This window comes from Molothrus ater, chromosome 2 (genome assembly GCF_012460135.2).
Source record: "Molothrus ater isolate BHLD 08-10-18 breed brown headed cowbird chromosome 2, BPBGC_Mater_1.1, whole genome shotgun sequence".
In the NCBI taxonomy this organism is placed as follows: domain Eukaryota; kingdom Metazoa; phylum Chordata; class Aves; order Passeriformes; family Icteridae; genus Molothrus; species Molothrus ater.
The window spans coordinates 78,214,191-78,286,279 of NC_050479.2; positions in this window are offsets into that span (position 1 = coordinate 78,214,191).

Here is a 72,089-nt window from a genome sequence, read left to right on the forward strand (position 1 = left end):
TTTAAAAATAGATAAAGAGAGAAAGAGTGAGTAAGACAGAGAAAAGCTGTTTTGAGAAGACTCAGCCAAAGGAACCAGTGCTCTCAATTCCAGTGTGGTGAAGGAGACTGCGATGGGTGCCCTTCCTCTCCTTCACTGTGATCAGGATGGTGAACACATGGTATGAGCACTATGGCCCAATGTCTCTAAAGACAAGTAGATTAACTGTCGCCAAGGTAAGTATTGCCTCCTTCAGCCCAGATCTCATGATATGAGTGTTTTACCAGAATCCTCATAAGGGCTTGGTAGGGAAAAAGGCCCCTCCCCTGTATTTGTTAATGACTTATCTCTGATTTCTGGCACAAATATATTCAGTAATGATCTTCAGTCCTATCCTCCTATCGTGCAGACATGAATTATACAGGCTTTTCATCAAAGAAATAGATCTTTATGTCTTGACTAATTCAACATTCAGGAGATTTGGTAAACATATTTACTGGGAGAGAATGTCAAAAACTCAGGAAGCTTATAAGGAGAAGCTGAAGAAATCAGCCTTAGTTTTGCCAGCAAGCCAAAGGTGCAGCAGAAACATGGTAACAGACTTCTTCCTGTGTGTAAAAAGCTGCGATGAGGCGGGCACTGAGGATTTGTACTCTATGTTTATTGTAGATTTGACAGAGAAATACAGCTCTGAATTTCCACATGGTATTTCAGATTAGATAATAGACAAAGCTTTCTGTTCACTCCTCATTGACCAAAACCTTAAAGAACACATTTCAGAGTCACTTAACAGACTTGGGGAAGGGGTTCTGAGTTCCATCTGAGCAGGGATGAATTAGGAAACCTCTTGAGATCTCCTCCTACACCTATAAAACTGCCATGATACGAGTTGGAGTAGTAACACAGACTAATAAAGGCAATCTTTCCCTTTTGCTTCTGCTCTCAATCCTGCTCTCCTTCTTGCTCCAGCTCTATGCCTTGCTCCTGTATAACATTTGAAATTTTAAAAAAATTATAAATTTATAACAAAATGTTAAAACCATTCAGCAAAGCCCAGGGGAGACTTAATAGTCCCTTTCATATCCCCAGTTTAAGAGCATACTGTACAGTTTTTAAAACGATGATTGATACTCTGAAGTTTAAAACACTGAGGAAATATCTGTGATTTACAGAAAAAATAATAACTACATTCCTCTTCTATACTAAAGATATCAGCATATGCTCTGAGCTGCTTAGATGTTGAGGCAGGGTGACCAGCTTGTAGATAAAGAGAATCCAAATCTTCTTCTGTGAAGCTCACAGCAAGTTTTTTGACAGTAATATGACAGATTGCTTCATTTAATGTCATTTGTGTGTTCTGCTAAAAGATTTGGACATGTACTGGTAGGATTTTTTAGCTATTAGGTCAGGAACTGATGCAGCTTTATGTCTTTGGCAAAGGCTTATTGCCAATGATTTTCAAGTATTTCTGTACTACAACTACTTCATACCTTGCAGTTGCTTCATGTATGCAACAGTACTTTAAGTCAGGAACTAAAGAAGAATTTAGTGCCCTATTTATCTTCTTCAAAGCACCATTAGCTTTGTATTAAGGCTCTTACACCAGACAAGCAATACTCTGCTGTCAGGGAATCAATGTTTGTGTTGACAGCCTGAGGGTACTCACCACTCTCCTTGGTAATGCTGGCTCATTCCCAAATTATATTTATATAGACTCCTGTCACTTGCTTGGTGTTTCCCACATGCCATTTATAGCTAACAGTACTTCATGTGGCACCTGAGGTAATTGTTACTCACTAATCTAATCAGAAAGACACTCACTGTGTACAGTTTCACTGTAACATCAATTCTTGATTACAAAAGTGAAATATATCTACAGCAGCTTCAATCTACTTGTTTCAGTCCCCTGTCTTCTGCCTGGATTTTTCACAGGACTAGTTTGAACTGCACGTTTAAGGTCATTCACTTAAATGAATTTATGAGTGGTAGAACATAGAATAGACCAAAGAAAAAAGACTAAAATGTATTTGTAAGAGGAACTCCATCTTTGAATACTTCTGTAAGACTGAACTGTTGTATACACACAGAGGTGAACATACTGATCAGTAATTGCAATGGATAGAGTTACAGTTTACAATGTCTGACAGCTTTCTGGCAGGCAGCAATATGTGGAAAGAAGTTAAAGAACTTCTGTCTCTAATTTCTTTAGGTAGCCAGCTTTTGTAGATGTGGTCAGTGCAAGGCTCTGAAGCTAAATTCTACTCTATACAAATAGGTCACCAAAATCTGGATTAAGTGACTGAAAGAAGAGCCATGTCAATGACTTCTGCTGGGCACCAAGTGGGGATATGTTTCTTAGAGGTTGAAAAAAAGCAGAACTGTTTGATTGGTTTTATTCCAAAATAAAGAACATCTTAGCATTCATGGTCTTCTCAAGACTTTTTTTTACCTATGGGGCAAATAGTTACAAAACTGTCATTCATAGATTTTCTTTTAATACTGAATTCTTTAGAAGCTCTGAAAAAATGTCCTCAAGTACAGCAGCATTTCATTGATTCAGTTCTTTGCTCATCTTTTATACTAGAAGAGTCCTGAGAATAAGGAAGAGATCTGACAGCTTGGCTTGTTTTGATGAGCAATTTGTAGACTCTTCCTCAACAGGATGTATTTACCAGCATGTTTTTGTTCTTGGCAGACTGTATGGCTATCACTATTTTCATCTACTTGCACCACACTGCAAGCATCTTGGTTCACAGAACCCCCTAGAAAACAAGCAATACAGGCTTGATTTTTTTAAAGTTATCATTTTCCATGATGCATTGCTGTTTTATCCTGGCCATGCTTGCAGATTTTAGGAATAAGATTTCTGGGCACTGGTTCCACCTCCATTCCAGTGTCTTTAGAAGGCTTTAGTTTTGGTTACCCTGGAGGAAGTCCTGTACTTTTTTTACACATTCTTTTAAAGCCCTAAGAATTATCAGTTACCGCTGATGTCTTGAAAATCTTGAAAAACCCACTTCAGTTAATCAGATCCTAAGAAATTTTGTGATGTTTTCATAAGTGTCACACTCTACTAAATACTAGAGTCTAGCAAAGCTTAAACACTGATTGCCTACCCTGATAATACGTGTAAGGATATATTGCTATGACTTCCTGGTGTGTGTGTTTGTTCAGCTGTTTTATCATGCAATATGAAGATCAGATATTGAGTACACTCATCAGAAATTTCTTTCTCTCTTTTTTTGTTCTTTCTTTGTATTATAGACTAGTCATTGGCTATCCAAAGTTATGTTTAAGAACAGTTCCCTCATGTAGCTAATATCAGCCTCAAAAAAGCTGTGACCACATTTGAGGTAGCAGTGGAGGAGAGGAATGAGTGGGAGAGATACCCAGAAATCTGTTAGTAAGGTTCAATTAAAAGCAAGGCTTTCAGATATAGTTTTCTAAGGCAAAACTAAGAACACAGTAGTAGAAGGAGAATAGGACACAAAAAACCACAGTTTTATCAAAGTTACTATGTTCAAAACTGTTCTCTTACATTTGACAAAATAACTACCAAGACAAAGAAGCTATCTAAATCCCATCTAACTGAAGCTGAGTAAAGCAATTCCTGTGTTGATACACAGAAATTGAACTAGGAGTTAGTACAAAACACTGTAAATAACATTAGAGAAAAAACAGAAAAAGAAATAATCACATGTTGGGTTGAAATGAGTCACTAGTACAGTTCCTAGAGGATAAGTCTTGGAAAGCTATTATTGAATTACTTTACTTATTTATAACAAAGAACAGTCACGAAAATCCACTTATATAAAGAATTAAATAAAAGTTTTCAATAATGAATTTGCTAGAGATGTGCTCACAAAACTTGGTGATAGAAAAGTTGGGAGTCACTGCCAATACAGAATTATGCTACTCATGAAGTAGTACTCTGTGACCTTGCAAACTGGAATAATAGTAATAATAAAAAATCTAATAAGACCAATAGCAAGGTCATTCCTGTATGGACTATTATCTTGAACTTTAGCTTTATAATGAGTTCTTATCAGCTGTAAAATGGCAGAGCAAGACTTTGTTCATCACAAGATGTCTACATACCAAGGATGTGGTGATCTTGGAAAATACAAATATCTTAGCTGCATAAGTCAGGTGAAGTATTTCTAACAGGCAGTAGTCTTTTGTGGAGCTTCTAAGAGTACTATAAGGATAGAATTTCCTCTCCATAGCAGTGATATATCCCCCAGGGTAGGTCATGAGCTAATGAGGAAGTCTCATCTGGAAAAGTATGCAAAATGTTCATTAAAGATAAATTCAAATAGGGCCAGGCTAAGACGGGACTTACCAGTGTGCAGAGAGACCATCTCTTTAGTGAATACTTGACATGCTTGACATGTTTAGGCTAATGGGACAAGGCCTTAACAAGAAAATGAGAACTCTTCATAAATATATCAAGGACATAAATACTAGGAAAGAGCTATGTAAATGAAGTCACAATGTTAGCATCAAAAAAAGGTATTAATGGGCTCTGGAAGACTCAAACCAGGAAAAAAAATTAGACTCTAGAATATCCTTCAGGGAGGAATAGTGGGTGGAAACAGCCTACCTCAATCGGTTTATAAAAGACTGATAAAATTGTTATTTGAAATAACAGGTGACTGTGTCTAGCTGGTCCTTTTCCATTCTGTGCTCTGATGTAGTCCACTTTTGCAGTGAAAGTGAATAAATCATTCCTTAATAAATAAGGATCAAAAAACCTAATACAGAGATCAAGCCTTCTTTTCAGAACTGAGATATGAAATTGTGCTATTACCCCGCAACAGTACACTTTCTCTAATAGAGTTAATTATTCCATTACCATTGGTTATCATTAATTATTGATACCAAAGTGTCTTCAAGATATTCCAGCCAAAATCAAGGCTCCGCTATTCTCAGGGACTGGGAGAATAAAAATAGCAGAAGACACTCTGGGTTTGTCAGGGGTTTTTTTTGAGAAGAACTGCAGCCTAACTTCCCAGCTATTTCCTCAGGCTGACCATGGCATGTGTGTGTGATATCCACCCCCAGTAAGGAACATATTAATTTACTAGTGTTGCTCTCATTATGCCAAGTCAGGTGAGGGCTAAGTTATAGCAGTCAGAAAGGATAGAAAAAACTGGGAGGGAGAAAACTGTTTCAGGATTCCTGTCTCTGAAATTTTATTCCTAAAAAATAATATAGAGACACAAGGACAGGCACAGTAAAACAGACCAGAGTGAATTTGACTGCAGTTAGAAGAAACAAAAGAAATTAAGGAGGAATGAAACATGAGTTGCTTTCCTGCTCTTGCTTCCCAGGTTCTATTAATCTGTAGTGAGAGAATATATTAAGTCTTAAGACAACCAGTAAATCTGAGCCTAATAGACTTTATTGAACCATAGATTTGTCCATTCGCTTCTGGAACTCATATGAGGTTTTGGCTCTCATATTTTGTAGCAATTGTTTCTACAGCTTAACTAAATTATTCCTTTTCCTCATTTTCAAATCTCTTGTCTTTTATTTGAATTTGTGATTTTCATATTACAAGAAACCCGCTATGGCCATTGCATCTTCATTATCTTCACATGCCTGAGGCTTTTCAGATAAATTAAGGTACAGGGAAGCAATTTGCCCAAAGTTACTGAGAAAGTCTTCAGCTAAGTGAAGGACAGGACACAGATATATTGGGCTCCCAAAGAAAAACCTCACTGCCATTAAAGTCTTCTTCCACACATTACATCCAGATGGCCACAGACATTGTCCAGAGCCAATCACACTTCCCCAAGGATACTGTTAATTGACAACCTGAAATGGTTCTGTTAGATCAAGTATTTAATAATGTTCTTTTTTAGAAATATCGGTCCAGCTAAAAATCCAAGTAATATCTTGTAAGTTACTTACAACAGCACAAAAGCTATGCATGAAACTCATGGTCTGAGGTGGGGAGAACCAAATGTGTTTAAAGTGAGGCAATGGGTAAAGCCACTTTGTTAGGTTATACACCACACTAATTTACACCCACATTCAGTTAAGCCTGGGTTCAATCCCTCTTTGAATTACACCTGCCAGTTCATTTTGCTGCAACCCATGTTTAAATACATATGAAGCTGCAAGAATGTCCTTACCATGCTGTGCTGAACAGGGACCAATACTGAAATCAAAGCCAAAAGTAGCACATCTTGGAGGTGACCAAAAGCTGAGCTTTTTTGTCCCCAGGCTATCAAATGGATTTTTATTTTTCTTGCCATGTAGGGATACTGAACCTAGTGAAACTTTAGTACTGATGCAGATACATGGGACTACCTTCCTGTGTTGTTAGGATGTGCAATTCTGAAAGGAAATAAAGCTTAATGAAAGTATACAAAAGGTCTCAAATAAGCACTGCTGCACTGCCAACTCAATGTTGTTTCCTTTGGGCTGCAGCTGGGAATTTCAGCTTTCTTTGCTCTACAACAAAGGGTGTCACTGTCAGCCTTTCACACCCAGATACACACACAAACCTGGGCTCACATATACTGCACATTACATCTCCAGGAGAACTAAAAAATGTCTCTGACTGCCTGACAGTTGTACTCATGTGTAATGGGAAGTAGATATCACTCTCTAAAGTTCATTAAAATGATGGTTCACTAGGAGAGAGGAAAAACTGGGGAAAAGAAATGGGAAATAGCCAAGAAGCCGCACAAAACACTGAAAACGACCTTTTCTACTGACAACTTCCCAGTAAGCATTTTTCATCAGTTTTAGATTTGGTTTGCCACATCTGATCAAAACAGTAGCTATTTTTTTCCTTGCAATGTGGTTTCCTTTTTTATACTTGATGAACATTAGTGTCCAGCAAGATAGACAGAACAGCCATAGTACAATGCATATATTTTACAGGAATGTCTGACAACAGGTTTCTCCTAGCCTGAATAAATTTCAGATGTGTCTGCCTTGCAGAAAAAAGGGGAAAATTGTCCTCTCTGCTTTTATTGCTTTAACAAACACAATAATGTAGAAGCAGCACTTGGAAGATTTATACAAATCAGGCTGTCTTCAAATGTTGATTAATGTCCTTCTATAAAAATAAAACCCCAACACTGATTAGCTACATTGCAGTGCATTTCACACATGTATTAAGACAAGGTCAGGAGACCCTGTTATGGATGGGATGAACCTCTAGAAGTTGCTGCTGATTGCAGTCACATTCAGTTTAACAATGCTGCTCCTCATAAATATCTTAATGAGTCTCAGGATAGTCTTCTTGCCCTGTGAGATTAGTAATATCCAGAAAGAGCAAGTTCCATGCTCAGCAGGGAAATATGTTCAAGCCTCCATCCAGTTTAATGGGCTGCTTAAAAAGCAGCTCCTAGGATTTTTCCTTGCTCCTGTTGCCACCCCAAAACTGAGTTGGCTCATGAGATAAATAGGAGATTGTAGGGAAGGACACTGTATGTGGCAGAGACTGGAGTTTCTTAAAAATTAATGCTGAAAATAAAATTGCATTTTAGACTTGCCATACTGTTCAATAAAGATAGCACAAGTAAATATGCTTTATAAGAACAAACCCACAGAAATTTAAGAAAAATATCATATTTGGTGGAAGGAAATTCACATAAAGAGCTTGTTTATTGTAAATCTGTTACTTTTGTGCCAACATATTCAGGGTCAGATCCAACACATTCAGGGTCAGATAATTTTGAAGACAAGTGGAATACTATATCTCTGCCCCAAAAGTCTGGACAGTACAGAAACACGAGCATTCTGAGAAACCTCTCCAGCTTCCTCACTCCATTTTATAGATAAGAAAATAACTTCTCAGAAATCAGAAAAAGCCCAAGAGACAAGATTTTACCCACATTTTCTTCACCCTACACCTCACCTCAATACCAATCTTTCTCACAGGATTTTCTGGTGTTTTCTTATAACATACTTTTGAATACAAACATTTTTAAAATACAAAATAAATACAAACAGAATGGTTGGGGTTGGCAGGGACCTCTGGAGCTCATCTAGAGCAGGTTCACCTACAGCAGGCTGCACAGGATTCTGTTCAGGAAGTTTTGAATATCCTCAGAGAAAAAGACTCCACAACCTCTCTGAACAGCCTGTTCCAATGCTCTGTCACCATCACAGTAAATCTGGTTTTTCCTCATATCCAGATGGAACTTCATGTGTTTCTGTTCCTGTCTATTGCCCCTTGTTCTGTGGCTGGACACCACTGAAAAGGGTCTGGCCAGTTAATTTAATGCCAGTATCATGAACAGTGCTTTATGTGTTTGAAACTCCTGACCATAAATCTGGGGTAACTTTAACACTGTGAACCATTCAAAAACAAAGAGAACACATTGTTGACTATGGCTACAAGAAGACTGCTGCAACTAATGATTATGCCTTTTAAAAGCAGACTGCTGCTAGAATCATGATATATTATAAAAGGAGAGCAGTATAACTTCATGGACTGCTCTATTTGTCCAACCAAAGTATGGGAAGTGGAAAATTACTTTTACAACAGAGAAAAATAATCAGAGGTCTCCTTAAACAAAAGATTTTGTTGGATAGTATGGGAACCTTATTAGCAGGCAGATAGGCTTATCTAATCATAGTTAATAAATTACCAGTAGGTATCAGATACAATGACAAAATTATGTTTTTAAAATATATCCAGATTTGCAATGCCTACAAAAGTGAAGTAGAAAATAACATTTTAAAGTTTAAATATCATTGTTAATCCTCAATAGATGGTGCTATTATCTAAGTTAATATCTCATCTGATTATGCAAATGAGCACAAGGCAAGCGTCTTCAGCTGTGAGGAGGGTCTTTGTGGTGTCCTTGTTTATGGTACATGCTCACAAAAGGACTTCCATTTGCTTTCCACTCCAGGGTAATGACCATAAACAGAGGCAGGTATTCCATTTACCCAAAGCCCCCTAACAGCTGACAGATTTCAGATATTTTTGTTAAAGTTAAGCTATTTGAAACACAATTGTTGTCTGCTAACAATGGCATACCTCTCATCATTTCTTCTCCATAGTGGCTGATATCTGGAGCTCATTATAAGCATAAAATTGCTTTTCCCGGCACAGCAGAACATTGCAGGCTGCTCCTACATGGCTCATTGCCATGGAGGCAGGATGTAGCAATGGCTATTGCTATAATGACCTTCTCAATGACTTGACTTACGAGAAAGCAGCTGTGTGTTTCCTCTACCCACAGACCGGACACAGCAACCATCCCTCCCAAGGCAAATTTTCTAGTCGTTACGTGATTGCTGCTTTTGGTTACAGTGTCCCATCATTTCAGTGATGCAGTTCCAAACACCTCCAGGAGAACAACCCAAAAAGGCACTGCAATCTCAATTTAGGCCTGGCTTTTTTTGGGATTTAAATCTCTCCAATGGAATCATCTAGTTCTAGCATCATCTAGGTTCCAGGCCTTGTAAAACTTGAAAAAGATAAAGAAATAACAATATCATTCAGGAAGTAAAGCATCAATGAGCAAACTACCATCAATTTCCCCATTAAAACAGAGTAAATATTTGCTCATTCACTAATGGTTGAAATGTTCTTTCCTTTAATGACAGCTCTAGAGTATAAATTAAATTAAACCACTAGCTAATTCCCCATTTTATATCCTATTTCCATCACATTTACTACTATTTGATTGTCTACTCTATGTTATCTGAAATACTATATACATATTGATTTGTGGACTTTAATATAAGACGAAGGGCACACTAAAAATCTAGCTAAACGAAACCACAAAGGAATAATTAGACTATTAGGATTTCCCAATTGTCTTGCATCTCCTTTGAGTATTTAGGGGAAAACAAATTTTAAATATATTAAGTCCCTGAATTTTAGGAAATAGTCATAAGCAAATGTAATTGCTAATCAATACAATAAGAAATCACAAACATGGCAACAATTGCTGGTAACAATAACAAGGTGAGGTTTGTTCTTATGTGAGGTTTGGACTCTGGCCTCCTAGCTCACCCTGAAGGGCACATTCTGGGAGCAACCCAGGGCATCCTGTGCTGTGTCTGTACCAGGCTGGAAAGGGGATGCTGAGCATGATGGAGTTGATGTCGTGCCCACGACCCCTCACAGATTGTCTGCCTGGGAACATCTGAGCCCTCCAGGCCAGGGAGGCTGTTTGAGTTGGGCCCCTCACACAGGCTGGGCTTAGACTCACAAAGTTCTGCTACATTTCGGACAGAATGATGCCTCAGGTATAATTCAGAGAAATTACTGAACAGGCCCTGACCAGAAGAAGGTGTTTTACTCTTTCGAGGAGGTGCTTGGTAGTAAGACACTTCCAGCTGTTCCTCACACAGCTTGGCAAGTTGCTGTGGGTTTGAATCCACGAAACCAAAGGGAATTCAGCTGGAGTACTCCAAATGGTTTCCAACATCCAGCCCACCTTAATTTGCATTTTCCAGGGAAAACAGCCAACATTACTGAGTTTTCTGCTGAAGTTACTTCTGTTTGGTATGCTCAGATTTTCTCTCTTGGAATTGACACTTTTAGACTATTTTGCCAAAATTATGAGTAGTTTGTGGTTCTTGAATGAACTAAGATGAAAGACAGGCACTGACAGTGGGAATTCTGTTCTGTTTGGTGAGTTTAGCTCATAAAAAATGAACATTTAAAATTTTTCACATATCTACCTAGAGGGTTAAACCAGAGTTTTGCAGACCATTTTTCATACCAAAGCCATGACTTTTGTCTGGCTTAAAGCATGTCAGGAAAGCAGCAAGAAAATTAAAGCCTGGATAAAACCCTGGCAGGTGTATTTTACTGAAAGATTTCAGGTCATCTGCAGAAATCCCATTATGACTGAGCATCCATTATAACTTAAAGGAGTTCTGTGCCCATTTGTATTACCAATTACAAATATTTTAAAGTATTGTTTCTGTAAGATTCCATGTGTAAAAGTCTTGGTTAAATCAAGAATTATTTAAAAGTATTCTACTTCCAAACTACAAAAAAAGTAAGATAAGGACTCCTTAGACAATTAATCTGCTTAGCACTGGAAAAATATTTATTTTTTCCAAAGCCTAAGAAAACATGAATGAAGCTCTAAAAAATTTAAACAAATGGAACAAACATCAACTGCTTTGAATGTTCTAGTAACAAACAAATAGCTAAAGTAATACACTCCAAAACTGAGAGATATGAGCAGTTTGTGAAAATTTCTGCTGTGATAAAAGAGCTATAAACTATATGAACAATGGCTGTCAGGGTTTTGGATTCGGAAATTAAGCACTTTTCCAATCCCCTAGACATTCCTTTTTTTAACAATCTGAGCTGCATTCAAGAAATAACCAAATGTATTATACTTGAGCAATATGACATGATTTTATGAAGCCAAATGTAAGCAATGGATTAAGAAGCATGAAATTTTCTGGTTTTGGGCTGAGGTACTTCATAAGAACTGAAAGAAGGTGAGGCAACAGGAAGACTTCTCATGCAGCCTGCAGAAATTTAAATTACTGCATAATGGGTACAAGTAGTAAATTAGAAATAAATATTTTTATTAGAAGGGGAGTTGGGATCTCCCTTTTTTCAAGATATTGTTCTTTCCCAGTCAATTCAGGGCAAAAAAAAAAAACAAAAAACACCAGCTCAAGAGGAGGGAAACTGCAATAAAAGTCTGAATGCCTGACTCCCATCTCCTCCCTTGCTAAGTTATCTTCTGTTTAGTACTGATACTAAACTAAAGTTTTATGGAAGTTAAATTGATTTTTTAATATTTTATGAAATATCCTTTCCATAGGACTTTAAAATGTTATTAGGTTGAACTCTCTTTCACTTCTGACCTTTCACAGACATTGCGCCTTGCATTGATTTTTCAGCTCTTTGATACTGGCTGAGCTACAATAGTGCCAGCAAATAGGGGAAGAGGGGGAATCAAATGCCATTGCATTAAAGAACAGAAAAAAAAATCTAAGTTAGATTACCAACAATTCAGCTTTCCTATCTTCTCCCCTCAGCACTCAAGACTTTCAGAGATAAGTCACAAAGTAAATGCTTTCTCTTATATTCATCCCAGATTCAGCAGCTTTAACATGCTTCCAACCCCCTTTATCAGCCACTCTTGGCATTAAAAACATGCATTAAAATACATATCTGAGCTGAGCCATTAGGCAATACTAAGTACTCTCTTTCTCAACTAAATGATTTTCTGTCAGCTGGCTTGTCAGGCTCCTGAGAGAGCAGCAGGGGATCATTTGTAAATAATTATGTTGCACTAGTGATAAATTAAATCCACTTGAATCAATAGCATTTAGATTTTTAAAAGGATATAGCCAAGACACTATCAATTAGATCAAATCCTGAATCAGTAGGCTTAGTTTTCACATCAGGTTCTTACTTAAACCAGTCACTTCTAGAAGACAGTGTGGGATATTTTTATCTCCAACTTTGACAACTGATTGATGGATGCAAATACTTGACATATTAATTCCGTGCTCTGTTTATGATAGTCATGGGGTACAGCATTTGTTTTTACTGTCCACAAATAAGATGCCAGTGCCACCTGAGATCTCCAAAAATACCTGGGACACAGGAAAAGTAATGGGAATCTCCCAAATGACTGCCAGATCAGTGCTCTGGCAGGAGACCCTTGCACTTCTCAAGGGGCACGGTGTGGTCCTATGCTGGCCCCTGATTCAAGACACACATGCCATCCTAAAACTCAGTCTCAAATAGATCTAACAAAAGGAACTTACGGTGAGGTCCTCAGATTCTATCATCTAAACTTTTTGTGCCCAAAATCGGCAATTTGCTTTTTCTACAGTAGCAGTACCGCAGTCTTTGTGGTACCTAGATTACAGAATTTACAGGAGTTACTCAGAAAACTTCCAGTATCATCTATGTGACATGATGTAGAACACCACCAAGAGGATTTACAGCTCTGAATCTGGTGATCCAAGCTGTTATTCAGGAGTTTTTTTTTGCCATGTCTCAAGAGACAAATATTAATTGTGTTAATTAAGGCACCAAGGGAGGATTTGCAGATATTGCAATTTTTTTCTTGGTTAATATTCAGGAGCTGGATTTGTTTTTGTTTTGGGAAACACATTTTAACACAGACTCTCAATTCCAGCAGCCATGTCTTAGAAGCAGCTTCCAATCATAAGCTCAGGCAGAGGTGGTGTCTTGATGCTTTTATTATCTGATTTCAACTGTTGCCTTATGACTGAGAATTCTGAAAGGGTGAGAAGGTAGATTAGAGCTGCACTACCTTCAGTTTAGCCTCCAGAAGACCTGAAGGGTGACCAAGTCACAAGTAATACCTGCTTAATCTTCTGCTGGTACATTTTGGGAACCCAGGCGTGATGCACACCAGCAGGATTGCCATAACTGCATGCTGTGCTGGCAGTAATCCTTTTATTTATGTTTCCTATCCTACCCAGTCATGTTAACAGAGGTGAAGAACATAGCTTTTAATCTCCTAGCTTGTGTGCCACTCTAGTATGAGTAAGCAAGCAGCAAAAACCTTCAAGGTTGAATTAATCATATATTTTGAAACCCTTCACAGACTCAGTTCAGGCTGTGTCCAGGATCATGAGATTATTTTGACAATATAATCTCTTAAAGGATAAAGGTCAGCAGCACTTGCTACTTTCAAGAGGAATTTTGCCCCAGGGAGAAGTTCAGGCTCAGGTCCATTATAATTGCCATGAATACAGAACTTGAATAACATGGTGTCAATAGGATTTTCCTTGTAATGCTATTCACCATCCCCAACCAGGGAAATACTTTACAGAAAAAGCCTGATCCGTCAAGCCTACTAGCTGCTCGTAGCTTCTTAGCTTACAAATTTTAAAATGCTTTAGTTTGAGACACAACATTGTAAAGAGATCAGCTGAGAGGAACAGTTCAAACCACATTTTAAAATTTCATTTTGAATTTCTTGGTTCTTATAAATCTTATCATAACCATTAAAAAATTCATCTTGGAAGGGACCTTGCAAGGTCATTTGGTCCTATCCCCTGTTCAAAGCAGAAACAGCATCAAAAATAGATTTGATTTATCAAGGTAAATCCTCCAGAATATTTAAGACTATTTGGGCTCAGTTTTCAGACAGAGCATGTACTTGGGTACATATTAAGAGCAGATCAGAAATTAATTAATGTCTGCACCATGTCACTTGTTGTAAAATATCTTTGTCCTGTTTCAGTTTGTATATTTGACCAATATATTTAATGGTGAATTGGTCTGTGCTCACAAGTGTCTCTTCTTAGGAAAGGGAGCCTAGCCCAGGTGTAGCCATCTCCACCTACTCCGAAGGATACAACCCCAAGAATCAACTGAACCACTCAGTTACAACAGCAGCAGTTGCATAACCTATGTACAAAGGGGAAATCTTGATGGCAAAATGATACCCTCAGGATTTTTCTACAGCATTTTCCCAGCAACTGTTTATGCTTAACTGTTTATGCTTATTCCTAAAACAAGGAATTGTTTTAACATGCCAAGTAGCTGATAATCTTTAAAATTCAACTTTGACTATGTATTTCTTACACTCTTAAATATACTATTGCTCTCTTAAGTACAATGGCCTGAACTATTTGTGGTTTATTTCATATTTATTAAATAGTAGAAGGGCAACAACATACTCCTGAAGCTTCTTATACTTCTCATTGAGACCTGAGGTGGACTCAAGGTAGCCAAACATTTATTTAATAAAAAACAAAGCCAAAAACAAACAGGCAAAAATACTCCAAACCCAAAACCAACCAACCAAAAAAAAAAACCCCAGCTAACCATGCAGAATATCCAAATGTATGGTTTGTTTCTTGGAGAACACATCACTTCCAGAGCATCCACTGGCATTACATACTGCGATGGCATTAATCTAAAACCTAGCAGAGCTGAATTCACTGAGCATCATAGAGGATCAGGATTACTATTTGTAAATTAGTTTGCCAAGCAGACTACAACTAACTCACAGGCATGTTACTCCAGCCCTCAGAAGGAAGGAGTCATTAAATAAACTGTGGGTTTTAAATTTATTTTATCAAATAAATTTTTTTGCATTTCATGCCACACGCTGCTGAAAAGAAAAATCTGGATTCCCCTCAAGAAATGTGGTTTGATGTGTTTAGGAAAAAATAAAGGCACTTCAGAAAAGCTGGTATGATGAACTCCATGAGGCACACTGGTTAAAACACACCCACTCAGCAAAGAGGCACCAAGAAAATTGCAGTCCCACTGAATTTCTTTGTATTTCTCAGTCTGGGAAGTCTCTAAGAACTGCAAATCTGATCAAATTCAGTGCAGAGCAGAACTGATTTGCAATCAAGCAGATCTACCCTCCATGCTTAAGCTCCAATTGCCTGAAAGAGAAAGGTGAAAGGATGCATGTTGCCAGCTGGGGTTGAACCACGACAGTGCCTCATTTTCATGCTATCAGAGCAGAGTGAAACCAAGTGGGTGTATTGCCTTTACTTCCATATAAAACCCCTCACACAATCAGCAAAATCCCTTACAGGTCTGAATCTCTACACAAACACCATTCAAAATGAGCAACTGCAACACATTACAAGCCAGCAAAATGGAAAGATGACCTTCTTTTCTTCTTAAAAGTTTTCTGAGGCAACATAATATGCATTATGACAAATTATAAAGTCCTTAGAGCTGATGTGGAAAGTAAACCTTCTCTGCTCTTGTGTGCTTGTTTCAGATTTTTACAGTGAAAGATAGCAAAATGCAGTCAACTTCCTCCAGTGTCACTATGATTTAAACATTAAGCACACTTGTCTGAATAGATTAACTGGCAGTGACTTCAAACAATCTGATTCACTGGATTATATTATCAGGGGGTCTTAAATAGCTTTTAATTTGGAAGCAAAAAATGTTTTTTATTCTGCAGAATTATTTCAATTCTTCATTAACCTGTAATACTCTATTTTTATGTTATGATTATTAATATATAAAAAAAAGACTGCGATCCACAGTCATCAATACCACAATATTTCACTGTAGTTTGTGCTGTATTAAGAGTTCTGCATATGGCCCCACAGGACTTGGAACCCTCTGTCCTTGTACTTCCCTGTTCTACAGTGGAAAGCACTACATGCTTACATGTTCTTATCACTGATTTGAAGAGATAGAGACCTGAAGAAAAAGCTGTTAGGCAGAGGCAGAACATGGAGACTTACACAGCACATAAACCTTCCAAAGCCCTCTTTTCTAGGGCTTGTAAGAGGAGCCGAATTCCTCCTCCCTTACTCTTCTGCAGCCAGAACTGCCCCAGGACTGCACGTCTCCTGCACTGCCACAGATACAAAGCTTATCCAAGACCTGAGATGCTTCTGTGAGAAGATCAAGGTCTTCAGTGTCCAGCCAAAGTCCTATATCTGCAAGACTGACTGTTTCCTAATCCTTGCCAAGTTAAAAAACGTAATTGCTGGAAAGTACTTGGCCTAGGAGGTTTTTCAATAGGTGCTGGCACCCCTTAAGCTAGGGTTTGATAACATGTTTTTCACACTATCATTTTATCATTCCTCCTAGATCATTTCACCAAAAAAAAAAAAAATCTGATCCTTTTTATATAGTAAAAATAACCCATCTTTTTGTTTGAGCACAGGCAAAGAACACTAAGGGAAAGGGTAGAATGAGTGGTCTTTTCCTTTTTTGTAAAATATGGAAGCAGTTGCTTTGCTCAGTTCCCACTGAATTAATTCCATTACTCTCCCAAACTGAAGTCTTCTAGTATTTAAACTTATATCAGTTAAAGCTGCCAATATGTGGCATCATTGAGAAAAGAGTCCTGAGGGTACTGTTCAATTGAGTTTCATGCCATGAAAAACATTTAATTTAGGGAATACCTACATCTCCTATAAATTACTGGAACTATCGTTGGCTTTACAAGTACCAATTATGGAAATTACTGTAATCAGGAACCATTACCACAAAATCACTGAATGAATGTATGCAAACATGCTCAGTTGGTGTCACTCAGGACAATTTGTTTGATTGTCCCAAGTATTTAACAAAAATAATTTGTTTCTGTCCACACACTGCAGTATGTCCATACCAATTAGAGGATCTGTCACAGACTGGTGAACAAAATCAAATATAATGATAAAGGACAGGGTATTCTTTATTCTTCAAAACAGCTAATCCTCTACAGTACTAGATTGCACTCACTGCTCATCTTCAAGGACCTTTTGAATGAAAGTTGATGCAGCATAATTTCTAAAACATCTGAGCTCCATGAGCTGCAAACTGTGTGAATGTAAAATATTCATTTCTCCACAATATGCTTAGAAAAATTTCAAAGAACACTTCTTTTGCCACAGAAAATAAAGCACTAGGTCATTTTTATTGTTTCCTGCTTCAAAAATAGCAGGTGACTGATAGAAAGCTACTACAGAAAGAGTTCTGTTTCTGCTCATCCATCTACAGCTCACAATCCATTGTGTGGCTTTTATTTATTGGCATTGTATGTCAATGTCAAATATGTTTGGAGGCTATTTGAGTTTTTATTATGCTATGCTTCTATAGGATTAAAAAACAATCTTTGTTTTAACAATATCTGTATGATTAGTTTGATGTGCCAGCGGTAACACTGAGCAGCACCAATGTATGTCCCCAGGCTGAAACAGATGTTTTTGTCTTCTGCTTTCCTTTAGTTTATCAAGAAAAAATTTAATATTACAAACATTGAAATGTCACTGTTCATGTCTGCATTGTAACAATAAGGGTCTTTCAGCATTTCAACTTCAGGCCTTCACTTGGTCTTAAAAATACATGGTAAATTTAACTTAGTTTTCTTTTGTTTTTTTCATTTAGGTACTTAAAAAGCAAAGTTAGATTGCAGTGATGGAAATATTAATTTAATTTATTGTTAATAGAATAGAACAGTAAAGTCAGAAGGAACTTACAATTATTGCCTGACCAATTAAATTTAAATCATGTTGTTAAAGGCTTTGTTCAAATGCCTCTTAAACACTGGCAGGTTTGGGGCATCAACCACCTCTCTGGGCAGCCTGTTCAAGTCTGTGACCACTCTCTTAGTAAATAAATGTTTCCTGATGTCCACATCTATGCTGTTTCCATTGTATACAAACACAATTAGCAGTGTTAGGGCTTCTAACTCTATGCAGTATATAGCCAGGACATAAAAGCTTTTTGAGAGGGAAAGGTTCAACTTTGTCTCTCCATTTCATTTTTAAAAAATGTCAGAGAAGATCCTGTTTCCATCCAAATCAATAAAAAAGAAAGTTTTTAATTAATTTGAAAATTTTGTTTAGTATTTTTGGGGGTACACAAGAAAAAAAAGTTAAAGATCCATCCCACCTAGATTCTTTCCCTTGTGTCTCTCTGATTAGACTCAATTCATTTTGTCTGGGTCAGTTGTATTTAATAAGTAACAACCTAAGTCCTTCATGACAAATGCCCAGACACTGACATGCCCAGGAATAAATGGCACACATAAGGGCATGATTATCTGCCTGAGGTTTAAAGACACAAATACGCATTGCAGCATCCAAAATAATTCTGCAAAACAACAGCAGTTATTATTCAAGGTATTGATTTTAATGAGATACAAAAGTCTTACAGTCTCTGAAAATCAGAACACTTATTCAGGTGTTATGGTTATTAGCCAACATCTTCAAAATTGGCTGTCTAAATTTAGGAATAGAAATCAATATTTATACATCGGCTTCAACAGTTCATTTTTTTCAGAGGTATTAACCACTTGCAGCTGCTAGTAATTTTATTTCTCTGCATCTATAGGCCACTGTGGTTCTTTGGTTCTTTTGTTTTGGGGATTTTGTTTTTTGGTTGTTTTTTTGTTGGTGGTAGGTTTTGTTTGTTTGTTTGTTTGTTTTTTTCCAGAAATTACAGAAGACTTACTGTGATTTGATTTTGGATGTCTAACTTCTGTTATATGTTCAAGGACCAGATTTCCCAAGAGCCATCATGTCTAACAGAACTGGTTATCTAAAATCTGTAATATTTTCTTAAAATCTTGGGCTTTTGAAGTAAAAGTTAGGGATTTTAAAATGCTTTGGCATTACAATTATGGTGCTTTACTCAGCTCTACATGAATGGTGATTTTGCCAGTGTGGGAGGGACAGCTACCAGACCCCAGGATTTGCTGCGCTGGTCAGGCCTTCCATTAAGTACAGCCACCAAACCTGGGTGGGGAGGGGAACTGTAGGACCTGTCAGTGCCCTCCTGAGCCTGTGAGTAGCTTCATTTCCCTCCAGATATTGTACAGTCAGCAGATGGGGAAAAAAACCACTTTCATGGGGCCTAAGTGTTGTATTTTAGATGGCTATCTTCCAATCAGACAAGTCTACCCAGATAAATGAGGAACCTTGTATAAATCTAACTTTTAGGTACCTAAATAATGAAGTATTAATCTCTTCCCCTATTTACTTTTAGTGGAAGCAGAGATTTATCAGACCCATAATATTTTGTCTTTAAATTTTCTTACTGTCACACTTACATGACAGCAGCTACACCTTCTCTTAAATATTAAAAATAAAAAAGCTCTTTCTCCATCAAAACTGACTTAAATTATCCTATAAACCATTAGAATGGGGTGTGCCTACCCTTCAAATTTGGGTTATTAACCCATAAGGTTTTTCTTTTAGCAAACCCTATGAAAATACAATAAAAGTTTGGTGTTGTGTAGGTAGCAATGACAGGCTATAATTCAGATCAAATATAGTTACATAAACCAGCATGAGGGAGAAAAAAGGTTATAATTCCACACATACTTTTAACTCAACTGATTTTCACAATGTCAGAATTTGAAAAGGGAAGGAAATAAATGCCTGTTTCATTTTGGTTGTGTAAAATTTCTCAGATACACACTTGAGGTATGTATGCTTACTATCTCAGCACCAGAGAGAGACCAAGTAAATAAAAGAGCTTCTAAAATAATAGTATTAGGATACCTGGTAGTAAAAACTAAACTGGTAGTAACTACTAAACTGATAGTAAAAACTACCTTTTTCAGCTGCTTTTATTATGTCAGAAGAGCTTCAGTGTTGGGAGAAAGGGAACATATACCTCAAGAAAGAAGAGGCAACTTAGTGTAACACTTGTCTGAACCATGTTCTAAACAATCAGATTTCCCTTTGAGTAGCAATGTGCAGGGCTGAGGAACTGCTATGCAAGGTGTTGAACTTGTCCCTGGGAAACTTTAGGGTTACACTAAAGGTCAGTTTGACCTGTGGGACTTCTCCTGCAGCTGAGATTACAGCGATCAGCATTTCTATTATTAGCTGATTGTGTCAGCACTGAAAGCACTATGGGTACAGTAGCCACAAGACTGAAACAGACAATAAGGAAGGAAACTTCACAATTAATGAAGAACTAATTAATGAAGGTGCTGAAAAAAAACAGTGTTGAATGTGTAAAGGGCAGGAAGAAGAGACTGCAATGGGTCATTGTAGACCTTCACTTTTCATTTATCTCTCTGATGACTTATTTAATATATTAATTAATATAGATTGTCTACTGAACTGCCTAGATTCACATTTAATACTGAAATTTAATGCAAACTTATGCTACATTTCTTTTCTTGTATCATTACACCAATACATATACATATGACACCGTATACATATGAAATGCAGCTGGCATTTGGAGACCCACACAGGCATGGTAGTCCAGCTGAGCAGCACTATCAGGAGATCACAGAATCACAGAATATCCCACAAGGATAATCGAGTCCATCTCCTGGCCTTGCACAGTACATCCCAAAGAATCACACCATGTGCCTGAGAGTATTGCCCAAACACTTCTTGAACTCTGTCAGGATTTGTGCTGTGACCACTTCCCTGGGAAGCCTGTTCCACTCTGTCTGGAAGAAAAAAACTTTGTGACAAGTTCTTAGCAATAATTCTGAATTAAAGATGTTCACAACAGCCTGATTTTAAAGATCTTGAGCATCCATGAATATAAGGTAAATACAAGAAGGTTTAATATTACTGGTGACCAGAGAGCTTTTGCTTTCTACAATATATGAGAGATTTGAATCTAAGTGATGAGTTCTGTATGAGTACGCCCTAGCAAGTGTCCCTCCCATAGTAGCAGAACAGATGGGTAAGCCCAGAAAACAGATGACAGTGAGCAGGAAGCTCTGGAGAGCAGTTTTTTCTTGGGAGAGGTAGGAAGAGAAGTTTGGGATTGGGGGTCTGGGAGCAAAAAGACCTTAGAGAGCTTTGGGTTGTATGATTAGGGATGGTCTTTAAGTGCTGGTCCAGGACTTGGGACGTGTTTGAGCCTGTTTGGCCAAGATGAGGCTGCTTTAATTGTTTGCTGTGTGTCTGCTATCCAAAGGCAGAGTGCAAGTGGAACGGGGGTGGCACACTTTTTTTATCCTGATGAGGAGGCAACCCTTGCCCAGACCAGGAGAGGTTTACAGGCAGTGGCTGAGTAACCAAGGGAATGCTGTGGACAGCTGGGTTTGCTCTTGGGACCTGGGCTGCAGTGAACACAAGGTGCAGCATATCACCTTGCTGCTTGTTTGGTGGGGTTTTAGTTGCTTTCTTTCTTGTTCCCAAGTATTTCTAACAAACTGCTAGCTACCTTTACTAAAGTTAAAGGGAATATAATATTAATTACTTCTTCAAAGGAGAAGTTAAACTACTGTAAGCTTCCAGAAAAAACCTGTTTGCTCTACCTAGCACAGGTGAAGATGAATTACCTGCCCAAGTGGCAAGTCTGTTCTCTTGAGGTGAGAGAGTTGAATTGGAGCAACAAAAAAAACAAAGGGTCCTGTTTGAAGCCTGTGGAGTTGTCAGATTGTTCCCACCTCAGCAGTATCACTCTTTGTGCTGAGTGTCTCTAGGAGGGCAACTTTAGCAGATCCCATGAGATTCCCATACTTACTTGGGGTGCACAAAATGAAATGTCATTGTCATTATCCATCTTGTTCAGATTAATGTAAGGAGAGGCAAGGGAGGTGTTCTGGAGGCTTCCATTTGGGGTGACAGGACTTTACTGAAAACATTTTCTTAAATACTGCCAGCCCCAGGCATGAAACCAAAGACACAGGCAAAAATCCACTGTCTCTGTTAGTGAAATGGATGATAGGCATTTTAGGAACTGGGAAAACTTGAACAAGAAAAATTTTAAATTAAATGCATTTTAATCATAATACAGCCAGGCTGCTGGCACTAAAACTCACTACATCAGGAAGGAGTACTTACAGTAGGAGCAGAAGAAAAGCTGACAGCCTAAGAGCTCTTCTTTCAATCTTCTGTGACCTTTGGGCTGGTTGTGGTTAATGCTCAGTGCACCTCTGAGAAACATGGTAGAATAATTTCAGGATAAGCACAATAAATAAGGAAGGTGAACTAGGCCACTTTCAGTGCCATTCCACTGGTTCACGCCAGTTTCAGGTGACAGGGTGAGGGCAGAAATTGCAAAGGTTTCTACAGCAGTACTAAAAGCCTAAACCCAAAAAGATAGAAGAACTAAAATGCTCAGACCAAATGAAAATCTAGTAAGTGCCATGGAGCAGGAGGCTTGGAATCAAATGGTCTTTAAAGTCAATTCAAATCCTAATCATTCTATAACAGGTATCTCTGGCACATGATGGAGTAGAAAAACCAGACAAATACTGTGTTATCAAGTAACCAAACTTACAGGAAAAATATGGCAGTAGGTAAAGGCAGGGGAGCTGCTTATGTGGGACAAGTAATATTAAACAAAAAAGTATAAAAATACAATGACAAAATTGTCATGGCACCTAAGAGAAGTCCACAGGACTTTTTTTTTTCATAATATCCTCCAGCACATAGATATTCAGTCAGAATAGATGGAATTACATAAAAATAAGTTTAGCTAGCAAGGGGATGGAGGGCATGAGAGGGTCAGAGAACAGTCAAAAAAAAAAGCAGAAAGACCATGAGAAGCCTGAAGAATATCAAAAATAGTGCATCAGAAATAAAGATAAAATGTATCACGATTGAAAAAGAAACAGAAATTCAAGAAAACAGCTTGCAGAGCTCAATAGGAAAGGCACTAGCAAATTGGTTGGTGTTTAAGAAATAGGACAATGGTTCAAATAAGGAGAACAGAAAAGCCCATAAAACAGGGTGGGTCAAATGTAAAGCAGATAATTTAAAAATAACTTGGCAAATGCTTTGCTCTCTTTACTGTCCTCCTTCAGAGACATTAAAATTCTGGATCAGACCAGTTACAGCAGAATGATGATAAAGGTGTCAAAGGAGCATCTTTTGTGGGACAATAAGAGGAATCTTATTTCATTTCCTTGCACTGATTTGCACTGTTGAAGACAATGGGGAGCTTTTGAGACCCGACACCTTTGCAGCAGACTGGTCCAGAAGAGTGAGAGGAATTTGAAGTAAACCCACAGGGTCTCAGACCAAGCAGCCAGATTCGGTTTCCACAAGTCATTGGGACCAGGTGGTGTTAACTCATGAGTCTTGGAGGAGCTGAAACGTGAAATTACGGAAGCGCGGGCCTGAAGCGAGCCGTGTGCCCTGGCCAGCAGCCCCACTGCCACTGTGCCCACCAGCTGCGGAGCAGCTCCGGAGGGGCCGGAGCACCGGGCACGGGCTCCCTGCCACACCACCCAGCGGGACAGAGCCTGCAATGGGGAAAACCATCACCGAGCACCCGAACGAACAGGGGCTGCTGTGGGGGAAGGAGTATGGACTTTGCATAAGGAAAGCCTGGGGCAGAAGTCTCCAGTCAAGGTAGCGTCTCCTGACACTGCTGCTGGAGACTGAGCACAAGGGCCCTTTCTAGTCCCACTTCAGCAGCACCTGAAGAATTCACAGCTCCAGCTGTTCTGTCTGCAGTGTCCTATATTTTACGTGCTTCTCATTCCATAATAACCCTGCTTTGCCTTTGCTTTTACTGTTGCAATCCGTTGTGAGGCTTATCTGTGCAAAGCATCTCTCGTAAGGCTTATCCCATGCTCAGACAAAACTTTAGTTCTGACTGCATTTGCATTAATACATCCTCTCTAGATGTGTGCTTTAATTTGCTTTGGCTTATAAATGGCTTCTGCAGAGTACCCATAATGATAATTCAGAATTGTTGCCCAATGCAGAATTATGTGGCCTATAGCATTTAGCTGGACAGGTTGTCACTCGTCCCCTTGTCAGACTCAACCTAGTTCTGTGCAAGGCCCTTCGAGACCTCATCCTCTCCATACAAGTTTGAAGAATTAGGAGAAAACCTGCCTCTGAAGGTATGCAGTAAATTCTCCCTTGCCCAAGCCACATACATGCAAGATCCAACTTCCTGAGTGCCAGTCCTTCTGTGTTTTACCTTGAACTTCGCAGGAACTCATTAAACTCTGAAAAAATCCATTATGCTTTCTTGTCTCTTGGCTCCAAATGGGAAATGTACATTGACAGGCAATGTCCTATCACATCATTTCTTAGTGGTTGTTATGATTGTTATGCACAGCTATGAATGTGCAAAAATACACTTAATCACTTAATATGGCTATATTAAGGAAGTAGTAATAATATATTACATAAAGTAATTGCATAACACATATATAATGCTGACAAATTTTTTTTAAGTAAATTAAGAATACTGCAGAGGAGCTATTTTCCAGCTAACTTGGATTAAAATGCTCACTGTTAGAAGTCTAAATTTTTATGATTAGATTATGATAATCATTGCGAACTCAGTACTAAAAGTATATAGACCTAAAAGTCCATACAAGCCCCAATTAATCTATCCTGAAATTCTCTGAACAAGAAAATGTGTTTACCATGGAATATTTTAATAGCTCTTCATTTAAAAAAGGTACTTCCTCATGGGGGAGAGGTTTCTCAGACTGGACACAGAAGAATGCTGATGATGCCACAGACTCCTCACTAATTAGACTCACAAGCAAGAAAATCTTGGTTATTTTCTGTCACTTGGCTATGGAGACCCACAAGCCTCAGCCGGAAAAAGTTGTGGTCATAGATTTCACACCCCTGATTCCATCTCAATGACTAATTACCAGTCACTTCCCATTCAGAAGGAAAAAAACACTGTTCTACTTTTATTTGCTAGAAATGCACCATATATTCAAGTAAATATTGATTTTCTAATCTCTAAGATAAAGTACCACAGAATGCCAATTTTGAAACAGTGGTAGTGCACACAGTGACACATGCTCCATTAACCTGTCCCTCCTCCCCTGTGCCAAGGCTTTTTGCCAGTCTGGGTAGACTAGTTACCAAATACCTGAGACCCTTTATCTGATTGCACTCCAAACCCCACATACTTCTTCACATCATGTCTGCATTCCTTTTGTCATTCTTTGACATTGAGACAGGCCTTCCCCCCTCTTCATATCACCTTTTATTAAATTAAGTAGTAAATTTGTTGTGCAGGAGCAACATCTTGTTCTCCTCCCTGTCCTGCCTGTATCAATACAAACACATCCACAGGGCTTTATTATGGGGCTCAGTTTATTTACAGATAGACATACAACCTAACAGGCAAGTTGTGCTGACAGCAAATAAAACCTGTTTCAAATATTGATAAATTCCTTCAAAGGATAGCAAAAATGTTATAGCTTCAACATTAACACAGAAACAGAACGTCAAACATTTCCCCAAACAGAAATTTTGCAGCAATAACTTCCTATGTCTGGGTCTAAATGTGAAACAAAAATGCTTTCACGAAGAGGAAATGGAACACAAAATTAAATTCAGAAAGTCAACAAGAGAAAGTCCCTTTAATCCAGCCACTTCCCCTCTCACTGGCCCTATAAAGTATTTTCTAAGTGTATTTTCTCTTCCTTTTTAATAGGTTAAATTTCACAGCTCCATTCCTCACAACTGAATGAATTTTTACCAGAACAAGTGAAATATTCTCAGTGCATGGTCAATACCTAAATGAAAGAGGGTTGTAGATTTGGCCTCAGCCTTCTGTATCTCTACAACAAATGTAACAGAAGACCTTTCCACCACTCTTCAGACCACAGGGCTACCTGACTATATCTGTAAAATCCCACACACATATTTTTTATCACAGTTGTAGATGGAATACACTTCATTGTTCTCCACTGTAGCAACATTTTCTTCTATCTTTCACTAACAAAACATTTCACATTTTACCAGCAGCACCATTGAGATGCTTCCCTGAGCAGCTTGAAGTGAGTTGGTCACTGGATGGGCTCATAATAATCCAAGTTCCTGCCAAAGCCAACAAGGGCTTACACTGTGACGATGGCAGGTTTATTTAGTGGATAAAGGGCTCCATGTCTCTGTGCTCAGCTATGAAAAAGTTGCTCGAACCAGGATCCTATTCAGGAGCTATGGGCTAAGATTCTATCTCTGCTTTTCTGCAGGGAGGTAGAAGTGGAAACATCTGAACCTGCACTTGTAAGGCTGATTTTTAACAACTCCCAGCTCAGACATAGGTCTGGCTGGAAGTAGAAAGACAAAAGTAAAGTCAACATTGGCAGATGAAAACCTGTTCTGTTTGATGAAAAAACATAAGGCACTGGCAGAAAGGCATTAGCAGAAAGAAATTAGAACCTAAGGATAACATTAGCCATTGGAAAAAAAAATTATTTTTCTATCTTGATAGACAGGGATCCTAACTCAGCACTGACAGTACTGGTACTACACATTGGCAAAGTCTTTACAGTTGTTTAATTCTCTCAGAGCTCAGGGGCTCCAGATCTTAGGAAAGCCTGAACTCACACTCCATTTGAAATTCATCCTATTTGCTTTCAGCTGACCCAACTTACTAAAAAAACTTAATTTAAAAATACTAAGACTAAGCAATGAGCTAAAACTTGTTTGTGACATGTCCTTCTTTTCCAGAACTTTTTACCATTTTCCTTTTTTTTGTTCATTTTAGAACTTGCAAATCAATAGAATAGAAAACATCTGTGACTGGATAACATGGAAAGGCAGATACAGGAGATGACTATTACCTCCTTTGAGGCAGAAGAAGCAATGAGGCTATCATGAGATGCAATTCCATCCACTAGGTAAGTGACGAAAAAATGGGCATCCAAAGCCCAAAGTCAATCTGAAAAATATGCAATTTCTACTTTCTAAAATTTGTAGTCATAATGCAATAAAAAGGCCAATTGAATAAGCATATTCACTAAATGCTTCTGCTTTGACGATGAGCTGCCTGTTGTGTACAAAGTCTGTTTAAACAACAGTGCTGTTACTTGATGTAGCTGTTATGCTGCAGAATTTCAAACCCAGTAAGGCAGAGGAGGTAGTTCGAGTTCATATATTCACAGATTCATAGATAATGCTGACAACCTATTCTGATTCTGTGAGAGAGCAACTCACTTCACTAGGGAAATTAAAAAGAGCTGTTGAGAATCAAGGTCCACATTATCATTCTACAAGCACTAACAAGGACATGTAAGTATGATATCACTGTGTCTTAATGTAGCTGGGTGTCAGCTGCACTAAAGCATACAGGAGTTTTATTTTCTAATGATGCTATTGATTTTTTGTCGTAATACCAGTAGCAGTAGTTGTAAAAGGACAGAAGGTCTCATATTTGACCAGGGTCAGACTAGGCCGGACAAAAAACAACACAGAGAAGTCAAACCCTTGCCTGAAAGAGTTTTTGGATTAACAAAAAGAAAGAGGAACGCAATATGAATGCAAGCAAGTTATCAGCAGAATCAGTGCAAATTCAGTTTGCAGCAAGGCAGAAGCAGGAGGTGACAAGGACCAGTCAAATCTGGCTGGAATGATGGGTGCTCCGCGGCTGGTGAACACTACCAGATGTCTGCCACTGCCCACAGGTGAATTCAGTTCAGTTCCACTATGATGGGTACAGGAATAAACACACTTGCTGCTCTCAGCAAGAGTTGGGGAAGCAGCATGAACTCCACAGGGTCTTGAGTAAACCTTCATCTGGACGAAGGAGAGCACCACCAGCTCCTGCACTCAGCAGTGCCAAACAACTGGAATAAATTACTATTGCACTGCTTTGCACAGAAGAGGAAAGGGTCATAACTTTTATGACTCTAAGGATTTTTAGATTAAAAATTAAATTATACAATAAGCAGAAAATATTAAAAGTACCCATGGGTGCCATCTGCTTGCAGAGCAGGTGGATATCTGACCTCAGTAAGGTTTCAGTGATAAAGCTGATGTACTGCAGTTACCATTGATCTCACTGCCACTGTGTTATTAAAGAGCTGTAATGCAGTAATCATGTCACAGCAGCTAGGAAGCAAAGTAGCATCTCACATGCATAAGGAGTTTCAGAATATACTTGATCATATGATTGGCTCATAATCTGTTATATTCTGTGTACCTCAGACTTGGTCTTATTAAATTGAGCAGGAAAAATATTGAGATGCTTGGACAGGTGTGAGTCAGCAAAGACTGATCTGGTGACCTCCACCTGGAAAGACATATCTAAACAAAAGTGAAAAAAAAAAAAAGTCACAGTGTCTATGGGAGGATTCTAACTTAGGCAGGTATGTGAAATGCCATGTCATTTTGATGCCATAAATTTTAGCTTTTATATTTTTCAGATTCTGTACTTCATTACTGTATAACTCTGAACTCTTTAGAGAATGCTAGTTAGCTTTCTTCATATTTTGGTCAGACTAAACGATCCTTCTGGACCTGAGAACCAAGGTCATCATCACAGTCTCAGGCTTGAAAAGTACAAACAAAAGTGCGTTGGGGTGAAAAGCAAACTGGGGGAATGTGACTTCATTGCCTGAAGCTATAATTGCACAATTAATCTCTGATATGCAAATAGATCAAACATATATCCATCTGAGAAAACTCCTCATGGTCATCCATCTTGGGTGTAGCCTCTGATAGGCTTTTGCACTGCCCAAGGTGTATCCTTTGAAAGCCTTTTAACAAACACCTACTTTATTCTCTAACGGTGTCTAGCCTCAGTTCTAGGTAGCCAGTCCAAGGCATCGATTTCTCTTTTGGCTTGACAGCATGAGGCCCAGGGATTAATTTTTCTTCTCTGCAAGAGGTCTCACACTTCTTCTGTCTTTCATGCCAAGGCCTTCTAGCTGCAAATTGATGACAACTGGCCAGTTGTAAAAGGTCTCGATCAGTGTCCTCTGAGAAGAGCTTTTTGGATATTAGAACACATCCAGGATGCAAGTGCTTGGTGCCATCCCAGCTCATCAAGCTCACAGGAGTTAAACCTTTGCCAGTGCTTCATAGTGAGTTACCTAGTCTTGCTAGAGGTTGCTCCATACAGCTTGCTGTCTGCTGACTTCAGTGAGTCCTGCTCCCTTCTGCTCCTTGTCCCCATCCTGGGAATCACCTCACCCCTGCAGAGGGGTCCCCCTCACCATCAGCTTTTTCTGCCCACATCTGCACCACCCATATTCAGCCTTGAATCTCCTTCTCCATCACACAGAGACTCCCTGCAGCCAGGTAGCAAGCGAGGAAAGGTATTAGAAGGGCAGCACAGCGCTGCATTGTTTGCCACCCTCCTGTATAATGAAATGACAGCCCACATTTATCCAAAGCCTAAGAGAACGGCTTCTCATTATTAGGACAGAGTTACTTCTACACCATGAGCCAGTAGAAGACATGAAGATATACTTTAGTCTTATCCTTAAAGTGCTCCAGTTATCACCACAATCTTTGTAAGCCAAAAACCTGTAATAATAACACTGTTGAAATTAATGTCTGTTCTTACATCCAACTCCCTTACACAGATCAGCCTGAAAGGTGCTAGCCTCCAATCTGGGTTTTCTGATTAGAGATTTTTACTGCTGTAGACTGAGTGATAAATTATGTTTAAAGTGTCATTAAGTACTTCTTCTAACAATGATAGATGACAATACTTAATAGTTACAGGGACAAAAAAAAAAGCTAAGCAAAAACCTGGTTTGATCCCAGCTAATTCAAGTATAGGAGTTTGCCTTTCCATCACAGTCTGTTTCTGGGAGGACTCAGAGCTGAGTTGTGGATATATGTGCTGCAGTGCTTCTACAGTCAGCTTTGCCTCAAAATTACACAGCATTCTAAATAAATCAAAATTATTTTTCCATTCACTTTCCACTTACCATATATATAACCACACTACCTTCTCGTAATGACAGAAGAAACCTTTTCACAAATGTTTCTTGATGTCCCTGGTGTTTCATGCATTAAAGATGCTACCGAAATATCCTGCTTCTATTAATTTATTCTTACATTTGCACATTCATTCATTTCTCATCTGTTCATCTCTACTATGCCATGCATTTCTCCTTCTGAGGTTGAATTGTTCTTGTCATCTATACTAAAGTAATTTGCTTCTCTCTGGCAGAGGTGAGGGAATAAGTTGGAGTATGCAAATAGAAGACTAATTGAAATAATTATTAATATATTTTCATTGGCTTATATAATGTACAGTACTTATATAGGATATAACAAATATAAAAGGATGCTTCAGAAAGTGTGAGGACAAGATAAAAATGTCAGACCCTAAAATCCATACAAAAGATGGCTCAGGGGGGTTTGTCCAATTTTCCAAGCCCCTTTATATGTGGTGCCTTACACCAAAACTCTTGCTCATGTCTCATAACGTGAATACAATCATATTAAAAGCAAAAGAAAAAAATCACAGAAAAATGATATGTGAGACTAATATTCCATGTCTCACTAGAATGGAATTGCTAGAGAAATATTTCATTTTCATTAGACCAGGCTATTTAAGATTAGAGAACTAATCTATACAGGTTTTTTACCTGACACTGAGATACTGAACTTTATTCCACTCACGGAGTTAAGTGTCAATAACTGAAGAGGTGTTCTTAGCTCTATTCATTCTCTTCTAGGGGCTGACAGCTGAATTTAGTGTTTGTATGCTCAGAGTGCAGAAATCTACAACAAATGTGTCCTGGAAGAATGCAGAATAAGTACAAGCAAAACACAAACCACAGGAAGAAGCTTGAACATCTACACTTAAACAGAATTCTACACTTAAACAGATATCCACCAAGCAGAGAAAAGTTCTTGCACAGGAGCTCTGGGGAAAAAACAAAATTATTTGCCATGTCTTGGTTATGGAACAGTTAACAGAGAACAAGTGTTTTTCTGTTCTGCACAAAAGTGATGCCAATAGACAGCTTCTATCAAATTAATTTTTATAAAAACCTAAAACACCTTGTTCAGTAGTTAATTTGACCCTTCAGCAAGAATTAATACATAATAGATCCCTTCCTGAGAATTTTGCCATTAACTTCAAACACAAAGACAGCCTGTTCTCCTCCAGTATTTTGCTTAAACCAACTTTCCTTTGAATCCTCTGGCTGCACCTTGTTTCACCCAAGCTCATTCCTGTCCACTTTTGCTACCACTGTGGTCACAAGCTCCTCTGACCTGGTGCTCTACAGTATCTTTGTGACTCTCTTTTTCTGCTGCCTGCCTGATTCCCATGAAGCTGTTGCCATCACCATGCTTTACCAGTCCTTTCTGTACTCTGAGCTGCCAACACGATGCTTCACTGAGGAAAGCAGAAAATTCACGTGACACTGTAGACTGACTCAGCCAGTGTGCTTCCTTTGGCTACCTGCAGCAGCTGGGTGCTGAAGGGGACCCAAAGAAACATGCTGAAAATGCAGATCTGCAAGTCACATTAGATGTGGGATATAACGGAGCATGGTGGCTTAGGGACTCATAAATAACTGCTATACCTCCTTCACCACTGCATTTTGGTTCCACAACCCAGAAGTCTATTAAAGATAAGTAATTATCACCACACCACCCCAGGAAGCATTCTCCACAAAATGGCCCTCAGACAGATTAATGCTTCCTTTTTCTGCAATAAAGTCTTGATTTTAAGTTTTTTTCATACAATTAAGGAGCACTGTAAAACAATTTTATTATCTTTTTACTCAGACTGAGAGACAATTATTGTGCTGTTTGTATATGCAGCAACCTATTCAAGTATTAGTCATTTTCCTTGTTATTAGCTTCTGCTTTAAATTGCTTGATAAAAAATTATGGCCACATTTGTGATCCCACAGTGTTTGTTTTCTTTTTTTATGGCATGGCAACACAAATGAAAAGAGACAGCTAATGGCCTGGGGAGGAAGACATGTGGTCTCAACAGGAAGGCTGCAATGACAGGTATGAACAGTCATTAAAGAGGTAGGGTGAGAGCACATTGATTTTCCAAAGGAAAATACTTTTTTATCCTCCCAAAGATATCTTCCTGCAATTATCTGATGCTGTGTTCATTCGATACGTGTTAATTGGAACAAGTTTTTATTTGCACAGGTGGCAGCTCAGGCTAACCTCTCACACTAATAGAACCAAGGTACACAAAACAGAGAATATGCAGCACAGCTTCTGCCCTTCACAGGACCACAACTTTATGTACCAACAGCCAGAGGTGGCTAAGTGGCTGACAAGAATGTCACCAGGGTCCCAAATTGCTAAAGACATCTTCGTGAACACAACAACCAGGATTATGTCTATTCTAGTAAGTGAAAGGGGCCAGGGACCATTCCCCAGCCTGGAGACCAACTGGCATAGCACAGCTTTATCCTTTTGGCTAAACCCTCATCTTCAGAAACAGAGTGACTGCATTCAGGCTGTTCACTGGGAACTATCCCTGGTTTGTGCTGTCTCCCCAGACCTAGCTGAGCATATTCTTGGAAAGCACTACTTGCAGCAGGTCAAGGCTCTGCTAGGACTGGGCTAACAGCTTAACTGTGAACACAGCCCTTGCATGTGCCCACAGTCTGACACTGTTTCATTTACAGGTTATAGGCATAACCATGGAAACTCCTGTGAATAATTGTGCAGAAGAGGCTCATGGATTAAAAATAAACCCGGCACTATAGATTTGCAATGTGAAGCGCGCTTACAGAGATTTGCAAGAATTTGATGGATTGTAGCTGTAAAGTGCTGCTTACACTGTGAAAATGAATTATATCTGTGTTATCCTATCATCAAAACAGTTTTTAGAAATTATAGGTCCTCTTATGTACTGAATAAGAGAACTTAATTGCTTAATGGTGACTTTTAAGAAATTAAGATGTCTCTCAAGAAACAGTAAACAGCAGTGGCCTTGCTTTTACACCCTCCTCCAGTGATATGGAGTGAACAGCCTCACAGGTAAGAAGTCAACACGCTGTAGTGTCCAGATTTCTGCTCAGACAGCACAAATTTTCCCAAAACACTGGCTGTAGCCTCTGCACACACACATCAGCTATGCCCTCCCATCCTCCCACTGACCCTGCCAGCATGGTCCTGGGGTTTATAATGACAGACTAACCTGAACTTGTGTATGCCAGGAGTCACAGCACCGCCCTGCTTCAAAGCCTGCATTCAGAGCTCACCTGGAGCAAACCTTTGTATACACAGGTGCCTTTGCTGCAGATTTCTAGTGATGGAGAGTGGCTATGCACTCAGGTGCCAGCCATGATACACTGCATCTGATAACTAATCACAGATTGTTCAGATCCTTTCTGCAGCCACCCATTAGCTCAACATGCTGTACCCAAGCATGCAATCTTTCTTAGCAATGCTTGGAAAACTGCAAATCTAGCCAGACCAATTAGATGACAGGTTTATTTGCTGATTTCTGTTGATATTTTTCTCTAACCAGTATTATCTCTGTTGTCATCCTCAGTATTTAACTCCACACACGGTATTTATGCAATTAGATGCACAATTTTCCCTTTTGATTTTCAGCATACATATAAATTGATATTCTCATTCACAAATAGTTATATAGGCACAAATAATCTCCTTTTAGTGTGAAAAGCCTACTATTACCAAGTTTGCTCATGCTTACATCTGTAAGCTAACTGATGAATCATTAGTCACACTTCATGCTGAGGGGTGTTTTTCTGGGAGTTCCTTTAAACCCCACTTTTGGATCTTTGAACCTCCTTGCAGTTAGACAAGTTTTTGTTTTAATAGCAACACCAGAACTACATTAATTCCATAAGCAAGATTGACAGCCAACATCACAGTGTCTCAGAATAATTCAGAGGGGGTCTAGACTAATCTAAAAGTATAGTCTACACTGAATTCAGATCAGGCTGCGCAGGGATTTATCCTGCTGGGTCTTGAAAGCTCCAAGGCTGTCCTACAGTCCTTAAACTGTTGTCATGGTGAAAAAACTTTTCTATCAGTACCTCCACATTCTTTGTCACACTCCCACCTGCACCACTACAAAAGTAGGATAAGATTAGGATAGGATAGGATAGGATAGGATAGGATAGGATAGGATAGGATAGGATAGGATAGGATAGGATAGGATAGGATAGGATAGGATAGGATAGGACAGACCAACCAATAACCATAATCTAGTTCAGCTACCTGACCAATTCAGGGTTGACATGGCAATTCAGGTTAAAGCATGCTGTTAAGGGCATTATCCAATGATTCCCCATGACTGACAGTCACGCGCAATCAACCACTTGTCTAGGAAGCCTGTTCCAGAGTTTGAACACTCTGCTGGCAAAGAAATGCTGCCTTCCTAATGTTCAGTGTAAGCCTCCCCTGGCACAGCTTTGAACCATTCCCACATGTCCTGTCTCTGGATACCAGGGAGAAGATCAGCAGTGAAAAAGCCAAGAGCCATCTCCTCAGCACAGGGAGCTGCTGTTAGGTCTCCCTGAAGCTGTCACTGCTCCAGGCTGAATGAACCCAGCTCTCCAGCATCTCTTCACAGGTCAGGTACTCCATCCATCACCACACTGGTGGCCCCCCTTACCTCACTTCACTTTACTGATGCTTTTCTTTATTAGAGGGGACAAAACAGGACTCGCTATTCTAGATGTGGTCTAACAAATGTCAATTAGAAAACAGATAAACCCTTTCTTGTGTGCTCTGGCTCTGACCCTGTTCCTACAGCCCAGTGTGCTGGTGGCCTCTCTACCTACCAGCCTCCCTTTGGTTCTATGCTCAGCTTTACCACCAGCAGGAACCACAGGGACTGTCCTGCAAATCTGCTCCCAGGGAGGCCCTCTGGTAGTGCAGGGGCTCATCCTTCCTAGCTGCAGCAGCTGGCAGTTTTTGTAGAGGTTGAGGAGGTTCATGTCAGCCCGTATTTCTAAGCCTCTGAGTAGCAAACCTGCCTGGAAATGCAACTGTTTACCTCAAATTATTATCATCCATAAAGTTGGTCAGATATCATCTGCCTTCCCTCCCAGATCACTGACAGACATGTTGGGTCTGTGTGGTGAGGGTTTGGCAGTGATGGGGCTACAGGATTGGCTTCTGAGGAGCTGCTAGAAACTTCCCCCATGTCCAGCTGAGCTAATGCCCACTCCTGGACAAGGTAGAAAAAACTGCTGCACAACAGCAGCTGGAAGAGAGGAATGAGAATATGTGACAGGAACAGCCCCGCAGACATCAAGGTCAGTGCAGAAGGAGGGGCAGGGGGTGAGATCCCCCTGCAGCCCCTGGTGCAGCCCATGGTGAGGCAGCTGTGCCCCTGCAGCCCACAGAGGTCCACATTGAACATAATTCATTAATTACTGAGCCTAATGACCCAGACAGTGACCCAATCTTATAGCTCACCCCACCAGCCTCTAATATCCCAGCCTGGACAGATGGATGGAAGGAAGGTATCACAAGCAATGTCAAAAGCCTGGCTAAACTCAAGGTAGGTATCATCATACCTCTCTCTCCTGAGCAACTCTGGGCTTTTATTCTTTAAAGAATCAAAATATTCCCTTCAGCTACAGCATGTTTAGCATCCCATATTCCTTTCAGAGTTCTTGCTCTGAGATTAGATTTCCCCCTCAGCCTGTAGCCATATCATTATTTGATCCTCAGTATAACCTTAATAATTTTATCATTGGCCACGTTTAAAATGTGCATTGCTGGCTGGAACCCAATTCATTGAAATATCAAGACTGCTGTGTTTCCATGACCTGTTCTTATATTCTTCCTAGCATTTTATGTAGCATTTAGTATGGAGCTGCCAATCAGACAAAGAAATGGATGTATTCACCTTTTTGTCACTGCTATCACCTGCTCTGGACAATGCAGCCTCTACAAGAATCACCAGGAGCTACAGTTTAATGAGGTTTTGCTTTAGTTTATCCAGAAGCACATCAAATGCAACACAGTAGCATCACTGAACCTGAATACAACACACACTGGAGACTTTCTACTAAATATGTAGTCAATTCTTTCTGCTAACAGCCTCTCTGCTGGCAGTAGTACTTATTCATATTTTTCTACCTTGTGCTCTACCTAAAAGTTATGATCTGTGTGAGCTGACTTTTCTCCTATTCCTACAGTTTTGTCCAGTTTGCTTTGTTCACAGTGAAACCAGAAGAGGAGACATTTTCCTTGACTGTTGAAAAAGCACAGACATTCTGTTCTAGACAAATGTTTATAGGCAGGATGCTAAAGACAAGCTCTATCTTTTCTTTCTCATTTCCAATTTTACTGTATGATATATATATATATATTGTGGACATTGACTAATGATAGCAGTAGCTTTTTCATCCCAAACAAAATTTCCATGGAAACGTGATCTGCTAAAACAGAATTCATCACCCTCCAAACTTGGATCTTAGGTCAAGAAGTGTCACTTAATAATCTTTTACATCAAATCAAATAAGAAAGTGAAGAAAAATGCAATTTCAGAAGCAGAACCTATATTTGTTCAACTGAATCACATTTATAATGCACAAGGAAAAAAAAGTTTCCCATTTCATTTCCCATGAATGTCTTTATCTTCAGCTTTATGAGATTTCTGATGGTTCTGGTTTTGCCTGGGTGGTGTGGGCTGACCCTGGCAGGGCCTAAGGTGCCCACCAACATTCACATTGACAGCATTTGTCTTCCCAAGTCACCACTGCCCGTGATGGAGTCCTGCTCCCCTGGAGATGGCTGTACACCTGCCTGCCCATGAGAAGGAGTGAAGGAATTCCTTAGTTTGCTCTGCTGTGAGGCTTTTGCCTTACATTTCAAACAGCCTTTATCCCAGCCCACGAGTTTTCATACTTCTACCCTTCCAAGTCCCTCCCATCCCACCAGAGGGGGATGAGCAAGTGGCTGGATGGGGGCTAGCTGCAGGGTGAGGTTAAACCATGACACTTTTCAGTGGTTTCAATTCTATATTCCACTCTAGTGTTTCCCCTAAATCACACCAAGAACTTTTGCATCTGGAACAAAATAATTTTTACTTTCCCACTACGACTGCTGGGTCAGAGGAACTGCTCCTTTCCCTCTCAACAAAACAAAATGAGAGCAGAGCACAGAACAGTTTCCAATTCAAAGATATATCTGAACTTCCTCCATTTTCACATAAGATGCCCGAGTGTATGGCTTCACTAATTTAATTCCCATTTGCTTTGCTGTAATGTACCCTTTGTAAATGTTAGAAGTCCATCTGCTTGTTTTTCCATCAGAGCTTTGGCATACCTCCAGCTGCAGATGTGGCAGCTCCAGTGCAAAATGAGCAACAGGTTAAACAGTCTCATTTCCAGACCAAGTGTGAAAGCTTTTTCCCTTAAAGGAAAAAATATACATCCCAAATCACTATTTTGTTAACAGGCCCATAAATAAGAACACTAAACAGGGCAGGCCCATCAGAAATGGACCAAAACCATGAATCTGGGAGCCTTCTTAGAGGGATCTCCTGCTCTCAGTAACTTACAGAATCCCATTTCTTCATCTCTAATTCCAGAGATACTTTGATGAGAAGAAGACTAAAACTAAACTTCAGATGTGAAGGATGACCCCAACAGTGTGTGTCTGTAGGGCATAGTTTTAGTCATATTTTGCCACATGAGAAAGCAAACTTCAAAATACCCACCCCCATTCTGTGGAAGGGTAAAAATCCTATTTTACTGAAATCAAATCATTAATGGATCATTTCAGAGAAGGATGATTACAGGACTGTAACATGTGTACATACTCAAACTCCTTGCAAAATCAAGCAACTTTAATTGTTTTTTGTAGTTGTGATTTGGAAACCACCAATGCTGGGGGAAGGAAGGATCTATGCTATGCAAGATGCTGAGTGCAGGACTGATCTTCCCAAAGCTTTTTTTACATTTATGAAACTCCATCAACATAAAGCCTTTGCTCTCAGCCACCTGGGATGCCATGAAGATGCAGCTGGCAATCCAGGTCTGAGCTGCATTCCTCAGGTGCTGGTCTCCTTTAACATGGGATGTATCAGGAAATAACTCTTGCAATCAGTAAAGCTTCATTGATACAATGCTGGAGTCACAAGGACCCCAGAATACACAGACAGGACTATTCAGCCATATTTACATCCACAAAAGCCCCTGGCCCTGCTACACTTACCCTTTCTGACAGGAGCAGGTTTGTACCTTCCATCTCTCTCCCATCTCTGCCAAGCAAGCCATACAAGGGCAAAAGCCTTTTAGGGTGAATGCAGGGTCCTGTGTAGAGCTTTCTCTGTCAAAAACCATGGCACAGGGCAGCAGAACAGGAACAAAATAAATTGTATGGGGAGAAGACAGCACTTTCATGGGAAGAGGGTGGTACCTCTGTGATGTTCTGGTGCAAGTAACACTCCTGGACAGAACAGGAACAGAACAGCACTGACCTGCCTTAGGGACAGCATCTTCACTGCTCCAGTACTGCTCACTTGGCTGAGTAAAAGCTGGGAAAAGTACCATGCACTCCAAAATGGTGCACTAATCCAGAGCACTGTATAAAGAAAGCAGTCTAGGAAAATTAAGGAAAGCAATTTCATCTTGACCTAAATCCTTCCCTCCATTCAGTATTTATAGTCCTCACTTTCTCTGTGTTGGTTTCATGTCTCCAGTTGTTACTCCAGGCTTTGGGAAAGCCTGCTTTCCTCCAAAGCTCTGCTCACAGCACTTTTTCAGAATAGCAACTAAAGCTTCTTCATGGTGGGCATCTTAGAACGATATTTTCCAAGACTGTTTTTAAGGACATTCTGGTCTTTCACTTCTGCCTCTAGCCTCTCCATCCCTCACTCATCTGGGAAGTCCCAACCCCATTGTTAACTGTCTAGAGGCTCAGCCATGTTCATAAGGCCAGTCCCAAAGAACCATCCCTGATACACAACTTTTTTAGAAATCCCCACTCATCCTCTCTTTTCAAGCTAGGCTAGTTAAAAGTAAAATCTCTGCACTTTTCCTCCCAAACAGTACCCCCTTTTATATGGAAAGCATTCAGCTCCTCCACAGCAGAGACTGACCCAAAAGTGCCCTTTCCTGTGACTATCAGAGGTTTCAGCTCCATCAGATGGTTTTATTGGCCACTGAAGGTTTTATAGACCTTCAACATGGTGTATTTTTTACACTTTTATTACCTCTTATAAATAAGACAATGGTCATTTTCTATTGTTTTAGAATGGTTTCCTGTCTAGTAAAGATCAGGGAACAAACTGGGTTCATAAGTTGCAGCTTCTAGAGAATCATTGGAACAACAGGGAATACCTGAGGCAGAGACTGCTTGAGCTCTGCCTTGAATAAAAAATGGTCTTTAATTCTGGCAGCATCCACAAGCATCACTTTTCAAACACAAAATTCCTCCCACTAGATACTGAAAATTGGACAAAGGCCAGCAGTGTTAAACAGAAGACAGCACTTGTTCTTCCCTCAAAGTGTGATTTGGAAGCAGTGGAGTACAGTCCTGATAAATCTCCCTTAGTTCTGGAGATGCAATATGTCAGCAGGGTGAGAGGGAGCGAGCAGGAGGAACAGCACCTAAAAGAGCCACTAGATATTGTGGTCAGGATCAGGCAGCTGAAGATCAGACAGTCAATCTGGAAATAGCAATAGAGAAGAAAAGCAAGGGAACACAGTGAGAGGCTGTGGGCTATTAGAGTTAATAGAAAGAAGGCTTTTGACAGAGCAGGGGGACTTCTACTAACTGCAGATTAAAGCCCACCTTGCTGCTCTGAAGAGATGAAACTGGTTAACTTGATGTACATTCCAGCTGTAACGTGCACAAGCACAGCAGACAGACCACATGCCAGGCAGAGAGTTTGACCAGGCAGCAATATTTTTTTTTGCTTTCCTTACTAAAATATTGCTGAAAAAGGATATTATAAATATATCCATACAGAAAAAAAATATATATTTTCCTATCTGCTTGCGTTAGTGATATTTTTCCTTGAAGAAAATCCTTACCTAAAAAGACATAGTTAACAACAGCAAGGGGAAAAAGGTGTGCTTCTGGTTTAGTATGAGACACATGGTAAAATTGCAAGACAACAAAGAACTGAAAGTCAAATGCATTCTAAGCACATTCTGGAGTCTAAAGTGAAGAGGAATAGAGCATAGCATAAAAATTAATGGGTTTTTTTCCGAGGCAAAGGTGAAAGGCAGGAAGTAACCTGGTGGAGAAGGTTGAGATCAGCTTTGTTGCCAAAGCTTTCCCATGAAAGAGACCAGATATACAGAGGTCTGGATTAACCCTGTGGATGTCACAGGAAAAAAGCACCCTTTGAGGAAAAAAAGGGAGACATGTGGCATCTATTTCAACAATATAAATAATCTTCAGGCACAAACTCGTCTCATGTGAGGCCTCCTTGAGGATCATGTTTCAATTGGGTCCCTTTCAATATTCCCCCTCGGAATATACTGTGATTTCCCCCCCTAAAAATGCAGTGCCACCCAGGCAGATGATGAAAGAAGTAGCCAGAAGCAGGAGGAACCAATGGGTCCTGCATTTCCAGACATGCAAGGCCCCCAGTGAGCCGGACTGCATCTTCTTCCTTTTGATTGTCATTTCACTATTTCATCCTCACTTTTCCCTCCATCTTCCCTTATTCACAGCCTGGAAAAGTACAATTTTTGCGGGTTTTTCCCCCCGTGTTTTCTTACACGTTGATACAATCCTATTGCTCACTTTTTTCCTTCTTCATCCCATCAGAGGTTTCCAGAACATTTCTGCTAGACACTGTTGGGCTGCCTTGTGAAATGATCTTTGTTTCCAGATTGACAAAATGAAACAGTGGTTCTGTGACTGCAGAATACACTGTAAAACAGAAAAGTTCAATAAACTCCATTTAGAAAAGTCAGAAAAGTAGAGCACAAGCTTCTCCTTAGGTCTACAACAGCCCCTGGGATTTTATGATCCACTGAAAATGAAAACAAACCCTTTTGTTTGGAATATGGGATTTATGGTCTTTCCCTGCTTACCTCAGGGGAAGTTTGTGTCAGAATACAAATCTGAGCCCATCTTTCCCTGAGACTCATCTCTCCCTGGACCAATCTCTTTTAATGACTTATCTAAGGAAGAATTTTTCATGTACATGGTTGTTGAGTTCCCTGCCTTACCTGGGTTCTGCCAGATAAAAAAATGAAACATTTAACAGCAGACAGGGCAATAATTTAGACACAGCTCTGATTTCTTTTAAAACAGAACTACCTCTTTGTTAAATATCACTTTGAAATCCTCAGTCCTTTTTTCTTTTTTTTTCCTATAAGTTTTACCGATCATATGCATTTTTAACGACTAGAAAATGCTGTGGGTTTTAGCATATATAATTTAGGTAACATGAGATAGCTTTTTTTTAACCAAGCACCCACCCAGACTATCACATGAAACACCGGGTTTCAGATAAATCCAATTTAAAGTAGGCAACTTTAAAAAAAATCCCAACAAAAATTGTCCTATTTTTAACAGCAATTTTCCCCTGTATTATTCAGGATATAATTCAATAAAATCTGTACAAAGCCAAAATGCGATAGATAGGGTGAGGCAACAATTCTGTAACAACTAAGCATACACTAACTATACTTTAACACAAACAATTTTCTGCTGGAAAACTACTTTTTTAGGGCAGTAATAATTCTCTGGGCTTTCATTCAGAATAAATATTAGGGACCATATCACAGTAAATACCTGAATAAAGAAGCACAACTAGCACTAAAATATGAATATTATTCAGTCTAATATTTCCTTTGATTTTGACATAACAAATTTTGCAAGTCACAAAGTAGATCACATTTGTGTGTCACCTGATTGTATCTAATATAAATCTAGATGTGAGGTTGTATAATTTTTAATATATCAACTTACTTAGAATCCTTTTTGGCTGCTGACACATCAGCTAGATTGCAATGATCAATAAAAGCAAAGAAAATGCTGAGATATTAGAATCTTTATAATTCCCCTAGTCAATTTTTCACACAGTATGTAGTACCCAAGTTTTATGTCTAAACTTGTCCAAGTAAAAATGCAATTCATATGATAATGAAATGTCAAATAAGTCTTGAGCCAGAGATCTGGATATTTAAAGTATCTGATTTCATTAGGAAGCCATTTCTTAAGGATATAGGGAATGATCAGATGCTCTACTCATCTTCTGTCAGCATTCAAACAGAAGTGTATTTGTTTAACTAGAATTTAACTTCCTGTTCATAAATCACTCTCCAAGAGCACTAACATCTCATTACCGATTTACACTTACACATTATATTATCCTGTAATGAAGATGAAGCCTATTAGAACAGACAGTTCACCACGAGTTCAGATGCTGAAGAAAAACAGTGATGGATTGTGTGGAAGGAGGGAAAAAAAACCTGATTTGCAGATGCTAAGCTTGTTGATTTGGCATCCTGCAAGACTTGGGCAAATTTGTGTCAGACAAATTCTCTAATACACTTCTGGTTTTGGCCTGGAACCTGCCTGGAATGCAAACTGTGTTAGAACTGTCACATGTTGCCAGAGGGAAAATTGGCCTTTTTGTACATCAGAGTGGTAAATCAAATCAAAATGACACATAGATACCACTAGATACATGAAACACCTCAAAAATGTTTATTTAATTATTATTATTTTAGACACTGGAGCAAAAAATAAAAGAATGAGGTAGTTTTGTTGAAAATAAGAAATGTGCCGGTACAGCATGTAACCCCACAATGCTCTGGTTTCCAGCGCAGAATGCATAAAGCATTTCACAACACCTATGTAGCAACAATGAGAATTTAGCATTGTGACAAATACTGCAACAAAAATGTAAGTTCAGTGGTAACATCAACAATGTAGAGAACAAGTGACACATGCAGGAAATTGTAACCAGACACTTGGAGCTTACAGGAATGCCTTTAGCTATTAATAGTGAAAATGATAACATGACTGAGAAACAGTTTCAATCCAAAGATGAAACTATAGGAAATGAAAGTCTCATAGGTAAGTATGATGATGTGAGAACCTGTTTAGACTATCACCTTTCAGCTGGAAATTATAGAAATTATTGAGCTGAGTTTGCTTTGCTTTGTGTTGTCACCTGAGGCTGCAGCCAGGGTGGCACTGACGTGTCCTAAATGCAAACATGTTCAGAATATTTCTGACAATTAAATGGACCTCTCATAGCCTCTCATCCATTATTTTCTCTGGGTGTTCTCCAATACACCTTTCTTGGAATTCCTGCAAGCTGACATCATGGTCATAATCACCAAGTCCTTTTAAAGCCAAAGTCCCAAAATATTTCAGAGAAATAGCTGATGAGGGATTATGATGTCTGAGCCTGGGGGCTTTGCTGCACTTCTGTGTGCTGGTTTCATAACCGGTGATACTGTACTTTTGTCCTTTTTTTTCTTTAATAATCGTATCCAAGCAATCACAGGAGGTCATTTGATTCATTACCTACATTCTTCCAAGAAGAAGAATATTCAAAATAGAGTCTGTAATCTTTGGCAATCACCTTCTGATATGTTAATCAGAAGGTGATTAAGGTCTCTAGTGCCTTTGTGGGATGGTGCTACATAAGTCCTACATGATATGTGAGAAAACACACATCCTCTTAAAAAACTGACTGAAAAACACACAAACCCTCCCATGTCCAAAAACAAGGGAATTATGCATAGCATAATGTCTTAGCTTAAAATATTTTCATTGCAAATGCATAGATTATGATAGCAATTCTGACCACGCAAAATTTCATCTAATTTTAGCATCAAGAAACCAATGTGCATGTAATAAAATGGTCATTCTTCATCTACTGGTTTTTGCTAACAGTCATGAAAGAGCAGGAATGTTTTGCTTTGCCTATCAAAATAGAGTTTGCATTTAGTGAGAAAAGTAATTCTTTCACCTGGAAGGTAATTTGATAACCAGTAACTCACAAGAAACAGGAAAATCTGAATAGCTTAGAATTTCTAAAGTAATTAGGATTCTTTCATTTTGAGACCTTATTCTTTGCCCCCAGCAAACAGAATTGAACTTTTCATTCACTTTTCAGCTAATTAGAAATCATCACTGAGCTTCTTACTAATATGATGCTCTTTCTTTTGGATTCTCTGTATATCCATCTTAATTAGCAGTGGCACAGAAAAGCACAGAAACAATTGACACTCCCACTAAGGAATTTTCAGCCCAGCTTGGTGGAAGATAGGCATTTGTCTAGCATATACTTTTCCAAGGAGGACAGATTTGGACATCCATTCTGGATGTAGGTCTCCTATGATTGATTTACAGACTTCCTTGTTGTAGAAAACTGTTTTGCATTACAGAAATTGGCTGTCTGTGTTCTATCATCTGCTCCCAACAGTGTTAATAGCATAGAGATAGGGGAAAAAAAGGTAAAAAGAAAAAGAAAAGGAAAAAAAAAAGCCAGTCCTGATGATTGCACCTTGCTCCAGTTGTGTGTGGATCAAAGGGGATAAATATGCAGGCTGTAACACCATTTGTTCACAGGCAGTGCAAACACTACTGATATGGCACCGTCTGATCTGCAGCATCCCATCTGCCAGCTGCAAGCACAAAAAAGGGAGAGCAATTAAGAATATTAATCAGGGCTTGAAGCGCTGCATGATTCATTATTCACACGAAGAAAGACCAAGATATATCAAAAGATAATGTGTTTACTTAAAATAAAATAGAAGCATGATTTCTTTAGTCCTGTATATTTAATGCAGTACATTTTTTTTCCCTGACTGCACTGAACTTTTCCCCAGATCTCTTGCACTCGCTTTGAATAGTCAAGCACTTAGCTCGATCTATCTCTGTCTAATTCAAGCTGCTGATTACTGATTATTTAGAAGCACTGAGTTAACATTAGAGTACAGCAGCTAGATTATTTCCCTGGTGATCTTCATTCTGGTATTTAATAACGTCATTTCATCCATTCCAATTAGACTTTTCTACTAACCAAAAAAAAAAAAAAGAGGGAAAAATTTCTATTAGATGTCTGGGTAAATGTACAAAGTATAACTGAGAATTTAATCCTTGCTGTGAAATTGCTTGGGAATATTAGCAAAACCAATCTGTGAGTTTCATAGAGAAAAATATCTTTTCTGTACAGCAGAGGTATTTCTAGAAAGAATTTTAACTTCTGCTGAGGAGCTATCTCCCCATGGATAAGTGAACACTGTAAAGATCCTTAAAGTGCTTAAAGATGCAGATTGGTGCCCACAGGGATTTCCTAAATCCTTAATAGACCTATGTGCAAGCAGAAACCACAATTCAAAATCTAAAGAAATAAAACATCTAGTCAGAAATCCAGCCAAGAAAACCAGCATTCTGTTTGCATAAAAGCCCCAGAAAAAAAATCTTTTTCATTGCTGCTTGCTGGGCTATATGGCCTTCTTGCTTAACTGGCACTTGGGACACAACAGGCACCACCAAAGCAGGGCTCTTCTGCACACACATCCCTAAGCTGGACAAAAGTGAGGTTCAGTGCTTTCTGAATCCTGGCCAGCAGCCTGCCTCCAAATCAGCACCATCCCTTGTACATATCAGGGACTAGGAGGAAGTGCTCGTCGTGGATAAAAAACCCAGGGTACTCATGGAGGTTATTTGCTGCTCCTTAGAAACCTGACCTCCAAAGAAAAGCTGCCATTTCCACAGCTGGGGAACCAAAAAGTAGCTCAAGCTGACTAAGGTACTTATTGAAGATATTCCACTTCAAAATTAAGATCAGATTCCTGAGCTGAAGGTCCACATTATTTTGATTCAGTCTCTTTCCAGAAATAATCAGGGCTCAAGATTTTAAAACATCAGGTGTTAAAGGAAGTCTCAGTTTGGTGCATAAAAATGACAAAAATTATTTTATGCATTTTTTAAGGTAGGGATCTTTTGGTTGTTTTTTTCCTGGATTTTAGGTCAAACAAGAATTTGCACCTGTCAGGACAAACTAAGACAATGATGTATGCAATTTTCACATAAAGCTTTGAAGTAGGCAAAAAAAAGAGCCTTTAGGAAAATAAAGAACCTCAGATAGAGGCCTTTAAAAAGATTAACCTATGAAAAGTGCTCACAAGCTCTGCAGTAGAAGCTTGACAACCCTAGGCTGCCTTTGAAAACCATCCAAAGAGAGGCTTTCAATGATTTGGAATCATTTAAAGAAGGTCTGCATGCCATCTTTAGCAATAAAGTAAGAACCATGGCACTTGATATCTTCTGTCATTAAAAGCTGGAGTATAACATTAAGCAGGTTGAAAGCAGATGGCACACTAAAATTGAATGTGTAGGTGAAAAAAAAAAGTAGGGCTAGCTGGAGAAAAGCACACAGAATTACAATCTTTTGTGAGCAGACAACATAGCAGTGGGAAAAATACAAAGAGTACAGTATGCATTTATATGTGTCAGTTTCAAAAATGATCAGAGCTTTGGCAAGAATGCATAAAGTTTAATTCTACAAAATGCAAGGGACAGGCTGGGTAGCATGACTGCCTTATTCAAGCTTTCCTGTTAAGAGGGGTTGAGCACCTGGATGGCCCATTCTTTGCTCAAAGAAAGAAAACCTACATCAAAGCAACATTTCTCTTTTTTACTGAAAAACACATATAAGGGACAACTCTTTGGAAAAGTTCAATAAAGACTGAACATGTAACAAACTTGATACAAAAAGTCTTCAGTGCTTCAGACTCTCTGAAAACAAAACCTTGTTTTAACTTCTCTGGTCACATTTTGTTTGCTGCACTTCCCACCACTGCCTTTCTCATAGTCTCCAATACAGGTCTGCATTAACCCTTTCTTCAAGCACAGTAAAAGATCTCAGAAGTTAAATCATTGCATGTTCTCAAAAAGAAGCTGTGTCCAAATGGTTGACATTCATCATCGGAAACTTCATCAGTCAGAAAATTCTGTCTCTAACACCGGCAGTGTCCAGAGTTTAAATAGTTTAAAACCATAGGCCTGAGCATACCAGAGTAAAAATCCTGAGTGCATATTTAGAAAAAACTTCTGCTCTGAAATACTTAGGGGCCACCTCAGGGCCATGTCAATACCTGTACCACAGAGTTGGTACAGGTATTGAGCTGTACCCTGGGGTTGAAGGGACAGGGCTGTGGCTGAGGGGGTAGTTTTTGTTCATGCCACATGGTCTAGAGCAAGTAATCCAGAACAGCTTGTACCATCCAAAATCAGGAGGTTGTTTGTCATGTAAACTTAGACATCACATCCCTCAGTTTGGAAAGTCCCACATGAAACACAGAACCTCCCATGGTGAAATCTCCATTTCTATATCCATATTTATGCATATGGAGCTACTCAGGCATAACACTGCAAGTGAAAGCAAAATACAGCTTAATTGTTGAGCACAGAATGATGGCAACAAACTCCTCTTTAGGAATTTAATCTTACTAGGTCCTCATATTTTGAATGTCTTTATTTTCTTATTTCCCCACAGCAGTTTTGGGTTTTCCTCTTAAAGAGGTTGCAGACATACAAGAGGATACAGATCTAACAAGCTTCGATTAGAGGAGAATATCCTGACTTCCCAGCTGCAGACAGGCACCTTAATGGTAGCCTGATATAGAAGGAATTTCTTATGCCACTATCAAGATCTTTTCTGTCAGTAGCTTTCATAGTACTGTCAGATTAGAGTCCCCCTCATTAACTGTCAGCCACTATCTGTTTTTCAGTGGAAGAAAGAAGGAAGGAATAATAATCCTCCTATATACTGGATGGCCTGTAGGAGAAAAATGTCACTTAATGACATTTGTTCAGCAGATAATACTAGACAAAATAAAGGGCAGGGATGTTATTTTTTTTCCTTTTTTCCTTTTCTTTTTTTTCCCCTCCAGAACTCCTAGAAGAAATGTTTGTTACTGTTCTCTCTGAAACTGGCTTTGCAGGTGACTTGGAGGTTTTATTTCAGAAATTAGTCATAGATCACTGAAGGGATAAAAGAGTCCCTTTTGCAGTCCTAAGCACACTAGAATATCTTCCTTTGCACTTTGTGGCTGACAGCAGTTTTCTTTCATCCTCAGGCAATGGACAAATTAAAATACAATCCTGGCCCTTGTGTCTTCCCTCCGACCACTGTGCACAGCCTTGCTCTCAGCTGTGTCAGATATTGCCATTACTGCACCTCAGCTGCTTTTCTCTAAATGAAGTGGGGAGAAAAAGAATTGTCTAAGGGGTTTTGTCTTTCAGAGGATGTTTTTCTTTCCTTCAAGAAAATTCTGAGTCTGCCAGCTGGCAAGCTTTGCACTTAGTGTATCCTTAGCACCCTGGCAGAAGCACAAGATACCCCTGGCCCTTCAGGAACAGGTGTTTTCTCCTTCAAGGTTTTATTTCCACCATGGAATTCCTGTGTTTCTCTGCCTCAGAAAATAACTAGAAATACAGAATTAAAATTTAAAGATAATTAGAGAAAAGTGGAAGCAAACTGAATAGCCACAACATCTTTAAAACAGTACACAGACAGCATTTATCACTGAATATTTCAGTGATCTTAACTTTTAGGATAGCTGAGAAGGCTTAGAGATTTCCACGTCCCCTCTCCACTCAGCATATGGACAGCCCTAATACTCATGAAAAAGACATGCAAAGGCCACAGCCAACATCATGGCTTTCTAAAATCCCTTCACTGATTCTACCTAGCCTGGCAGTAGAGATAAGAGGACAGCTGGGAGGGATAAGAGCAGCAGCCAAAGTCTCAAGGGAAGTCACTATGTTCCTAAATCAGAGGATTCCAGGAAAAGATTCAAGGCATAAAGTTAGACAAACTATCATCTTCAGTGGCAAATTTATGCTGCATCTTTCTTCATCATTCTTGCCAGAAAAGTAACTGGTAATGTGCCTGATATGGTCTGAAAAAGCCTTGCTATTTTGTACGTAGAGTCCAGTTGTCACACAAGTAGCAGGTTTTTGCTTTGTCTGTATTCAAGGCTTTGCAAAAACAGATGTTGCTATATATCCTTACAAGACAGGCCTTAAATGTAATCTGTTTTAGACAACAGTCTCAAGATAATATGAAGTAGATTTTTCTGTTTTTCTTTTCTTAGCTCAGGCAGCATTTCTTTTCCTTCAGCAGTGCTGTCTGAAGCATCTTGTTCATCTTTGTTTTGATCTCCATGTGAAATCTGCCCAAGACATACATGCTCCCAAATCACAACAGAAATCACCCATGTCTGTGGAGGAGCAGGGAGAACATGAGCCACATCAGTGGCCTTTCTTATCATCAACTTCACTCACTTCCTTGCCTTCTATACAAGCACACAATCCTAGGCTATATCTTAGAAAGCCCAACTGTGGCTACCTAATGAACTAGGGGGTAAAAATCTCTCAGGACACTTTTAAAGGTTGCAGAAAATTTCACTAATTACTGTGAAACTTTTATAGTAAGGGGGGAGGGGGTGGGGTGTGGTGGGGGAACCCTACAAACCACAGTATCTTCAATCTTAGATTACATAGGATTAATGGACCTCAAACTAAGAGGAAAAAAAAGAAAAAAAAAGTCACATGAGATGTCCACCTTGTAGTTCACTACCTTGTAAATTGCTTACATGTTATACGGCAGTGTGCTCAAAAAATGGGAAGTACAACAGACAGTCATGAGCCATGGCTATGATAGACAAAATAACCACTGTACATGTTTAGGATTATTTCTAAAGCTGTTGGTTCCATCATACTTCTGGTGTTTGACCAGCCTAAGTACCATGGAGCTGTGAAGGCAGGGATTAAAGACAGCCATGGAGGTGATTCATCCACAAAGGACCAAGCAAGCCCACCACAGTGCTTGTTCCTGGACAATAAAGGCAATCACTGACCTGAGGATTTTGCCACAAGACTTACATCTGGCAGTTTGTCACCTGAAACAGACCTGACCTTGGAGTTAATCCAATACAGAAATATTTTCATGGTTCTGTATATCTATTTCTAAACATCGTAATCCCTTTTGCAATACTGCTCTAATATATTCCTGCCATCCTTGTATATCCATATTTCTCTACTGTTGAAAGCAGTTGCCCATTAACTAGCAAACAACAAAGCATTACATTCCTTTTCCTACCAGTCTTTGAAAATAGTCCTGTGCCTTTCTCTGAAACTTTATTCATAAGTTTCATGGGTACCATGAAGTAAGGGAGCATCTTTCTCACAGAGCAGCATGGGCCTGGGCAGGTAACACCATGACTCAGTTAAGAAGACAAGTTTTCCATTGACAAGTATTGGCCAATGATAGGCAAAAGGCAAACTGAAGCCTTGTGGAAGCTGAATGGCCTCCTGTGAGTTTGTAATAGTTATCTGAGCCATCATTTTTCTTCCCTTTAGCAGGAAAGAAAATACCATCTATTAATATACCCTTGATGGTGGCAAGACCAGACCCCAATAATGCACACAGGCAGGAAGAGGCACTCACTTGAGCAGCATTCCTATAATTCACCATGGGAAAACACACTCTGCACCATAAATAGACTCTTAATTACCATGAATGTACTGTCAGAAGGATTGTGAAGGAAAATTCCTTTAACTCCTTCCAATCAAGATACTACAGTGATTTAATTATAGAAAAAAACGAATTCAGTCTTCATGCCTTGAGAAAATAGAAGCTTAGCACCTTTGATTACTGATAATCTTCAGGAAAAAATTCTGGAGACCTTAAAAATTCTAAAATACATCAAACTCAGGAGCAATTCTGAGAGCACCAAAAGACAGATTTATTTGTCAGAGTAAGTTTTGGGACCTTTAAAATTTAAACAGCAATTTTTTCTGCATAAGAGCTCAAGATAAAATAGTATCTTGGAAAACAAGCTCTGTTCTTACTAAGAGTCAGCAATTGTGACTATCAAATTATCCAAATTTAAAAATATCAGAGTAAAAATGTGTTACTTTGGCCTTTGAGAAGTCAAAAAAAAGGCTATTGTAGAAATGTTAACAGATGCAGCATACACAAAAACGGGAGTGCTGTAAATCAAATGATACATCATTTATCTAAAAAGAAAATTTATAAAAGCCTTGCTAAAAATCAGTGTGCCATTCCTTTCATTTCAATGTCACCATTACCCTGCAAATATAAAACACTTAGAGATAATATTTTCAGAAGAAAAAAAAAGTTGTGGCCTCAGAATGTTACTAAGAAAAGATGACAGATTGGACAGAATTAGGTTAAGGGGAAAAATAAACTCTGGAGGGCAAAACCTATGCAAGCTTGTAATTAAAACATGCAAATCTCACAAATTGCACTAGGGCTGAACCCTCACTTCAGTGGTGCTGAATATCAGTGGTGCTATAACTGAATGTCATGCTTTTGCCTTGGCCCAAAGAAGATACTTCTCTCATTTTACACTTCAGTTTGGTTCCAGTAAGAGAAAATAGCACAGCTCTTGATTGAACCCGCTTTGGGAGTGTGGATTTCAGAGAAACCCAGACTCTGTGCCACGTGACTGATGGGTTCCTCACTGTGTGCATCCCGCCACACTGGTCTCTCCACACTCAGAGTCCCTTTTAGATCTAAACTTCCACACTGATTTACTTATCTTGAAAGAGTTGCAGTGCTCTGGTTCAATCCTTCTGAACAAACATATAATGAGCAATGTTTTTCACAAACTTGCTACAACTCTTGTGACCATCTGAAAACTGATTTACAATATCACAGATTGGGCAACATAATCATAGTAGCTAAAGATAATAATTATTGTTGCCATCTGGATGCTTTGAGAAGTTTGCACTTCAGTTTCTACTGGAGTCAAGCTGGTACAAAAGCAGAGAACAACAACAACAAGTTAAATTTACATTAACAGAAGAATAGTTGCTAATTCATAATCTACAAGGGGAAGCACTAACATTAGTTTAAATGCAATTTACACAGAAATATTCATGAAATTTTGTAGCTATTTTTCAGCTTGTCAAGCATATTGATGAAGCAGAATAGTTTCCTGATTATCAGTACTTTTACTTCCAACAGTACATATCACATCCACTGAGAGCCAAAGGTTTGTTTTGATACCTTTTCCCTACCCCTACCAGTGCGATTATCCTTAAAGCCGACAGCGGCAGAGTGTATTTAGTGCATTTCCCTGCATTGCTGCACTCACTGTGGTTTGCAGGAGAGGTTGATAATATCGTAGGAAATGTTTAGACCACCTTTAGCACAGTGCTGCTCCCAGGCATGGCAGGGGAGGGCTGAGCTCTGCCCTGATGTGCAGCGCCAAGCAGCAGCCCACTGCTATTAGTCACACGCTGCAGCACGGCTGAGCAGAGACAAGTGCTGGGGGATGACAGCTTCGGAAGCAGGGAGAGGTGGCCTTTTCATTTGCTGTTCTGTGGCTACCCCTGCAGGCAAGGAAGTCACAATCTTCCCAAGACAGAGGTGCTTAGGGAGTACATGCACTCAGATAAGTGAGCAGAGATTCACCTCAGAGCTGCAGCAGATGTCTCTGGGGCATCAAGCAAGAGAAGGAGTGAATTAGATTATGTGGGAAGCTGGAGGTCAAGAGATGAGCCACAGCTATGGGAAGGGACTACGTTACAATCCCATTTTGAGGGAAATATTGTGTGGGAATATGATTTTTTATCCCTGCCAACAGATTTTAAAAAGGTCACAGGAGAGAAAAAAATGTGTATGGCACACAGAGGATATGCTCTTGTTCCACAAAAACAGCAACCCAATTTCTGTCAGCTCACATTGATTTTATGACCATCAGTGCAGTGTCAATTTACATAGGAGAACTGATCAAAGACCATAACTTCAGAAAATATTTTTGTGTAACAGCCTAATTCCCTGTTATTACTGTTTATACCATGGGGGTTCACCAAAACAGTGAGTCATCATTAACCCTCCAATTTATTTCAATTACTTTATCAAATGCAGCATAAATAATCCAAATAGCATAATCTAATTCAAGCAGGCCTGCATAATGTTCTTAAAAAGAAAAGAAAAGAAAATAGGAAGAATAGAGATATTTCTGCCTGAAAGCAGCCCACGTTCAGTGAAGGTCTGTTTAGCTCTGATTTTGCTAGGATGACAATTGCATTGCTATGAACTTTCACAAGTAGGATATTGCAAAGTTTAGCTTCCCTTAAACCAAAGTATTGTCCTGATACACTCTCGAGTGAGAACAAGCCTTCTCCCAGGTGCCTGCCAGAGTGGACTTTGGACACTCCCACGTTCTTGGTTCCTTCTGTGGAGGGCCGGGAGTTGGACTTTGATGATCTTTGTGGGTCCCTTCCAACTCAGGATATTCTATGATTCTGTAATGTAGGTCCCCTCATGGATTCCTCTTTCCTGTTCACCATGTTAATTCTGCAAACAATATCAGCAGTAGAAAGCTCTGCCACAGGAGCAAGCAGGGAGCAAGCGCTGTAATGGTTTGACCATGTCGGGCATAACCCATTTCTTTTGTAAGAAGAAACAGGTTCACACTCCAGCTCTTATTTCATTTCCACAGCCTCTTGCTCACCTGTAAAGAAAGAGAGAAGAAACTTTTACCAGGCCAAGCAGTGCAGATACTGAGCCAGCTGCTGCACCCCATGGAGACATGCCATGAGTATTCCCCTGCAGCTCCCAAGCCAGGGGTCTGAAGCATGTCCCAGGAGGTGCCACATGGGATGTCATAGGGTGTTCACTATGCACAGGTTGTACAAAGGAGATTGTCTTTCAAGAATAATTATAGTGTTGGCCATGACAGAAAAGAAAAGAGATGGGCTAGTACAGAAGCCAAATTGGGACCCAACCTAAAAAACCTAACAAACCTTGTTCAGGTGGAAGGGAGAGTTGCTCCCCAGCCACCCCTCAGTGTAGACTGAGAATGTTTTATTTCTTCACTCCTGATTTTTTAATGTGCAAATCGGATCTTTGGCATCCCTAAGGGCTGCTCCGGCCATCCCTAGCTTTCCATACCCATGCTAGCCTAGCAAGTCTGGCGAGGTTGTCCCAGGGGTGCAAAGTGGCAGGTATAGTTTAGCTGTCCCTGGCACTGGGCAACTGCATGCTCTGAGCACTGGTTTCTATAGCTGCAAGCCACAGTGGGGTACTGGTTACCCAGCAATGGTAAAATGAGCTCCCTACCTTTGCCAGCAAAGCTGCTCTGTCTCTGGTAGCTATTGACAAAAGTCATTAACACCTGACATGCTAATGTCCAACACTCACTTTTTAGATAGTTGTTTAACTTGCATCATTTCAAACAAGTTTGTCTACTTCACACTGCTCACTTGGAATCAGGATTTGATCTTATTTCAGTCAATGACAGTGTTTCTACTCATAGCAGGGGAGCAATGTTTCAGTCCAGCATTAGGTCTGTCTCTAAGGAGCATCTCTGAGATAATTTATGATGAAAAACTTGCACCACATTTACTGGAAGAGAGAGAGCTGGAAGCCTACAGAGCTATTGGACAGGGTTTCCTCTTAATGTCCTTGATGCAGAGTGTAGGTCTACCAGCACAGTGCAATGCAACGTGGAGCTGCCTGAAATAACTGAGCATCAGAACAAATATACTCACCACCACAGAGATCTCTGCTTCGCCTAATTAACACTGCTGAGAAACAGGGCTGATTAACCTGGGCAGAGCGCCACAAAACCATGGCTATCCTGCTTCCAGCACTTCAGCAAACTCATTAGCGCTGTCCTGCACACCGTTGCACAGAAATGAATTTGTGAATGAAGACCTGAAGAAGGGAAGCCATCTGATAAATGCCTCAGCTCTTGGTGGCCCTGATTAGAGGGAGGTGGGGGAGCACATCTGAACCACACCCTGCATGGAAGTTTTGCAAAATGGAAGGCTTGTTCCCCCTGCCTCCCCTGGTGTGAGAAGATATCAGGAAGCTCCTGGCAATTATTTGCTGCAAAATGTAGATCCAGGTGCATGCTCCTTGTTCTTTCACATTAAGACAAAAAAGATCATTCCTGATGACAGGGGTTTGGAACTGCATGATCTTCAAGGTCTCTTCCAATCCCCAACCTAATATTCCCTGTATCACAAAAGGAAAAGCCTCCCTCTAATAGAGCACTTTTCCTTCCTATTGATGAACATGATCTAATAGTGATAGCTGACCTAAAAACAGAAACAAAGAAATATTGTGTGTTCTCCCATTATAGCCACTGAAGTAGCTACGGTCCCATTTCATGGAAAGAATATGTAGGTGATAATAACCTCACGAAAATGAAATGAAATTGTGCTGTCACTAATTCCATTTAATGCTCTAACAACATCCAAATTAGATGTGCTTATTAGTTCATAACATTGCTTGTTATAATTCTTAATCTCAAATAAATCTCTCCACAATGAGGAACTAATCTAATGAGCTAGTAAAAAAACAAAGCAGTTTGGAAATAAATATTCTTAATGACAATCATGTGTGTGCCGTGGCTGCAAACTGCCCAACACTCTTGCCCTTCTGTTGCTTTTTCCTAGTTTTCTGTGGAATGCCCTCAGATTTCCCTATAAATGCTATGCCATATCACTATTACTCTATTTTAAAGGAATTTTGGGGAAAATTAGCTTCTTTTGACATATTGCACTATCTCTTGTAGATTGTTAAAATGTTCTGAAATTTCAGCATGCTGTTATTCTAGAGTAGTTCACCTGGACATAATTCAGTGATGAATAGGAGATTTAAAAACACAGTCATATATGAAGATTAATCTCTGCAGTTAAGCAATGCTGTCAACAAAATTAACAGCTTTCTGTCACACTTTCCCTTGTATGAGTTCAGTTTGACTGGGGAAGGAAGAGAGAAGGAATCTCAAGCCATAATTCCACCAAAAAGAAGCTTTAATTTTCCCCATGTTTTTGTCACATAGAAAAGGGTGCATTTAGAAAGAGAATGTTATCATGCTCAAGGAAGGGTCCATTATACACAAAACAATAAATTAGTAGGAAGGCTACTGCTTCTGACAAATGAGACTCTTTAAAAGTTTGTTGGAAAGGATTCATTCATAGCTCAGAAAGACAAAGCAAGAGACTGCTGTTGTAATGTCCTCTGGCTAGTCTCCATCAGTATTGCCAAATGATTTATTCAGATCACTGACAGCATTGGATCTCTAATGATCCATGTAAGTGAGTTAAGATTAGTAGACCTAATAGATTTAAAAGAACAGAGAAAGCTTTCCATTGCACATGCTCATCTCAAATCAGCTGTTTCATGCTTCTGGACCTATGTTTAGCTTTATAATCTTATATTTTGGACTAAAAAAAGGACTTGTGTAAATTCTTCAGATTTTATCTGTTGGTGTTTCCACAGATCATGGTTTATTTAATTCTAAAGTCTAAGAAACTTTACCTTTTCCCCTAACCATGTTTCTGAGCATAATGATCATTTGGTCCATTATGTTCAAACTGGATTACTGTATTTGAATCTGATCACAGTTCACTCTCCCAGCTCTGCAGGAAACACCTGCCATCTTTTTTCATAGATGATGTCACAGCAATGACTTCAATGAATTTAGGTTCTCATTATTTCAGTGATCCTTCTATAAGTATCAGATTAGTAAGGGCAACTGCAGACCTGTGAATCACCAGATTTATGTGCAGCTCCAGGAAAGTCAGATCACAGAGTTCAAAACAAAGGTGCAAAATGGCTGCGAATGGAGTCTTTTTGGGAAATAAAACACAAGACCTCCTGGATCCTACTGACATGCAAGGCTTCCAAAGGACAGTAGACAAGATAATGGAAAATAAATTGACCAAAGACTATTAAAGGTACTTATGACAGAATCACAGAATGCATTGGGTTGGAGGGAACCTTAAAGATCACCTTAAAGATCATCCAGTTCCAACCCTCTTGCCATGGGCAGGGACACCTTCCAGTAGATCAGGCTGCTTAAAGCCCCATCCAAGGTGTTCTTGAACACTTCCAGGGATGGGGCCTCCACAAGTTCTCTAGACAACCTGTGCCAGTCTCTAACCACTTTCACAGTAAAGATTTTTTCCCTTAAGTCTGATCCAAACCTACTCTCTTTCACTTTAAAGCTGTTCCCCCTTGTGCTGTCACCATACGCCCTTGTGAAAGGTCCCTCTTCAGATTTCTTGTAGGCTCCTTTAGATACTGAAAGGCTTCTCTAGGGTCTCCCTAGAGCCTTCTCTTCTGCAGGCTGAAAAGCCCCAGCTCTCTCTTTCTGTCTTCATAGGAGATACTTATGTCATTCAGGTTTTTGAAGCTCAGGAGGCTGTATGGCTGCAGATATCTTATCCTCTTCCATCACTGCTATTGACCACTGTCAAATATACAAATATACAAATATACAAATATACAAATATACAAATATACAAATATACAAATATACAAATATACAAATATACAAATATACGATGAGCAGCCAGATTCACCTCTGATCTGACACAGCATTGACACCTCTGTGTCTTTGCCTGGAAAAGAAAATGGCACAAATTTGGAATATGGTTCCTTGAGGGAAAGCTGCAAAACCACTTTCTTCCTTGCAGCCTTGCAGGAAGAGTGCCACGAACAGCTCCACCTGCCTCAGCTCTCCTCTCCATCCCAGCTCTCCTCTCTATGCCCTGCTGCTTTCTTTCACTCCAAAGGCTTTCAAACAACCTGCATGAACTACAAAGCAAATCAGCTACAAACTAGTTTTTAATGATGGCCATAATTTAAAACAAGAACAAATCAAAAACCCTGTCAGTAATATTACCTAAAAAGGGAGAAAAACAGATAAAGTCTCAGTGAAATCACCCAGCATCTCCAGTTCAACTCAGGCTCTGTATTGATGTGCAGCAGGATAATATCCTTGAGTAGGCTTTGAATTGCTCATGACAGAGGTACATTTCTGTCAGTTGGTGCTGTTATTCTTGTCACTTACCCTGTCTCCCTGTTCTCTCTGTGCAGCAAATTATGCCAGTCAATTGTCTGCCTCTTTCACAACAGTTTCTGTGTCTTCTTTCAGACCATGCAAAGACATTCTTAAACAACTTTCTGAAAAAAATTTTGCATAATTTTCTGCACTTTGGGGACAAGATTTAGGAACCAAGGCACTTCTTTCTCCCTGTGTATCAGTTTATCAGGGCACAGATATACTTCTGTCAAGCTTTATAGTAAGGCTCAGAGAGTGGTCAGGAATAAAAAATGGAAAGAATAGAGATATCATTTGCATTAAGAATATGGTTTTTGTTCTTTGTATTTCAACCTTTGTTCTGGCTCCATAGGTCATAAACAACCCAATGAAAAAAGAACTGTCCTTATCGACCTGAATAGCAACTAGCAAAGTAAGCCATTGCCTCTGACTGAGATTTTCTTGTCTCCACAGCACCTTTTCCCACTGATGATCAGATTATATAAAAAATTACAATTATGTCAACATCTATAATCTTAAACTGAATCTTAAACTGAAAATATTCCCACTTTTTACTATTCACCTCATTTACTGAAAAAAGCCACCTCTGTATTTTAGACCATTTTTTTCTGTGGAATTGCAGCTAGGTATGTGTGTTTGATTGGTGTGTTTGCATAACATTCTCAATACCACTGGAACCTACAGATTGACTCTTAATGCAATTTAACAACAGTTTGACAGATTATTAAGTTTCTACAAATTTCATGCAAACAAATGAATGGCCAGAAGCAGAGGAAAGATCCCATTCATGCCCCAGACAAAGGAAAGTACACCAGCTTATAGACATGAGGTATATACCTCAAACAAAGCCCAAAGAGAAAAGGTTCAGATGAAGATCATATTTTCTCTCCCTTCCCTTCATCTGCCAAAGATATAAATCCAAAGGACACCAGGCCTCAATGCCATTGCTTATAAAATTACTCTTCTGCCTTCTACTTCAGTTAGCATTGCAAAGCCTAGCACTTAGCACCCAGAAGCAGGAGAAAGGATGGAAGAGATTTTGGCTTATGCTTCCTTATACATGTATAACATTAAAGACTAAGGATGATCTACGAATGAGATTTAACATAGATAGTCCAGTGCAGTTACTCACATTATTTACTTGCCTGCTGTTTATGGAAATGGATCTCAGTTGCCCCCAGACTTCTAACTGCCCTGTAATGTGAGCACTAAATTGATGGTGATTACAGTTATGCATGTTGTTTATAGACTAAGCTGCTGGTATTAAAAAACACCTTTCTTCTTGTAAGGAGGTGAATGCATTATGAGTTGCAGACACAGCCCTTTAGCTAGCTCCAGTCAAAGATTCCCAATTTTATTTATTTAGGTATTAAAGCTTCAGTTTTCCATATGTGAAAACTAAAAAGGAAAATCCTGCAAGCCATTACTCATATGAATATCACTTTGTTTTTCTTTTCTTTATCATTTGAATGACTCACAGGCAATTAGTAATCTGCACCAGAGCAAGGATTCTATATGGCCAGATTGTGCATTATTAATTTATGCAGAGTACCATTTACTCACATAACTAGGCATGCTGATTTCAGGAGGACTACTCACAGGAGTAAAAGTTATTTTGCTTATGGAGTTCTAAATTTCTATCCCAGGAGTATCATGTTTCTGGAAGAAACTGTTAATCTTAATTTTTTTTCTTTGCTTTAGGCAGAAAACTGAACTGAGAGTGTAAGCTATCTTAATTAAATCTGATCTGAAGCTTTGCTTTTCTAGTTAGCTCGTGCATTCTGATGTGTAAGCTGTACCCTAATCACTGCTCAACATAGTCTTCTGGGTGATGATATCTAAATATAACAATTAGTGCAGAAAGAAAAAAAAATTAGTTCAGACTAGACAATATAAGAGAAAGATAAACTCCAGGTGGCACAGTTATTTTTTGAAAGACAAAAACTGCATTCCTCACTGGCAGTCAGTGCTCATAAATTAGAATTCTATTTAAAATGTGTCAGTGACATTTTCATATCTATTTGTTTCAATGTCTATCAGCATTTAAAAATTAGTTGAGGTTGTATTGCTATTACAAAGGTTAAATGAAGAGATTATGAGTTGCACAGATGTTTATGGTTTGGGTTGATAGCTCTGGGACATCCCATTCTGGAGGCATTGTGTTCCAGTTCATTTTAACAGTAATTAGAAATACCCCCGTAACGAGGTGCTTGCTGCTGAAAACAACTTCATTAGTTTGGGTGATTCTATTGGTTTCCTTTAGGGTGAGGAATGAGTGTTAATAGTTGTAATTTAATAGGAAAATTACCGAAGCAAGGAAGATTCCACTGAATCTTAAATGAGGCATTAGACAGACTTTTTTTTCCCCAAATAATGAAATATAAAGGAAGAGCAGCAACCTTACAAATTATCATATGAATGGATTTACCCTAGACCAGATGAGCAATTTTGTTTAAATATTTTAGATATCACTTGAAGTTGGTAGGAGTCTATGCAGAAAATATCTATTAGCTTAACAAATTCTGAGGACATTTAGCTGCCTGCTTGAGCATTTGTACACATTTTGACACTGAACCAAAAGCCTGACTGTCAGAAAGGCTGTGTTCTCTTTCAGAGAGCGAGAAGGATTTTCTTCCACTGGCAACGTGATGTTACTCAGCATGGAGAATCTTCTTTAAGGTATCACCAGTTCTCACCAGGCAAAGCTGCCCCAGTTATGCTGGATCCCTTCCTCTTAGGGGGATGATGGATTGATGGTAAACTTGCTAGGCTGCCTGAGCTGAGCTACATCCTTGCTAAAGATTTCCTTTCTCTGCAATAGGAGGTGCTGCCTACTCTCAGCCTAGGGAACATTTTCTTTCCTGGGAGGACATGTATTATTGAATTGGGTCTGGCTGAGGTGGAGTTCATTTTCCGCACACCAGCCCCCACAGGGCTGTACTTTGCATTGGTACCTGAAAGGAGCTGATAACACCCCTGAGCTGATTTGGCTCCTGCTGAGCAGTGCTGGCTGGGTATTGGGGCTGTCTCTCCAACATTCCCTCACCAGTACGTTGGGGGGGGTGGGGGTGTCAAATCTTGGGAGGGGACACATCCAGGACAGCTGACCCCAACTGACCAAAGGGACATTCCATACCACATGATATCTGCTCAGCAATTAATTAAGAGAAAGTGAGGAGGCTGCAGCATTCATTACTCTGATGTTTCTATCCTGGAGCAATTGCTACATGTACTGAAGGCCTGTTCCCTGGGAGGTGGCACAGCATCATTTGCTGATGGGAAGCAGAAAATAAATCCTCTGTTAACCTTTGCTTCAGCACCCAGTCTTTGCTTTTACTTTGTTAAACAGCTTTTATCTTGACCCATAAGGTTTTTTTAATGTCTTATTTTCTCCCTGCCATTGCCCTGCTGAGGAGGGGAGTTTTAGAGTGGTTTGGTGGGTACCCATAGCCCAGCCAGGTCAACCCACCACATCCTAAATCACACCTAAACTAATCTCTGTCCTCCAGCTCCTACTGAAAATCAGTATGATCTCCAACAGCTTTTCTGGAGGCCTTCTCTGACTCTCCTTTCTGCCTTCCCTCCCTCCTCTCTAGTCTCTCCCCTTCTTCAGCTCCTCAGAAATCTCTAAGGCCCCTCTGATGGAATGCTGGTCTCCTTAAGAAGAGCTGAACAGAATGAGGGTGTTCTGTGAAGATGCTGTCTGTGACCTGCTGGGTATCTAATTCAGGGTTCTAGCCAGAGAAAAACATCTTCCTTGATAAAGTAATCCAAAGCCACAAAAGCAAACACTCCCTCTGAAGAGATTATCCACTATATCACAGTCAAGGTCAGGGCAGAGGATAAGCACATGCCCAGTAGGAAGTTGGCTACCAGAGGTCAATGGAAGCAACAACCTCTCATCAAAACAAGAGAGAGCGACTGCTCAGGTTTCACAACAGCTTTGCTTCTCTTTCTGCCTTCCTGCACTAAGTCCCTGGCAGAGCAGCTCCCTTGCCCAAGGCAAAGTTGTATTTGCTTTACTAGAAATGGCAGCTCCTTATCTACTGAATGAAGCCACCTGTGTCTGCCTGTCTGACCTTGAGAAATTAAAAACATGTGGTTCCGGAAGGAGGAAGGAAACATCTTTGGAAGAAAGGTGCTATTAATATCTCCATCAGAGTTTAGAAGACTTCAAGGTTTGAAGACCAGTTCTGCATCTGAACACAAAAAGAGGAGAGGGGAGGGGGGAGGGGGAGGGTAGGGGAGGGGAGGGGAGAGGAGAGTTTTATTTTTGACAATGGATGCCTCTATTGCAGTACTTGATGTTTTCATTATGTGAAGCCCTTGATGTTTTCAAGAGCTTTCCAATGATAGCAGATGTGACTGAAATTGTGTTAAAGAAGTGCACTTCATAAAGGATGACATATACAAAAATATTTTTAAAAGTGAAAGTATAAAAAAAGATGTAAATAGAAAAGGAAATCAGGTGGAAAACAGCCCCTGAGTAGAGACTATGAACACCAATTCAGATAAAATATTTATAGACACCAGTAAGAACTACCGTGTGATGCAGTAAGAATTTGAGAAGGGACGCATGAGGGTCAAGAGTATCCTGAGACTACAGACATCAGAAGTAATTCAAAATAAATTCAAAACTCAGAAAGACACTGGAGTTAGAAAGTCATAGAGCTCAATTCAGAGCTTTCCCTGCTACAAAACAGCCAAAGGCCAGCCCTGGAAGAGGGGGATGTAGCATAGTGGTTACAACACTTTTCAAGAGTTAATGAGTGTAAGAAGATGACCACAGAATGAACAAAGAGGACGATAACCAGCAAAAATGTATTAATAATGCATTTTTGTTTTTTCCTGATAGAGTTAAATTGGTTAAAAGCATGAAAGAGAAGATAAAGCCAAAAACTATCTTTGTCACAAACTAAATAATGGGAGAAAAAGCAGTTACCTTGATGGATATGATTCAGAGTCATTGAGAAGATGGCTAAAACATATTGGCAAAATTTTCTCACACAGCCTTTGCTAATATTTCTTCTCTTTAACAGATAAAAAGCAAGTAGCATAAAACTAGAAAACAAATGAACAATAAAATATTTCTGTTGCTACTATTTAACATTCTTCAAAGATCATAAGAAAGCCATGTTCAACTGTACTCATTGATTATTCTGTTTATTGCAAAGAAAAGCTATATAGTAAATGCTTTCCTGACCTGGGAGTGATTCAACCATATGCAATCATGTTTGAAATTAAGATATCTTATTGTGGTGATTGTAGTCTAATGGTGCTTATTCTGACAATATTATTAAGTATTGGTAGAGTTTGTACCTCTGCACTTCTATTCATTAAACAGATTTTCAGAGCCCTTCTTCTATGAAAGCAGGAAGAAAAAGATCAACTCAGTTTTCAACACTGAGAAATTAATTTAAGAAAGAAATCCAAGAAGTGGTCTCAAATTAGGCTTAATTAAAGTTTCCATAAAGAAGCTTTTTGCCACCTATAAATAACACATCTAGGGAGGATGAAGTATATGAATATTATCTTTGATCTTTATTGAAATCAAGCAAGTAAAACCAAATGTGTGTATTACTCTCCTTAGAAAATCCTTCTAGCTTAGACAAGATAAATTCAATAAATTATATCCAGCATCAGGAAAAAGAAAAAAGAAATTATTCTTCTAATATTGAAATGCACACCAGCCTGATAAGCAGAGAACAAGAATTTACTGGACATACACTTATTCTCCCAGCACAAGTGACCTCTGGAAATTGTAAAGAGCCTGAAAAGACCAGAAAAGTAGACAGCATTCAGCTGAAGGTAAAGCTATAAAAACAAAACACCTGGTGAAGCTTCCAGGTTATGTAAAAATAAGAGCTTTCTCTGTTAGGTGGCTCCTAAGTGGGAAAGAAGACGATACCTTCTTTCTTAACAGAAAGAAATAACTTTCTGTTATTTCCTCCTTCCCCAACTGAAGTATCTGGGCCTGGCAGCAGAACCCTTGGAGTTACACAGAAACAACTCAACAGGGCCCAGAAAAAGGAGAGGGTATCTCATATATGGCACCTTCAGCACTGAACGATCTCAATTTCCCTCAAGCCCACCATATCCCATGAATGCTTTATACCCAAGTTTTTGATCTCTGTTTTGGGGATTTACTGAAGGCAAAAGATAGGGCCCCATCAAATCTCTAGCACAGATCAGAACAAACTTGCTGGCTGCGTGACTTGTTCATTTCCTACAACCAGCTACTTCAGTGTCCTCCTATATATTTCCACACCTAAAACTACAATAATAATCCTCTTCACAGCTCCTGATTCCTGAAACAATGTGTCTGGGGATTTTACCATCTTCAGCAGTTTACAGAGATTTCCAAAAGATACCTAAAAAATTCCTTTCTGCAAATTCTTTGAGTCTACAACATAAAGCAAAGAGATTTCAGATAGATTACTTTTAAATCACAAAGTACAGAGTTTACTAGCACTAGCAAGTTTACTTGACTTCTTATTTATAATCTCCTAGGTGGGAAAAAAAAGAATGGTTACCCAGAAACAGTTTGAAGTCTCCATCCTTGGAGTCTGTGAAGACACAACCAAATAAAGACCTGAGAAATGTGGTCTGATTTCACATCTGACCCAGCTTGGAACAGGAGGTCATACTAGAGACCTCTGCAGTCTCTTAAAAAAAATAACCTGTGTTCCTATTCTGTATTATTACATAGGTTCAAAAATTACAATACTCAGAAAGAAATATATATATATATATATATAACCTTTGAGTTCAATATTTTACTCCCAAGGTTCCAAAATTATGCAGGTTTGCATTTATATCAGTACTGATAAATTCTTGGCCCATTTCAGCAGTTTTCCTTAGTCATTTGTCATTTGCCATGGTTAGAAACAAGACACTGGACAGATGGACCTTTGGTCTGACACAGCAGGTCTTTTGAGATGGCTGACATAAGGGAAAACAAGGCACTGTTTACCTGTCAGACCAGGCAGTAATATGTTGTCAGAGGTTTCCATGGAAGCAGCACAGCATAGTTCAGTGTCAAGCGTGCTGCATAAATAATGCTTTTAGAATACTCAAGCTGCAGATTATTAGAAAGACAGAAGAAAGTTCACATCACAAATCATACTATACAGCAGGGAGGTAATCAAAAGACTAACTGCCGCCTCAATGCCAGCAAACTCACAAAGATTTCAAAATGTTAAATGTAAGTTTACAGCTGCAACTAAATTCATCTCTTCAGTGCAGGAGTACAAGAATAGAAAATACTCTCAAAAATGTTTAAGAGCATTCCAATTTAACAGTTTCAAAGGTTCCAACTATTCAGTGTTTTCATCTGGATGAGAATTCATGTTTGAAGCAACCACCTTCACCTCCGGGCTCCGGCAGGCACAGGAGAGCAGCTGGATTCCTTGCCAACCAAGCCAAGGAGGGGATGCACCTCCTGCACACTGACCATAGGTGACCACGAGGCTCCTGGGGTGGTCCAGTGTAAAACTTCTGAGATGCACACGGTGTGGACATCAGTACCTCTGCAACAACTCCACAGGCTGACCCCTACTGCTTCATGCTACTGCTCTACAGTGTGGCTGATACAAACACAGCCAGAGGTGATGAACAGTTAAAATCAAATCTCAGAAGGAAACACGATTCCCCAAATGGGATCCAGGGATTAGTTTTTTGGGTCCTCAAAAATCTGGGGAACTTGAAGAATTCCCCTTTAGGCTGCTTGCTGATTACCAGTAGTCTGGGAACTACCACACTGATGCCCATGCTCCCCACCCTGCTGCAAATCTCTGCATTGTGACCAGTGACAACAAACCCCACTAGCAGGATCCTTCTCTGCCAGTAGCTTGCAGCCAACTCCTCTTTATGAGGGGCTTGCTCACGATTCAGGGCACATCCCAGAAGCCACCCTATAATTGTCCTTTGTTAGCTTCCTCATACATATATATAAATGCACTGCTTGAGGGAATGAAGTGAAGAAAGAGAAGACCTGTGATTAATATTAATACAATCACTGTGAGTTTCACTCAAATCAGTAAATTGAAGATGCTGAATGTTTGGGAAATTCTGCACCTTTCAATCTCCAATCACTTCTACAGCTGACTGTATTTATCAAACTCCACAAAACAAAGTACAACAGATCCAGTAAACTCTGATAGCACTGGAGATCTGACAGAGGAAAGCAGAAAGGGAGGAGGACAGTCAGGGAAGTAAGACCCATTTGCACATTCCTGGGGGCACTCAGATTTGGGGACTCCCTAGAGTAATCAGAAGAAGCCCAAAGCAAAGCCTGGGCCAGCTGACCCAGCTGACCTGCAAAAAGTCTTTTCTACCTCTACCCAAACTGCCAAGGAAAACAGAGCAATACTAATCAACACAGGATTACATGAACTGTTTAAGTCAACAGGATTTATCATTTACCATCAACTCAAAGGTCCTCTTTCAATGTTCATTAACTCAGCAGTGGCTGGGGGTGTTTACCATGTCTGACATTACAGCAACCTTCATCATAAGTGAAGATTTAATGTCTGAAAAAGTAATCTACAAATGTTTCAAGCAAATACTTAGAGGTCACTCATTTCATTCCATCTTGATTTTACCCTTCAGATTATTTTCACTTGTATTTGTACCCCACAAAAAGTTACTCTGAGTAGTGAGGAGCAAAATTGCAGCCAAAACATACAATTTAACGCATAAAATGTTTAAATTTTGGAGGGAGGCAAAAAAAATCAATTTCAGGACATGGAAATTATTTTCTTATTCTAGGGCTAAGCATAAGCTTCATATACAGCAAAATAGTAAAATATTCCTTAAAAATACAGGTAAAGCTGTATCTGGGCTGTTTTAGACTTACAGAAGGAATATAAAGTGCTATACTATTTTTCTGCAAGTACCAGTATGAATGGTGACATTTGCTGTCACAGACCTCAGTACCTCTGAACAAAAGATAGTTTAAAAATAAAATATCTTGCTAAAATGATAATTATTGACAAAAATATAATGGCTATGATTTCAGATCAAGAACACGTGATCACATAAGAAATGTAAATCCCTGAAACAAATCACAACAGGGATTTGAGCCTGAATCTGGCAGTCCATTCTCAAACTCTCAAATGATCAGGCTAGCAACTACCCTCAGCTGATCTTCACTAATGTGCTTGAGCTTTCAGGGATAATTGCAGAGCATCTTAATTTCATCCTGCAACGGAAGGACTGTTCTTATTACTTCTAAAGAACTGGAAATGCTGTCTAACAGTCAGTTTCTTTTTTTCCCAAATAAATATCAGTGAGAGCTTGCTTTAGCTTGCTTTTAAGAGAGCTCTGCAGTGTTAGAGATTCAGCTGGAGAAGTTTAAAAGAAATATCATTGGTGGTGCAGAACTTTTTTTATGCTGTCATAAAGCCAGGAGAAGTCAATTAGGTCTAGTACTTCATTAACGATGTTCACAAATCACATTTATGGCAAGTCTCATATCTATTGCTCAGTTAGAATATGCCATTTGGAAAGACTGGTTTTGACACCCTTATATGATAGCACTGCAGCTACTGCTGGGGCAATTAATTTTTACTTGTGCTCTGGAGAAACCAAGCAAAACTTTCTAAGGCATTTGGCCAATTACACACTCTTTAGGGCAATGAAGCCTTTGCAGGAAGCTTGGCTTTATATTACCACTACACTCCAAGCCTTAATGAAATTGCTTCATGACAGAAGCCACTGGACTATTGAGAAAAAGCTACAAAAATAAATTAATGCACAATTGTGAATCTGCAAAGACATATCTTTCAGGTTTCTGACTTTTTATTAATGTGCTCCACCAAGCAGCCTCCCCTGTGTACAGTTCTAGCAGATATTACAAGAACACCTTTTCTTTTTGATAAATGATAAAGGCCATCCATGGGATCTTCATAATGGGAGTGTTGTATTCCCTTTGTTTTATTACAGTATTTCCAGAGGAAAGGTGTTACTCTGTTCTCATGGGGAAAACTTGGAAGATCTGGAGTTCCTTTATGGATGCACTGGCATAAAAATCTACAGAGGAAGCTGGGGAATTGCAGGCTGTTCTGCAGCTCTGATACAGCACATCCCCACTAATATATGTGTCAGAGCATTGTAAAAAAAATAGCAGTGAAGTTTAAACAGAGCAATAAAAACTGTAGTTTAGGAAGAGGCAAAACTTTGAAGATTCTTCCTGACTACAGCTCTGCTGTACGCACAGCCCTGCACCAATATGATCCCCTCATACACATGTACAGCACATGAAGTAGGGTGCTGAGCTTGCACAATTTCTTGGCTGCAGCCCCATCTGTGAAGTGTTTCTGAGTCACAGAGGATGTTAATGAGTTTCTTTGAAATGCAGGTAGAGGGAATAAGGCACCTGCAGCAGCCAGGCACACTGCAGCATCCTCCCCTGGAGGACGGTGAGCCTCAGGCCACCCCAGCACAGTGAGAGGTTCCCAATTCTCTCACAGTAACTTGCACGACCCTGATCAAGCCAAGATATGAGCCCAGCCAGTGAGATACCTTGAGCTACTCACCACAGGTCAAGCCCCTCCCTAGGCAGGGGAGTGTAATAAGCTTGGAAAGAGGAAGAACAGGGGGACAGAGAAAATCTGCAGGGACAAAACCTACAGGGGAAAAGGAAATTCTCTTAACAGAAAGCACATCTTCACTGTTGCTTTTAACCCTGCTTTTTCTGAATTCACCTTCATTTTTTATTTTTTTTAAGATCCTCAAAAACAAAATACAAGGGTAAAATATTTGTGAAAACATTTCCTCAACAGAGGTACAGAGAAGAGTACAGAGAAGAACCAAAGTGCAAAGCCTTCACCTGGATTAGGTCTCCTGTACTATTGCTGAGCAACAGAGTTATCTGTGAAGGCACTCAGGTGTGGCATAACTCAGAAAACACACCAGTGTCTACACAAAGAGCCCAGAGGCACCTTACCCTTTATCTGACTTTCCTGAGGCCCTGATGGGAACCCTGGATAGGCAAGTTGTTGATCTGGATCTTGATATGAACCTGCACTTTGGTAATAGCAGAAGCCACCTTGACTGACTGTTAGCACAGATAACAAGTGGAGGAATTAATCATCTTAGGGACTGTAACTCCATGATAATTACATACAAATGCAAAAATAAATCACAGCTTGTGTGAATCAACACAGACAGGTGATTGAGGGCAACCAAAAAAAACACAGCTGAAATGCAAAGAGTAAATTCATTCCATTGCCTTGCTGGCTGAAGGAGCCCAAACCATCGGGCTGCAGAGATAGGCAACACAGGGACACAGGTACCGTCAGGTTTCCACATTGTTTTCCTTGGGGTCTTGGCATTCCTAGCTGCAAGGTCACCTGAGCAATCTACCATCTAACCCTATCCTCTCAACACAGCTCATGGTCAGTACTCTCAAACACAGATATAAAACGTCACCTTTTTTTTTTTAATGTTTCATACAGGATCAAAAATACCCATATTCTCCTTCAGAGCTGTGTTTTTCTTGTACTTGATTGGTTTGCCTTTACCAAGCAGACTGCAGAAAGGTGTATGTCAAGATTTTGAAATATTCCTTCTTTTGAAATATCCTTTTATAGTACTTTATTTAAAGAGTAACTTACACATAAGTTCATACTTACTTGTTCCTGTTATGCTTTTCATTTTCAGGCCAGGAGAGGAGTGCAAGGAAGAAAGGGAAAGGTGGGATGGTGCAGAAATGGTTGCAAGTGGCAACTCCTGGGGACCTAGCATCTCATCAGGATACCAAGGCTCGTTACAGAGTAGAAATCAGGAATCAGAAGTGCAGTCCTCATGACAGATTGTGTTAAAAGATAAAAAGGCTGATTCCTGTACAGCTAAGAGACACAGCAGCCCAGGGATCAGGGAAGAGCTTTTGAAGTCTAGACAGGAGCTCTTATCCCTGCTCTGCCACTCTTGGGTGACCCTAGTGAAGTGTTGATTTGCTAATCTTCAGCTGGGCAAGCTTGCTGCAGTATTTACTGTTAAATATCTGCAGACAAGAAGAGCACAACATAACAATAAATCCCAAATTAAACCCTGCAGGGTTCACAGGGGTTCATCCCTCAGCTTTGCACTGTTTTTCAGAGATGAGCTCTTCCACGCCTAGAGGAGAGGTAGAACATGGGGCAAGACTCAGCAACACATATAGCACAAGCCTGAGGGATGCTTATCCTATTAACCATGAGCTTGAGCCAAATGAGCCCCATTTTCACGAGGTGCATTTGCTGGAAAAGCAAAAGCCACTGCAGTAGCCAAGCAAGGTCACACATGTTTCAGGGAATCTACTGCAGTGTCTGGGCTTCCTAGAAGACTCATAAAAACCATCATCCAGATACAGAAAATAATATTGTTTAATGGAGCAAAAGGTTATCAGTGGTCCTCAGTGTGCAGTTGATAGGGAGCATGGCTTGTCGCAGGCCAGTGAGATGCCCCTGAGAGTGGACCACTGAGGCTTGGTGCAGGAGGGCTGCTGAAGTGACCACAGAGGTCAGTTCAGGCTCACCAGCTCCATGGTACCAGCCGCCACTGGGAGAGTAACAAATTCCTCCCCTTTCTGGAGCTGGATCCTCTCCTAATGGTAATGAGACACTCAGAAAGAAAGCATTTACTTAGAAAAACATCATCATCTGTCTGAGCCATGGCAGTAATAAAGCTTCTGTTGCCAGAATTCACTTACATTGAGTGATGACTCTTGGAGCATTTTTCCCATGAATTCCCCTGGTATGTTAACTTTACAGAGAGCAAATAACTGTCCCATCTCTTAGGAAATTCACATTAATCTTACAAATGTGCAGGACAGTAGAGAGGCAACTACTGCTGCCTCAGACACACAGCATGGCCCCATTTCTGCAGACCTTTGCAGCTCCTCTAGACACTGCCACAAAACACCCCCAGGGCAGGCAGCCACCCTGGCTCTCATCCAGACAAAGCCCCCGAGGCTGGCAGGCAGGCAAGCCAAGGCACTGACTTCAGGATGTGTGAAGCAGGCTGTCCATTCAACATGCTGCTGCCACAAGCTTACTGATGGCAGTTTAAATGACAAGCTCTTCAATTATTTTCAATTTTATTTAAAATAAAAATAAATAAAAGGAAAATCCAGCCTAACATTCAATGTTATTTTCATGAGACCAAGACTCATGCATGGCATGGGGAAACAAGCCACAGCATGCCTTCTAGCTGGCCAGGCTGTCTGGGATGGCTGAGATGACCAAGTGGTTAAAGGAGGAGCTACCTCTGGTCTATGGAGTCACAGACTGTGTGGTGGCTGCAGGTCTGCAAAGAAGAAAGCTGGTCACCAGCTTCCCTTCAGCGTGCCTGAACTAATGGGTATTGTCCTCCTAACCCTACCCAGGTCAAGTCTGTGAGGAGCCATCAAGAGGGAAGGAAGCTCTGGTGACAAAAGTTTTAAAAGACCCTCTAGGACCTGAAGTGCTTTACCTTTACTTGGAAATTCATATTTTACCACATTTCTAAGACATTTCCTGGGGATAAGAAACATTATTTTTTGCAACCAGCTCTACAGAATTAAAGAAAACCTTCAACTTCCCAGGACCCTGGGGTCCCCTAGGAGCAATCGTCCCAATTAACATGTTCTTGATTGCTTGTCATTAGGCTTTTAGAGTGTGAAAAAATGTTGCAGAGAAATCACAGTTCAGCCACCTAGCTAATCCAGTGGAACATTTTTATTGTTGCATCTGAGTGAAGAAGCCATAAAACTGAGAGAGAGAAACTGTGCTGAATCTTTCCAGCTCTTTGAGCAAGTACCCCCCAAAGATTTTGCACAATTTCCCCTCTCCCAGCTGTAATTTAAATAGCCCAAAACCTATGGCTTGTGTAGGAGTTTGTTATATGCTTTATTCTCTCATAACTTACACTTGAGGCCTGGTGGTGCAGAAAGTGATGGCGAATTAAAGGCTCAAAGCACACCAGGGAGGCTCTTCCAATAATCCCAGGGTGGATGACAAGCTGAACACAATTGTTAATGGAGATAATAATTGTGAAGATGAGGCACAGTCTCCCTCTGCCTTTATCCCCTCTGCCTGCAGAGCCTGCACACACAGACCTTTGTCTCTGCCCAAGGGCTGCCTTAAGCATTCCTTAGCATGGATGTGATCATCAAACAGGCTCACAGGAATCTGCAGCACAACCTTCCCGTTAAAAATCGCAATGTGTTTTGAACCTTCTGTTATGTGGGCACTGGCTCAGCCTCAGCTGTGACTAGCTCTCTCAGTTGAGGTAACCAGGTGTACAGGCCAAAAT